At 41.7% G+C, this 72089-nt stretch overlaps 1 protein-coding gene and 1 long non-coding RNA gene across 3 annotated transcripts; both read right to left on the reverse strand.

Moving 5' to 3' along the window:
• Positions 1–11401: 11401 nt before the first annotated feature.
• On the reverse strand, positions 11402–18671 carry LOC128098556 (uncharacterized). Its single transcript, XR_008214282.1, has 3 exons — positions 16545–18671; positions 15932–16097; positions 11402–12146 (listed from the first exon to the last, which is right to left on the reverse strand). It is a non-coding gene; the product is annotated as an uncharacterized LOC128098556 (long non-coding RNA).
• A 1959-nt stretch (positions 18672–20630) lies between these two features.
• Positions 20631–49419, reverse strand: Rimklb (ribosomal modification protein rimK like family member B). 2 transcript variants are annotated; one of them, XM_052719818.1, is made up of 6 exons: positions 49307–49419; positions 36700–36925; positions 31593–31823; positions 28908–28994; positions 25586–25789; positions 20631–22996 (listed from the first exon to the last, which is right to left on the reverse strand). In XM_052719818.1, exons 2-6 carry the CDS (start codon positions 36872–36874, stop codon positions 22530–22532), a joined length of 1164 nt encoding a protein of 387 aa, XP_052575778.1. In that variant the 5' UTR covers positions 36875–36925; positions 49307–49419; the 3' UTR covers positions 20631–22529. The 2 variants fall into 2 exon arrangements, with proteins under 2 accessions (XP_052575778.1, XP_052575779.1); XM_052719819.1 differs by lacking the exon at positions 49307–49419 and adding an exon at positions 37049–37154.
• Between the last annotated feature and the right edge of the window lie 22670 nt (positions 49420–72089).

A 72089-nucleotide genomic window follows, 5' to 3' on the forward strand; every position in this document is an offset into this window, starting at 1 on the left:
TACTTCTTTTAGCTTTCCCAGTTTGTGGAATAAAGGTTTTTGAGGTATGTCTTTACGATTTCCCAAATTTCATCGATATCTCTTGTAATGTCACTCACTAATTTGTGCACTGATTCTGATGATGCCTTCCCATCTGTTGCTTTGGGCTTGAGCTTGTTCTTGTTTTTCCAAGGCCTTAGGTGTATCATTAAGTTATTAATTTTTACGTATCTCAATTTTTTTATGTAGGCTTTCCTCTTAGAACTGCTTTCATTATTTTCCAAAGATTTTGGTATGTTCTTCATTTTCATTCAAGTCCAGGAATTTTTTTATTTCTTCAGTGACCCAATTTTTATTCAATAGCACATTGTTTAGTTTCTATAAGTTGTTTTTTTTTAAACTTTTGAAGGTTTCTATTTTTGTTGGTATACAGTTTTATTCTGTTGTGATCAAATAGAATATAGGAAGTTATTTCAATTTCCATGTATTTGTTGAGATTTTCTTTGTACCCTAATATGTGGTCAATTTTGGAGAAAGTTCCAAATTTGCTGCTGAAAATAACGTGTATTTTTCAGTATTTTGGTGGAAGGTTCTATGCATTTCTGTTAGGTTCGTTTTGTTTATGATGTCATTTAACTCCAGTATTTCTCTATTTTGTTTTTGTCTGGACAAGCTGTCTGTTAGTGAAAAGGAGTACTGAAGTCATCCACTATGGCTGTGTTGAGGTTAATTGTGGTTTTACAACAAGTAGTTATTATTTCATGGTATACCTGTGTTTATTGCATATGTGTTTAGAACTGTAATATCATCTTGGTTTATCATTCCTCTAATGAATATATAATAACCTTCCTTTTCTCTGCTGATTAGCTTTGGTTTGGTCTATTTTATCAAACATTAGACTAGCCATTCCTGCATTCTTGCTTCCATTCACTCAGAATACTGTTTTCCAACTTTTACTCTAAGGTGATAATATCTATCATTCACACCGAGATGTAATTTTTTTGGAGGAAGCACAAAGATGGATCCTGTTGTTTTTTTTTTTTTTTTTTTCCGAGACAGGGTTTCTCTGTGTAGCTTTGCGCCTTTCCTGGATCTCGCGCTGTAGACCAGGCTGGCCTCGAACTCACAGAGATCCGCCTGGCTCTGCCTCCAAAGTGCTGGGATTAAAGGCGTGCGCCACCACCGCCCGGCGGATCCTGTTTTTTAATCCAATCTGCTAGTCTATTTTTTAATTGGTAATTGAGACCATTGCTATTCAGAGTTATTACCCAAGGTTGTGCCTTGATTCTTGTGATTTTTGTGGTGTTCTTGTTGTAGGATACTTGTACACTGTGTGAAGATGTATTGCTGTGATCAGTTTAATAAAGATCTGAATGGCCAATAGCTAGGCAGGAGAGAATGGTCAGGACTTCTGGGGAGAAAGTGGAACTCAGGATGAATCTAGGTGCATAAGAGACACAGTGCCAGCAAGATTCGGAGCAAGTCAGATATACAGAATGGAAGAGAGGTAAAAAGCCACATGGCAGAACATAGATTAATAGAAACAGGTTAATTTAAGTTGTGAGCCACCATGTGGGTGCTGGGAATTGAACTCAGGACCTCTGGAAGAGCAGTCGGTGCTCTTAACCTCTGAGCCATCTCTCCAGCCCCTAATTTAAGTTGTAAGAGCTAATTGGTAACAAGTCTAAGCAAAAGTTTTTTTTTTCGTAATTAACAATAAGTCTCTGTGTCATTATCTGGGGACTGACAGCTGACAAGAAAGTATTACTACATATTTTCTTAGATTTCTTTTGATTAACAGATCTGGAATAGTTTATTTATACTTTATGGCCCCTTGATAGTATCTATCTTTCTCTTCAGTCCAAAGAATTCCCTTGGTATCCTCTGTAAAGATGGTTTAGTAGTCATTTCTTTAATTTGTTTTTGTGATGGAAAGTTTTTATTTCTCCTTCAGCTTTAACAGATAGTTTTGCTGGGTAGAATAGCTAGGTTGATAGCTGTGGTCTTTCAGAACATGGAATACATCTTTCCAGGAACTTTTGGCTTTAAAAGTTTCTATTGAATAATCAGGTGTTACTCTCACAGGCCTGTCTTTATAAGTGTCTTGGCTTTTCTCTCTTGAAACTTTTAATAGTCTTTCTTTATTCTGTGTTTTTAGTAATCTTACTAGAATATGTCATGGGTAACTTCTCTTCTGATCTTGTGTATATGATGTTCTTCTGGCCTCTTGTATTTGAATGGTATCTTAGTTGGGATTTTTATTGTGTGAAAAAACATCATAACCACAGCAACTCTTATAAATGAAAACATTTAATTGAAGGGGCTTGCTGTAGGTGAAGTTTTTCGTCAGACTGCCAGTCAGCTCTGTCCTGCCAGCTGTTCCCAAATAACCACACAGAGACTTATTATTAATTATGAATGCTTGGCCAATAGCTTAGGCTTGTTACCAACTAGTTTTTACATCTTAAATTAACTCATATTTTATCTATATTCTACCACATGGCTCAGTACCTTACCTCAGTATGGCATGTTTCTCTCCTGCATTATCTGCATCTCCTCGAGACTCTGCCCTTCTTCTTCCCAGCATCTTCCTAGTCTAGCCCTCCCACACAATCTCTTCCTGTCCAGCTATAGGCCAGTTAGCTCTTTATTAACCAATGAGAGTAATACACATATACAGTGTACAAAGACTGTTCCACAGCAGCTCGCTAACAGTTTCAGAGGTTCAGTCCATTGTCATCACGGTGGGGATGCATGGCAAGCGTGCAGGCAGACACGGTGCTAGAACTGAAAGTCCTACATCTTACAGGCAACAGAATGTCAACCAACAAACTCAGCAGTATCCGAAGCATGGGAAACCTCAAAGCCCACCCTCATAGTGACACATTCCCTCCAAGGCCACACCCACTCCAACAAAGCCCCACCTCCTAATAGTGCTTACTCTCTCACTCCCTATGAGATTATGGGGGCCAATTACATTCAAACTACCACAGATAGACAGCTCTTTCTTTGGTTGTGAGAACTTTTCTTCTGTGGTTTTATTGAAAACATTCTGTATGCTTTTAATGTTATCTTCTTCATCTATGCCCATAAGTTGAAAGTTTGTTTTTTTTTAGCTATATCCCAAACCTCTCTATGTTCTGTTCACATATCTTTGTAAACTTATCATTTTGGATCACTTGATGAAGGTCAATGATTGGAGGTCAAGTGATCCAATTCCTCTCTTTTATCTCCCATCCCTAACACTGTTTCCACATGATCTATTATACATGAAGCTGCCAAACAAGGGAGGCCTGTGTTTGTTTTATTGAGGTTTGCATTTCCAGCATCACTTCAGTTTGGCTTTCTTCCAGCAATTCTATCTCTTTATTGAACTCTATTTTTGTGTCTTTGTTTGTTTGTTTGTTTTTTTGTTTCTTTTTCTTTTTTTTCAGGACAGGGTTTCTCTGTTAACCCTGGCTGTTCTTGTTTGTTTGTTTTTTTCTGGAGCTGAGGACTGAACCCAGGGCCTTGTGCTTGCTAGGCAAGTGCTGTACCACTGAGCTAAATCCCCAACCCTCAGCTTGAGTTTTGTTCTCTGGTATATAATCATATCTTCTTTGAGTTGTTTGAACACAGTTGTAGTCATTTTTTAAAAATTCTTCAGAAGTTCTTCCAGGTCACTTTCATTGGGTGCATTGCTAGAGAGTTAGTAATTCGGGGAGGGGCATGTTGCTGTTGTTTTCCATGTTGCTTATGTTTCTATGCTGGAACCTGCACATCTGGGGCACTTGGTTCAAACCACTGTTGTTGGTTTTTTTTGTTTTGTTTTGTTATTTGAGACTGGGTTTCTCTGTGTAGTTTTAGTGACTGTCCTAGATCTCACTCTGTAGACGAGGCTGACCTCAAACTCACAGAGATCACTGGTTCTACCTCTCAAGTGCTGGGATTAAAGGCATGCACCACCGATGCCCGGGCACTCTTGTTGTTTTTAAGATTTTAAAATTTTCGATCATTTGCATGTGTTATCAGAGGTCAGTGTGTCAGATACCCTGGAGCTGGAGTTACAGGCTGTTGTGAACCATCCAGCATGGGTGCTGGCAACCCAAATCAAGTCCTCTGCAAGAGCAGTACATGCTGTTAACGATGAGCCATCTCTCCAGCCCCTTACATCCCTTCTTTCAATGGAGGATGGATACGATGTTTAGGAGAGGACCAAATTGTAGGGTGGCTGAGATGGTATTCTCTTCTGTGTGACTGGTAACTAAGAGTTGTAAGTTCATCTTTTGAGAGTCCACTGCCACTTTCCCTGGGTCAGCACAAACCTGGTCTTCTCAGCCACTGGATTCTGGCATGATTCTTCAGTCTGCTTTACTATGACCCTCAATCCATCTGCCTCTATATCTGTAGAACTCCAGAAGCCTAAGCATATTACCTACTTCCTTGAGTCTCGGGCTTTCCCTGAGTTTTGAAAACCCAGCCTGTGTGCACCCTTAACCTAGTCCTGGGTTCATTACTTTGTCTACCCAGAATGCACTTGTGCCCCAGCTCTGACCTTCTCCCAGAGTCTGTAGTAGCTTTCTGTGTTTTAATATACCTTTGAACTTAAGTCTTTGTTACACTCCCTGAAATGCATTTGTTTTCTTGGGACAAACTCTATTAGTTTATCAGACCAATGGTAGTCCTTAGAGCAGAACTGAGATCAGTGGACTGTTGAGAAATGAAACATGGGGGCTGTAGAAAACTTCCAATGTTAAGAGTCATCGCAAGTATCACGCTAGGAGTTGTCTCCTGACCTGGCTGATAGTCCGTGGGAGTCAACAAAATAGCACGCCCTCAGACTTCTGGGAAGTTTATTCTCTGTAGGCATGGGGTAGCACATGGGTAATGTCCGCTGCTCCCAGTTTGAGGACATGACTCATACTGCCCTTAAATTTGAACTATGAGCAAAGAGAAAGCATTGGGCAGAGGTAATGGTTTCTGCTTTGGCTTCTGATCCTCCTTTTTCAGTGATGGGAGTCTTAAGCCACCTCAGGAAAGTTTCTCTTCCTTTCTCTAGCCAGACTTCTCATGAAGTTCCTGGAAAATAAACACAGAGGATACAGTGGTGCTGCAGGACTGGAAGGTGCAGAAAGAGGCCAGTTTTGCCCATGAACAGACACTGGGGCAGCCCTACTTCTGTTTACTTTCTCAGTCTGTTGATTTCAGGACAGATTAGGGCAAAGCACCCTCTAGGTCCCTTAATCATGTGTATAAGTAATGTTCTTGATCCCTCCCAGCACCCACATGGCTAGGCAGAACCATTTGTAACTCCAGTTCCAGGGGACCTGACGCCCTCTTCTGGCCTCCTCAGACACTGCATACATGAGGTGTACAGACATATGCATGCAGTCAAAACATCCACAGATGCAAAATTAAAAGTAATTTAAATTGTTGTAATAAAATTTTAATATAGAAAAAGGGTGGAAGGACATCTTGGTAACTAATCACTAGTATAATCCAAACTGAATTTTCTTGTCCTTGCCTCTGCAAAACTGCACTTCTCTGTCTACATCCCCTTAACTACAAAATACAGCAAGTTCCCCACAGTTCTCCAAACATGTGCCCAGCTTTTTAACTTCTGTTAACCCTCTATATGTCAGTTATCATGTGGCCAGGTCCATTTTTTTTGTAAAATGTCTGTTTTTATTATTTTTTATATGTGTGTGGGTATATTCTGACATAGACAAAATTCCATTTCACCATTTTATTTTATTTTATTTTAGTTAGGGTCTCACTATGTAGCTTTGGCTGTCCAGAAACTTACTATTGTGGACCAGGCTGGCTTTGAACTCAGAGATCTTCCTGCCTCTGAGTGTTGGAATTAAAGGTGTGCACCACCATGCCCACCCAGCTAAAAAACTGAAATTTAGACTCAGCTCTAACTGGAATTTGCCCATTAGATCTGTCAAATAGTTAGGTCAGTTTAACAAAGACAGAGCGCACTTACTGGCTTCATTAGGAACTCGTCGAGCTGGGAACCCCGAGAACACTGTATTTACACTACCAAGAGTTGGCTCTGCTCAGTCAGACCAGAAGCCACTCAGAATTAGACTTCAGGTTTCTTCTCAGAGATTCTATACATGAAGTGGTCCAGAATTATCATGACCCTAAGCTGAAACATAAACTGAATTTGTTCGTTGTGGCCAAGAAATATGTAACACAAACATGTTGCTTTTGACTGGCTGATCTTAGCATTGTGTTCTCACTCAAATGGATTATCTTGTAGAGTTAGGGATGAAATAGGGGACTGGAGTGAAAATATTTAAAACTATAAAAATGGCTTTGGAACTAAATTGCATTGAATTCTTGCCAGCCTTTCTTTCCTTCAGGCTTTCATTATGATCTCATATCCTATAGTTACACTAAATCTGAGGTTGGATTATATTCCCCAAGTGTGTGTTCAAATATTCAACTGATTTTATTAAACAAGTGCAAATGACTTTACTCTTTCTGTTGGTACTTTACAGCCGCTAGATATTAATTAGACTTGGCAGTTCTTAACTCCTGTCACATCCATTATCCTCCAGCTGTCTTGGGCCAGAACCCAGGACAATTCCTGACTGTGTTGGTAGAGAAAAGAAGCATTTTTTTTAACCCATATCTTTTCTGCTGATTCTGATAAGTGACCATATGACCATTTTCAAGTTGAAACCTCACTATGGTTTATGGTCCCTGTTACTCTCCACAGCTTTCCAGGTGCTGTTTTTCAAACATACGTGTACAGAATCCTAACCACAAGGATTACTTATTTCTCCAGGAATGGTAAGGTGTTTAAATAATTTTCAATTGGTCACCCTAAATATTCTAAGCTAATGTTCTTATATTAGAATTATTTAGATGCATCTAAAAATAACAAAAAGATTTAAGCAAAGAGGGAGTTTTATACCAGGCAGTGGTGGCGCACGTCTTTAATCCCAGCACTCAGGAGGCAGAGGCAGGCGGGTCTTTGTGAGTTCGAGGCCAGCCTGGTCTACAGAGCGAGATCCAGGAAAGGCACAAAGCTACACAGAGAAACCCTGTCTCGAAAAGACAAAAAAAAAAAAAAAAAGAGAGAGTTTTACTAAAAGAGTATCAGGATACTACATGTAGCTACGACAAGGTAAATTATAATAGAAGCAAATATGACCATCACATGCTGTTTAAAACGTTGCGAGAGCAGTATACCTGCTTGTATGACAAAATATTCAAGAGACAAGCTCCAGAACACTGCTTTTATAATGATTCAATTGGTTTAAGAAATACTCCACACAGGTGTGGGGTGCACACCTGCACCCCAGCTCTCAGGAGATGGAAGTAGAAGGAAAGAAGTTCAAGTGCATCCTCAACTATGTAGGGAATTTGAGGCCGGCTTTGGCTACATTAGACCCTGCCTCCAAACCACCCACACATACAAGGAAGAAGTACTCAACAATCCAGCCTAGTGCTACACATGGGACACAGGCATCTGAGAGGTGAAGCCAGCGTTCAAAGCCAGCCTCTGCTATGTAGGATGCCTAAGATATTGTCTTAGAAAGATAAAGAAACATAAATATGCTGAAAAATAGAAAAGAAAATGCTAAACAGTGATTTCCTCTAGATTGTGGTTCTCAACCTTCCTAATGCTACGATCCTTTAACACAGTTCATGTTGTGGTGACTCCCCACCATAAAATTTTCATTGTTACTTCCTAACTGTAATTTTGCTACTGTTATGAGTTGTAATGTAAGTATCTGTATTTTCTGATGGTCTTAGGTGACCTCTGTGAAAGTGTTGTGGCGTCGCGACCCACAGGTTGAGAATCTCTGCTCTGTAAGACCAACAGAAGTAACAGCTATGTACTTTAATATAGTCTCTTCTACTGAAAATTGTGTCTATGTAAGTCCTAAAGCATCCTGTAAGAAAACTCATTGATGCCAGGCAGTGGTGGTGCACACCTTTAATCCCAGCTCTTGGGAGGCAGAGGCAGGTGGATCTCTGTGAGTTTGAGGCCAGCCTGGTCTACAGAGAGAGTTCCAGGACAGCCAGGGTCACCCAGAGAAATCCTGTCTTCAAAACCAAAACCAAAACCAAACAAGAAAGCTCACTGAGAAACAGTGGGGCTACAGTGTAGAGAATATAGTTTCCTTCCCCACTCCCATATTAAAAATACAACTACTAAATGGTCCAGCAATTGCACTTTAAGGTATTTATCCAAAAGAACAGAAATTGGGTCTTTTAAAGAGATCTGTTCCCGGGGCATCTTTTCGAGATGGTTCAGTGGTTAAGAGTTCCAGGACATCCAGGGCTGTTACACAGAAAAACCCTGTGTTGAAAAATCAATCAATCAATAAATGTGTGTGTGTGTGTGTGTGTGTGTGTGTGTGTGTGTGTGTGAGAGAGAGAGAGAGAGAGAGAGAGAGAGAGAGAGAGAGAGAGTGCCTGTGAAGGCCAGAAGTGGGTGTCATCTGATTCTATGGATTAGGTGTTAACAGGTGGTTGTAAGCCACCTGCTATTTATGCTAGAAACAGAACTCAGGTCCTCTGCAAGAGCAGCAGTTGCTCTTAACCACCAAGTTTTTCCAACCCCTTATTTTAAAGATCTTGGCAAAAAATAAAATTTTGCCAGGTACATTGGTACCTACCTTTAATCCCAGCACTCTGGAGGCAGATCTCTGTGAGTCTGAGGCCAGCTTGGTCTATGGAACCAGGTCCAGACTAGCCTGAGATACACAATGACACTCTGTCTCAAAAATAAATGATAAGGAATGCAGTTGGCTAGCTGGCTTCTAGCTTCCACTTTTTGGATCCACTTTAGTACCCAAAGGCCAATTTGTTGATTCACTCAGAGCCAGGAACTGCACAGAACAGGGTAATATTAGGTCCCAGTTATACAAAAACACATACAGCCTTTGATTTAGTAAATCTGGGATTTGTTTTTCCTATCAAGAAAGAGAACCAGAAATGTTCCCACCCCTGGGGCATAGACTATTTAGTTTTGTCCTGGGGATGTGTTATCTTTACATCAGTGATATTCAAGTATGTCCCACAAAACATCCCTTCAACCATCTCCAGTTTCAGTTAACCACAATCAACTGGTCTAAAAGTATTAAGCGGAGTATCTCAGGAGTCAACAGTTGCTAAATTTTATTTTTGGAACATTGAGGATGGAACCCCTTGTACAAGTGAAGTATGCACCTGACCATAGAACTACACTCCATCTCCTAAGTTTTAAGTTGCACACCTCTGTGTAGCAAGACAAAATCTTGTGCTATCCTTCTGTCCAACCCTAAGTGGCTCCTTTTAGTTGCATACCAGTGCTGTGCATACTACCTGTTTCCTCGGGAGGGTCGTTATCTTGCTTCACTAGCTGGCTGCTGTATCACTCAACGCTTGTGTCTCAGTAACCTTTATTTCACTGATAATCGCCCAAAGCACAAGAATGATGCAAGGAGGTACCAAGACACAAAATTCGGAAAGACAAATTAATTCTGGAAAGACCAGAATAGACAGGAATCAGTACTGTCTGTTGTTTCAGGAATTCTTGGGACATTAAGCTCCTTGGATAATGGATTACAAAATCCATTCTGTAATGTGCTAACTGGGTAGAATGAGCACGAGGTAGCTAACACAAATGGAAACCCTGCTGAGATGTGTTCTTTGTAGATGTAAAGTCTACAAAGATGTAGGATTCCGCGATTCCTCTAATATTTTTAGAAGGCCAGTGGTCAAGGTATGCTGGAACACACCCTATAAAATAAATGTGCCTACACTTCTCATCACTTGTTATTAGGAAGCTAACACTACCTGGTGGAGGTACCACAACCCACCCAGAATCACTGCTTCAACATTTCTTTATATTCAATGATTGGGAGACATTCTAAATCTGAGTAGGCCTTACAAATTGAACTGTATGAGGCAAATCCTAAAAGCACAAAACGTGTCAGTGGTAATGACACAGGGAATTTCAGCGAACCATGAAATCATGAAGAGGTTCCTTAAATGTGTGAAGTAGGTCTGTGTAGTGTTAAGGAGTGGAACATGGTTGCCATGGGGATACAATACCCAGTGTCTTCAAAGAAAAGTGGATGCAACTAGTACATGAGGCTTACAGCCTCTAGCACTCCTGACCCTTTGCACGGGTCCAATAAGGATTCCTCCCGCATACTAGTCAGGCCACTTCTACCCAAGCAGTACTAGAACATCCAATGGGCAACCTGCTCAGATTGGTGGGCTTACCTGCACATGAAGTCTGTTCTCTCTACTCTCCAAAAGCATTCCTGTCTACTGCTTTTTCCTTTCTGTTCTATCTTTTCCTCAAAACTCTGACTACCCAGGGTTTCATTAGCACTCTCCTATCCATACACGTATCAATGTCAAACAAGCTGAGAGCTGTTGCCACCTACCTAATGAGGCCTTGCCCTCAATCTACAGTCTTCCTGTGTAACTGGAGGTGACTACAGGGAACTGCCATAAACAAGCAAAAACCCCTGAACCTGTCCAAGGTCATCTGTAATAAAGGAGTTGACATTTACTGATTGTTTATTAGTCTTCAGAACTCTGAAGAAATTTGATGCCTTTAGTGCTTTTTGTTATACTCAAGCATCTTACCATGAAGGGTGGCTTTCTATTTACTGGTTTAATTAGGCTAACTTCATGAACTATCAACTCCTTATTCCTTTTTGACTGTGCTGTGTTAGAGTCTCAAATCATGGGTCATTTTATAAGACATTCAATCTACTTAATCTTCAACAGATATGTTTTCTACAAAACAGGATCCAAAAATGACTTTTACTCCTTAAAATCATGGCAACCCCAGGCTCAGTCTATTAAGGTTACAGCATCTACATGAGAAATCATTTCAGTGCTGTCATATTGCTGGTTCTGGGATACTTCTCACTGGACTGCTAATAATGGCCTGCTGCTTCAGGGTTCCACTGATCTGTATTGCTGTATTGTTAACCAGATGGCTAAAGTCGGGGCATGCCTGTGAGGGATTTCCCAGATTGCATTAACTGAGGTGGGAAGCACCCCTACCTTCTTCCCCCATGTACTAAATGAGGGCAGCACCATTCCAACGGAGTCCTTGACTGAATCAAAAGCAAGCGGACACCAGCACTCAGGTCTCTGCTTCCTGATGAGGATGGACCATATCCAGCACTTCGCCTTCCTTGTTGGGCTGAACCACATCCCTTTGCACATACAAATGCTAAAGCCCTCCCTGCTTGAGCTACTTTGGTTGGGTATTGTTACAGCAATGAGAAGGGTAATCAGTACACAGGCGTCTCACTATCGCAATCTTTGTTTTTCCAGAACAGTCCATTTGCTTCTATCATTAACTTCTGAAATACCTTGTTCCACTCTTAATAACTTTCACTTTGAAGCAAATGTCTGACCTGTTGGCATGTACTTAAGATTCTAAGAAGAACTGAAACAGAAACACCAATCTTAGGAATACGTTTATTTCAGTGGTAGAGTGCTTGCCAATATTGGCAAGACCCCATGTTGAAGTTCAGCAAATTAAATAATTCAGTCGTTTTGAATTAGTTATCAGTAACCAAATGCATAAGATTGACAGTGTTAAATATTCAACAATAGGTGAAATGCTACACCATATTCTAGTAATCCTTACATATTAATCTAACTAAATTCATTTACTTTCTTTTGAAATAAATACTCTACATCATGGAGAGAGATGTGTCCAAAGGCCATGTAACCATTAAGTGCTAGAATTGAAATCTGAGACAATATGACCATTCCTTTCAGAGATTAACAACCACAGCAGCAAGTTGGCATGATCATTCAGTGTTGAAGGAAAGGGACCCAGAGGAAATTATCCAACACTGCTGTAGTACCTGCCTATGTGCCAAAAGGAGCATTCCCATCAGAAGAATGTAAGACTTCATATGCAGAAGACAACTAGTGGGAAGAATAAAAGAACTCGGTTGAGTCTAGTATCCTGGACTAATGTGAAAAGCACATATGATGGAGTTCGTAGAGATAATAGCTGCTAAAAGAACAAGGCACACTCCACGTGTTTCATTTCCAGTCAGTGCTTTTATTTCAGAAAAAGAAACCACACTGAAGCCAACAAGGTAGAACTACTGACTTATTCTGTGTTATTCTTCCACTTTAAAAAGTGAACTCCAATCTGTCTTCATCCAGAATAGCACTGGTTATTTCAAAAGCACCTGGAGAAAAACAAAATTCACTGAAATCACAGATTAAGTCTCTGTCATGGGGATAAGGGAAAAAAGAAAAAGGAAGGACAGGAAGCCAACCAACATTACAATATATACAAATTGTACTTCAATTTTTTGTTATTTCCATTCTATTACTTGGTGATCTGAGTTAACAAAGACATATACTCTAATTATAACTTGGAAAATAGTTAATGTTCCTAACATTTTAGTGAGCATAACTATTACTATAAATAAATTTATTTCATTTTCTCCAGAAGAAACTCTTCTAAATCTCGAATACGCAGATGGATCCGCAGTACTGCCAACGGGCTGCACAGTGCTGCAGTGCTGCCCCCTCCATCTCAGCACTCGGATGCTGAGGCAGGACGGCCTGCAAGCTCCAGGTACCTAAGCAACAATGAGTGACTGGCCACCCAGGCTACACAGAAGACCCCAGCTCACAAAACCGAGACGCTACCAAAAGCACAGCACTGCAGCTCTTTTTAAAACTTTGCTTTTTTCCTTTCCTACAGTTTATAACTTATTTTAAGCAGATTGTAGTGGGTAGCCATTCCAGCCTTGATCTGGAAGTTCCAACCCCCATTGAGGCTTCAGTAACTGTCACGTGCTGTGGGATGTTCTGTATGGCAAATGTGTTGCTGATTGGTCAATAAATAAAACACTGATTGGCCACTGGCTAGGCAGGAAGCATAGGCGGGACAAGGAGAATAAAGCTGGGAAGTGGAAGGCTAAGTCAGAGAGACACTGCCAGCCGCCACGATGACTAACAGCATGTGAAGATGCCGGTAAGCCACGAGCCATGTGGCAGGGTATAGATTAATGGAAATGGATTAATTTAAGCTGTAAGAACAGTTAGCAAGAAGCCTGCCACGGCCATACAGTTTGTAACCAATATAAGTCTCTGTGTTTACTTGGTCGGGTCTGAGCGGCTGTGGGACTGGCAGGTGATAGAGATTTGTCCTGACTGTGGGCCAGGCAGGAAAACTCTAGCTAGTCACGCCTACAAGGCGGGGCCCAGAGTGGCCTTGGCTCTCTTGGTTCCTGGACCCTGGACGCTGGAGGTAGACCGAGCAGAGTTCTCCAGAGAACACCACCGGACTGCGCCACGCCTTTCCCAGACTCTGTAAACTATCCCTTCACTTGGAAGTTACCCCACAAAATAAACCTCCCTTTTAACTACGTGGAGTGGCCTTAATAATTACACCAATATACAGGTGGTATCACTTTAACACATTTTTTAGACAACAAAATTCACTTCATATTTAGACAGTTGTTCCACTGTTGTGTTATTATTCATCCTACTGACTCTGCTTGCCCCTCTTCTGGTTTTACAATCTACAATGAAAAGAAGGCACTTGAGAATATAGACTTCATCTCTGTGACAGTCTGAATCATTTTCTGGAATAGAATGGAATGTGCAAAAGAGAGGCGGGTTTCAGAGCAGGAATGCTTTCTCCTTCAAACAGAAATTCTAGAGAGCACAAAGGCGTCTTTGTATCTTTCCTTACCCAAAAGATTTTGTGTGTGTGTGTGTGTGTGTGTGTGTGTGTGTGTGCGCGCGCGCGCGCACGCGCGTGCACGTGACTACAAGTGCTGGCAATGCCCGCCGAAGTTGAATCCTCTGGAGCTAGAGTTTCAGGTGGTTGAGAGCCACCTGACATGGATGCTGGGAACTGAGTAAGAACCACACTCAGGTCTGGGAAGAATTGCTGAGCCAAGTAGACTCGAATGTCAACAGTAAATATGCATGCAAACACCCAAAGGTGGTTCCTACAGCCATCTCAACAAGCTTTCTGAAAAGACCCCGAAGCTTACACTGGGTAAGGCCGGCTCCCATGCAGAATGCTATATAATGTAAACAACACTTTCAAGTACAAGAGTTGGGTTTCAGCTCTGGCTCTGTAATCTTGGGAAATCTTTTTCTAATCTATTTAAATTATTATTGTGTTCATTATGCAAGCACATGAATATGCAGAAATCAAAGGACAACTTTAGGGAGCTGGTTCTCTCCTTCCACCATGGGTTCCAGAGATGAAGTTCAAGTTCACGAGTTAGAAGACTTGCCTAAAGACTTGAGATATGGCTCAGTATGTAAAGGTGCTGGAGTGCAAGCCTGACTAACCTGAGTTTGAATTGAAGACTACATTAAGTAAGTAAGTAATCTTTGCAAATGTCTATGGTTAAGTATTTGTAGACCAGGAACTCATTCTATTAGATTAGTGGAAGCTATCACCAATCACCCATCTCTGGATATCCTATCTTTAATGTTGTAGGACTTGAGAACATTATTTCCACATGACAAGGCCCCTAATAAATGTGCTTCTGAGAAACATTCTCTATGGAAACACTGAGGTCCGTTAGTGTCACCATTTTTCTGTGCCATTCATCATGCACATGTCTGCACTTGATGGGAGAGCAGAAGGATTAGGAGTTCAATGCCAGCCTGACATAAAACAAAACAAAAAATGAAACAAACAAAGACAAAAAAAAACAAACAAGTTTTATCTGAAAGATTAAACCTTCATCTCTAACACATAGGTTTCTCAATGAGCAGAGCTCCTTTAGATTTAAAAATCAGGAGGTAAGCGGGGGTGTGGCTCATGAGGCAGAGCTGCATAGAGACCCTTTCTCAACACCCCTGCCCCTACCAAAACAAAGGTAGGAAGCCGAAGTCTAAAATCCATTGACTTTCTTCTACTTAGCCTAGCCAAGTTCTTGTCTTCTTTCCCTTCTTCTCCATCCCCTTCCCTTTTTCTCTTCCTTCTTTTCTCTCATACAGCTAATGCTGGTCTCAACTCACAATGCAGCCAAGGATGCCCTTAAATCCCTGCTCCTTCTGCTTCTGTTTCCCAAGTGCTAGGATTACAGAAATGCAGTGCCACAGTGTTAATGCCTTAAACCTTAATTTAATAATTTAAAAAAAAAAAAAAAAGGAAAGACAGACATAGACGTGATGGAAGAGGAAGGCAGTTGGGCTCTTCTGTGAATGACATCAACCTGATCCATAGGGGTGAGTCAGCTAGGTCTACATACCCTATATCTCAAAGCAAGAAAACAAACCACCCCCAAACAAAAGATTACATGCTTTTAATCCCAGCACTCTGGAGGCAGAGGCAGGTTGATCTCTGAGCTTAAGGCCAGCCCAGTCTACATAGTGAGTTCCAGGACAGCCAGGGCTATGTAGAGAGAGCCTGTCACAAAACAAAAAATCAGCAGGGCAACACTGGATAAAAAAAATCTTAAGGCAACAGGGAGAATGAGAGGGGAAAAAAGGAAATGGGGAGGAGAGAGAGACACACATACAAACACTGAAATGAGAAATAAAAAAAGAGGAAAAGACTCAGAAACGTGAGCAGAAGAGAAGAACTGACAGGTCTGTAGAGAGAGATCCCCCTGCCTCTGCCTCCCAAGTGCCGGAACTGAAGGCCTGCACTACCACCACCCTGCTTAATTATTACATTCTTTATATCTACTCCTCCAGCATTCCTACTAAAGGGGGAGGTCTTAACTCCATAAAATAGTTTTAAAAAAGAATTTACATTCAACAAAATTTTTGCCATCATTAAAGGTCAATGTTTCAATGTATTGGGGATTTTGCATAGTGTTAGTAATTTTTCAAAACAGGGACTGCTAATGCACCAGTAGGATCAGATTTAACCTAAAGTAGAGAAGGACAGAGACCCATGTTTACATACCACCACAGGCTGCAACAATGCACCTTCCACAACCCTGGTATCAAACCGAAAGCACATTCCAGGTTGGGAATAACTTACCATTCAGAGGAAGGAGGCAGCCATCCTAAATCCAGCTTTCTTGGTCTCTGCCCTTCCTTGCTCCACTCGGTACGTCACATGCTGTTGCTTCTCCTATGCAGGGTTAACGTCAACAGCCACTCTCAAAGTTCCTTTCTCTGCTGCCACCTACCCGTTTATCTCTCTGCTGCAGCAGAAGGGCATATAGAAAAAGGCCTTGCTTATTGTTCAAATTAAACAAATGCTTTAACAGTTCATATTTTAACACGTGAATCAACATTTTCAAATATTGCCCATCCCACCTCAATAATCAGGAGAAAAAAACCCAATCATAGAAAACCAAATAACGTATGATCAATGTTCATGCTAAGCTAGGAAAATTAAAAACAGAAAGAAAGGAAGAGGAACGATTATACACTCAGTGGTCGTTATCTCAAAGAGCCGTGTTCTGTTTCATTGTTTTCCTTCCCTATGTAACCCTATGAGCTATAAATAAGTACATGATTTAAATTAACTAGGTAGTCTACAACTCCTACAAATTCCAAACTCAGAGACTACCCAAAGAACCATGGAAGACACATCAATACAAAGCCTTTAAAGTAATTCTAGAAACTAAGGGTGTTAGGTGCTTTACCTGCTTGAGATTTCAATGTTCTGGACTGCTTATTGCCCAATGGCTCTGAATACAATAAAACACGAACACATACGCCACCTACATTTAAAATAGGGTAGCATTTGTATGCCCATATAAGCATTGGGTATTTTGTTTTACAAAAGAGTTAATATTCATTAAGTCCCTTAGAAAGGGCTGATCATGAATGTACATTGCCTTAAACTAGTACATACATAGGAAAATTAGGGGGAAGGGAAGGAATGACAAAAATAATAGTTCTAAGAGAATTGGGAATTAACACAGCATGATGTCTAATGCTTTTTAAAAATCTAAGATTCACTTCTATTCCCATTCTTTGTCACTGGAGCCTACATTTGAAATTTTCTATTCGACACTAAGGAACTACATCCAAGAAGAGACTAGCAATAATAACGGCTTCCTTTTTCCACCCTCCCATTACTTTCTCCCCGAATAGATGTATGTACAGACTTGGCAACTTAAAACAATAACAAACACTGACATCAGCACCAAAGAGCTGGTCGACAGCAGCACTGCAATGACATCGCTTCCACTTTCTCATTCCTTCCCCCATCTCAAACCCCACCCTTTTGACCTCTGCATATGGGATGAGCCTGAGCAGGAGAAGTTGGAGATGTCAGGACTGCGCCGTTCCCACGGATGCTTCTAGAGGCCTGCTGTGCTTCTGGGAACTGAGGCACAGGGATGTCTGTCTGACTGAAACCTAAAACAACAACAGTTCACCCCACCCCTCATGTTCCCCAAATCCCAAATAGCAGCCAGGTAAATATACTCTATAAGGTCCACCTAGTAAGTTTGAATACAATAAAATCAAGATTCCTTACAAGTCAGCAGTATTTAATGGGGCATCAGAATAGGGGTTGTTTAAACTCTCTACAGCCTGTGCAATGCAAACATTCTACTGGTAGCCATTCTCATAGGCCAGAGAACAAAAGTCTCCTGAAGGAGTCCTTCTCAGAACACCTCATACATCCCTGTAGGAGTGCAGGTGGAATTCCTGGACAAGTAAATTTCAGTTCAGTTCAACAGCTAATTATCTTAAGATGCCAGAGGATGTCCCTATCCCATGTGTCAACTGAAGCACAGAATAGGCTATCATTTATTACACGCCTCTAGCTGAGGCCAGGGTTTCTTATTCACTAACCAGGTCTGCTGAATGTATACATTTTTTGTGTAGGACAAGCTACCAGATAAAACTATGCAAAAAATAAAGGGAAGGTGCTGGCTATTGTCTCTGAAACCCTTTATTAAAGAGAGATTACTGCTCTAATGTAAAATATAAAGCTAGCTTTCAGAGTGAAAACCTTAGAAAGGACAGGGAAGGAGGAAACAGTAAGCAAACTGGGATGGACATAAAGGAAAGCAGTATCTAACAGAAGACTACCAAACTGTACAAACTATTTCCATTCTGCCACTAACTTTGTTTTATGACCCTGGCTAATCTGGTTAACCATGCTGTGCTTCAGAAATGCTACCCTATATGTTCCAATCTATATAATGTGTACTCTTTAGAATTTGATAGTCTTTGGCTATTCACGTACATATGTTAGGACTATTGTATCAGAAAGGCTACAGTGATCACTTCTAAGGTGACTAAAAAGCTCTACTGGTTTCACAAGCCCCGTGCACATCACTAAGGCCAACTGAACACAGTGTACTTTAAACCATATATATAACCTAGAACCTAGTTTACTTTACACAACTCTAGTTTTCCATACCTGTCAACTCCTAATTGATGTCTTTAAAGTGTGAGCTCACTGTGTATTCGGAACACCAACCCCTGAAAAAGCTTAAGCCAGAGTAGCACAATGGAAGAGACAAACAAACCCACAACAAAACAAAGCCAAAGTCACACTCTGAAAACTTATTATAGACATATATGCAAGGAATGGAGTATCTAAACAGCTAAATGAAATCCCAAGTGCTGAGTTCATCCCAATCGATTCAAACTTTATCCCACAAACTCTTCTTTAAATTATTTGCTACCATATTTATACATTATTTATAAAAATCAAGTTATGATAAACTCACGTTTGCCTTTAAAGTGTTACAGAAAGAAAACTTAAAAAAGTAAAATGTTAGCCTTCTGATGGAAATAAAGGAGAATCCAATTACCTGCCAGCAGGCTGGGCTGTGCCTGGTCCGAGCCGCTGCACTTAGCACCACTGCACAGCTGCATTATTGGGGGAGGGGAAGTTTAGAAGGGCACTGACCCCAAAGCTCTCAAAACTTCTCACTCATCATCAGGAGGGGGGAAGAAGGAAAGTGTTTTCTCTGAGTATTTTTTGTTTGTTTGTATTTGTATATTTTGGCTCCTGAAAAGGCTGGCAAAGAACAGTAACAGTGCAAGCAATTAGAATATTTCTTCAAAAACAATTTTTAAAATGTAAAACATTAAGGAATTTTTAAAAATCAAACTTTTGTTAACATGAAAAAAAATGTCACCAGAGTTAGGCAGCCATCCCAGGAGGCATGGCAAAGTGCATTGGGATAAAGGAAATAAAATACCACACAAACCCCCAAACCAAAACAAAATGAAAACATTTCCAATCTAATCTGAAAGACTAGATGATTCCAACAGCAGACTTCTGTCCATCACTAAACATTCCAAATCCAAGGGACCTAGACTGTATTTTGTGTGAAACTTTTTTCTTTTTAAGAAACAAAAGAAAGCAGTGACCCTGGTTATAAATCCTACGATGTATTACATGTTTTACATCCTAGCACAACAGAAGCCAATGTGAATAAAGCGAACAAACAGACAAACAAACAGCGGCAGAGGTTACCTGTCTGAGCACCTACATGTTCTTAGGAGGGGAGCGTGTCTCACCAGCCAAATAGCCCACAAACCTTCTCAAAACAGCGAACCAGGAGAAAAATATAACACAAGGTTTGATTTCACAATGTCTCTAACACCCCCAAACCCAAGCTAGGGGTTCACTGAAAAGAGGCTTGCTTTTCCATGTTTTCCTTCTTGAGAAAAAGGAGATGATTGACAGTCATCGGCCGTCTCCATTGCCGTCAGTGCTTTTTCTTAAAGTCTGAGGAGTGCTTGATGAAAGCAAGTCTCTTGTTGGATTTTTTTCTAACGTTCCAGGGTAGTTTCTTATTGACAGCATAAAGACAGATTTCAAAGTTCATTGGAGAAAAGCCAGCAGAAATGACCAATTGTAAGTATCAAAAGAAAAAATACTTATTAGAAATTTTAAGTGGCATAGTTCATATGTATAGAGTCCAATTTTCATCGCAGATAACATAAAAACATGAGAATTATTAAAAATACAATTAACAATTACAATTTTAACAGCATACAAAAAATTTACAGTAATTCAGACTTTGGCATGATTACACAGATTTGATAAATACATTTTATCTCACAGGTGAAGATTATACAAAAGTTGTGAGAACAATTATGAGAATAAGTCAACTATCACTCATTTCCTTTGAGTTCTCCTTCTTACCTTAATGCTCTTATTCTTACCTTAATTGAGAGAATTCAAGATGAGCAACCCTGTTAATTTCATCTACTGTGTGAGTGTGATATCCAGAAGGTGGCTGGTGAAGAGCTACATTTCACACTGGCTGATGCACAGTGGCTGCATGAACAGGGAGTGGAACTGCCAGTGAAAACTCCTTACCGAGTGCTTGGTTTAGAATGGATAACTCTAATTTTCCTCTTTCTTTATCCCACCATAGCAAGATGAACTTTTCAAATGAAGATGTTCTATTTGTTTTTAAATGCATGGACTTACATGTGTATCATAATGTATGTGGCAACCAGATCGGATTTTAGGATCTGATTACACGACTGTTCATTTATTTCTCTATACCAAATAGTATGCACCCTCCAAAATATGATCATTCAGCAAAGTACCAAGTACTTTTATTCTGTTAGTGAATCAGAGGTACTTATGACTCCCAAGGACCCTGTGCAAATCAAATCGTGCAGATGCAATTAGAGTATCCTAAAGATAAATTAGAACTCCTTATGTATCTTTTTTCTGAGATGAAATGACAGAGTTCACAGATTATAGGTACTATTCTATTTGTCAACAATCAACCTTTCACTCCATTTTAATATTATTTAATTCTATGAGGGAAACCAAGTTTTATTACATTCCTTTTTCAAATGGGGAAAACTGTACAGTTAATCATGATCAAACCTCTGTTGGAGCTGGATAATACTGATGTTTTATTATCACCTTCGAGTCTCTAAGTAGTGTCCAAGAAATTATGTGACAGTCCATGTGAAGGAAAGCAGCACTGGAGAGGTAAGAAAAGCTCGGGGAAGCTGCAGAGAATTTGCAGGGAGATGGAGCTTGCTGTTTAAAAAGTATGTTGAACCCTGTAGCATCGCCATCTTAACACATCTTCCAGACTCAATCACTGGAATAGCTTTATCCTGGTCTTAAAGGCTCATACTATATGCAGACTGGGGGCTTTCATCAATTCAGAAAAGGAATATAGAGTGGTCAGTACTGAAGGCTTCAGGATAGGGCTATATGAGACTCAATTATGTTAAATAAATCGCATTAAAACATCCAGTCCACCTCCCTCCAAATCTTAAGTGTATAAAGAGAAAATGCACAGCCATAACATTAAATAAAAGCATGTATCCTTGAATAAGTCATATGCCAAACAGTCTACAAATAAAAACAAACAACACACACACACACACACACACACACACACACACACACACACACACACAATGCCTAAGAAACATCTACTTTCCTATTGTCCTTAGGGGAGTATCTCTACACTATCGGTGTCTAAAGCAATTCAATTGTTTTCTTTCGTTTTAAGGAAAAAACTGCTTCCTATCATGCCATTCTCTAGAATCTATTCTTTGTTTGGTGTAAACAAAAAATAAAACACATATACTTGCATGCAACATATATATAAACCCTCCTAAAATGTGAAAAATGCAAATACAAAAAATAGCATTAAGAAATCATTTCAGCTTTATACCTAATGACCTTTACTTGCCTCCCCAAAATGATGTCCCTGTACTTATCCTTTAAATGTTCAACTCATCAAGAGAAAAGGGGGGCACGAAGACTTTTAAATGTGTTTGTTGAGTCAGTGTCTTGTTAACCAAAAAAAGTAGCATTTTGTTTACTTTGGCCATTGTTAAAGATGAAGTCATAGAGCAAGGGATGTTACCAGCATGTATTAAAAATGCAACATTAACAGAGCATATATCCTTCAAAAAAGACTAAAACACTAACAAATACAAGTCAATGCACAAACTTTAACTAGTGTAACTTTATCTACATTGAGTAAATGTTACTTTGTATACCAGACATTGCAATACTGTTCATTTCCCTTTCATCATGCAAACATGCCAATTTTGTTATTAAAAATCTTTATTGGATTATAGTCACATTACCCTCCCACCCAAATTAAGGGGGAAAAAAACAAGGATGAACATGAAAATAAGAAATCCCGGTCAGAGCCCCTTAAGAGTTCATAAACAATTATGTGCATTTAAATGCTAGCTGAGAGAAATGGCAGAATTTTTAGATTGCTACTAAAACATTTCTATTTTTAAGCAGATGTTTCCTCTTTACAAATCTTGAAACTGTGTGAAGTCATGCTACCAAGTACTTGAATCAAAACCATTCTACATAAAAACAAAAGCAAGAGACCACGGAAAAAGAAACTTTCATGTTCCTCATGGCCTAAGAGCAGGGTTTTAGTCATTGAAAAGGTTAGCAAGAGAGCCTGCCATTTCTCTGTATATCACCTACTCTTCCTTTCTGTAGACTCTGTAAATGAATCCGGTATGTAATACTATCAGAGGTCTCATCTATTTTCCCTTCTTCTAACCAATCTTACTATACCTTTCTCTCAACCTCCTGAGCATTCTCCATGAACAGCATTGCAAGTTGGTTAAAGGGGGAGGGATGGGGAGGGGAGACAGTTTTACCAGGGTTTTGTTGGTTAATTATTTACCGGTGGAGTTCACTCCACCAGGAGTTTGATTTCATTGGCTAGCAGCTGGTTCATGTTGAACAGCCCCCCTGGGAGCTTGGTGAGCAGCTCTCGCTCGGTGGTACTTTCAGGGTCGCTATCGACAGAGCTGGAACTTGCGCTCATGTTGTCGACAGCAGTGCTGGCAGGGGGACCAAGCTCCGGCTCACTAGTCTCACTGGCCGTGGACACGACAGAGAGCAGGGACATGCGCCGGGTGAGCCGGCCAGCGGGCAGAAGGGAGGCAGCATAGTCTGCTATGATACCAGCTACATCTAGATTACAAGCCTTATCAAAGGCGATGAAACCTACATTTGCATTGGCCTCGCAGACACAGAAGGAGCCGTCATCTTTCATCAACAGGTCAATGCCACAGACATCCATCCCCAGGATATTAGACACCTGGATAGCTAGCTGCTTCCCTTGTTCACTCAATGAGCACATCATCCCCACACCACCTGGCAAAGAAAAGGAGAGGTGGAGGCGGGTTACCAACTTCTGGATAGCATTAACACAGGCCTCTTCTGAATGGGTAATGAACCAACAACAACAACGCTAGTGTAAAACTGGTTTCGTTTCCTCCTAGTCAGACTAAAGCTTATTTATTTAATCTGGACTGCTCACACTCACGATCCTTTGCCTCAGCCTCCTGAGTGCTGGCATTATAGGCATCCACTACCACCACTGGCTTAAAATTTAAGTTTTCAATCTGCCGGAACAGAGATTAAAGAAAAGTGAGAAAGAACTTCAAGAGAAAGTCTTAGAAAGACATTAAACTTCCCTTAAGGTCTATCCTGTCTATGATAACATGGACCGTGTCCCTCAACATCACAAGGGTTTCCAGAACCTCCCATCCCCACCAGACACCAAAATCTACAAATGGTCACAAGCCCTTAACAGAGTTTGTAGTGCCTACAACCTGCTGTGTATTTTAAATCAGCTCTATAGTACAATACCTGATACAATGGAAACACCCAAGAGTTGTTAAAATGTTATTGCTTAGGAACAATGATAATGTATGTTCAATACAGATGCAACCATTGTTCAACTTTCCATCCATAAACTCGATTCAAACAACACTCAAAGAGTGCCAGGGAGAGGATGAGGAGCCCATGAGACTCAAGTAGAGAAGGACTGACTAGTACTTGATTCCTGCCAACTTAGCACAGTGTTTGGCTTCTGCCAAGTTCTGCTTTCAGGAACCTTTAGGAAGCAACATACACACTGAGCTTTAGTCACCAACTCTGGACTATGGTTGTTTTTTTTGTTTGTTTGTTTTTGTTTTTTAATATTTTAAGTCCTCAGTTGAATCATTTCAATCTGCAAATATGAAAGATTGTGTTTAAAATATTTGTATTAATTAGAACATCTGATTTTTTAAAAATAATTTACTTATTTTTATGTCATTCACATCTGTATTTTGCCTTCATGTATGTCTGTGTGAAGGTGTTGGACTCCCTGAAACTGGAGTTAAGGCAGTTATGAGCTGCCATGTGGGGGCTGGGAATTGGACCCAGGTCCTCTGGAAGAACAGCCAGTACTCTTAACCACTGAGCCATCTCCCCAGTCCACCAGTTGATTTTATATATAGCAAGTGGAGAAGCCTAACGAATTTGTGAGTTTGAAGCAGCCTGGAATACAGAGCAAGTTCCAGGCTAGCCAAGGCTTCACAGTGAGACTCTGTCTCAAAAATAATTTATTTAATACAGACATAAAACAGGGACAAGGAATGGGGTGTGTACTGGGAATATGGCAATCCAAATATGGCACTCTTTCTTTATGGGTTCTATTCCTAAGAAAAAGGCTTCTGAATCTTCAGATCACTGCCAAACATATAGTAAGGACTGAGCTTTGCTAGCATAGAGTGAGAGTAAGGAAACATAAGAGCATCCTCACGTGGGAGACTAGCTTCAAGAGGCTGAGGCAGGAGGAGAGTTCAAGGCCAGCCTGAGCTATCCATCAAGACCCCGTCTCAAAACAGAACAACAAAAACCAAACAACCAAAAGAAAAGCAGAATTAATCAAATATAGGGAATATTTTTAAAGCACAGACAAAAAATTTAAAATGAAATTATAAAACAAAGTAGGAAATCTGGGAATTAAATCTGAAATCTTCCAGAAGAAAATAAATAGATGGAGGAGAGGAGGTAACAAAGAGAAAAATGGGGAGGAGACACTGGAGAGATGACTCAGCAGTTGGGAACACTGATTGCTCTGACAGAGAGCCTGGATTCCCAGCACCCACATGGTAGCTCACAACTGTAACTGCATCTCTAGGGGATCCAGTGCTCTTTTCAGGCCTCTGTGTGCTCATGGTACACAGATAAAACACACACACACACACACACACACACACACACACACACACACACACACACACACACACACAGAGCCAGGTGCACACATTTAATCCCAGGACTTAGGAGGCAGAGGCAGATGGATCTCTGTGAGTTAAGGGCCAGCCTTATCTACAGAGTGAGTTCCAGGACAGCCAGAGTACACAGAAAAACCCTGTCTCCAAAAACCAAATCAAACAAACAAAAAACACTTTATAATGAAAAAGAGAAAATTTCTAGAACTTGTAGAGAGCTTATTAAAATCCAAGTTAACTGTGGGAATGGTAGCCAGGTGTGGGATCAATCACATGCCTTTAATCCCAGCACTGTATGATGTGACAAGGCCCACTTTGATGGCTCAGTAGTTAAAAGCACTTGTTGCTCCTGCAGAGGTCCTAAGGTGACAAGGGGACCAATGGAAGAAGAGAGAGGCAAGGAAAATAAAAGTGGCTGTGTATGAGGAATATGCTAAATACAATATATACAAGCATGAAAAGCTTGAACTATGAGGAATATGCTAAATACAATATATACAAGCATGAAAAGTTTGAACAGAAATGGAAAAACTTAAGTTATCACAAAAAATAAATTCATAATCAGTGAAATTTAATTCAATAAGGAGAAAACCAACAATGATAGCAGAGCTACAATTTCATGTGGAAAGCACATTCACTTTATATACCAACAGAAAGGTTCTGCATTTGTCTTTACCTAGTGAACAATTGCTTTGCATCCTTCCATCTGTCGAACAACGTAACATGGTGCCAACAACGCGGCCTCCCACAACAATGACTCGCACATCCCTTCCATGAGACTCTTGAATGTATTTCTGGAACAGATATGGAGCTTCATGCCGAATAAGATGGCTTAGATCAGCTAAATGATGTTTATCTCGTGCCAAGAAAACAGCTTTGCCTAGGATTTAAAAATAAAAAAAATATACAACACATGCAAGTCATGAGATTGTGGATAGGGATAAATATACATTCTTGGGTCCCAATATACTCTTTTAGAAGCAATTATACTTGTATGTTTTTAAAGTATTCTTTGCTATAACTATTGACTAAAGTGATTTAGTTATGATTAGTAAGATAATGTGAAAAATATATGGGGTCAAACTTAATAATCATCTATTATTTCCCCAGACAAATTCTTGTGGCTGAACTATTCCATTTGGGTTTATGAGAAAGAGGATCTACATTGTATTCCTCCAAAGGTTAGCCAATGTTAACCTCATTCTTTAGCAAACCCCTTTCCTCTGAGTTAAAATACACATAAATTATTATATATTAACATTCTATTATTACAATACAGTAACATAGCAGTATCATAGACTTAATTTGTTTCTGAATTCTCCAATCTGTCCCTTGCTCTATTTATTTTTATTCCAATGGAGGTACGTCTTTTTTTTTAAATAATTTATTTTTTTTATGGTCACTGGAGTTTTGCCTGCATGTATGTTTGTGTGAAGGTGTCAGATAACCTGGAACTGGAGTAAAAGACTGTTGTGAGCTGCATGTGGTTGCTAGGAATTGAACCCAGCTCCTTCGGAAGGGCAGCCAGTGCTCTTAATCTTAACCCCTGAACCATCTCTCCTCTGGTCCCAGAGGTACCTCGTTCTGACATATGCTGTAAGTTCTTCTTTGGAGGACTGATTCTGTGTTCCTTTTTGTTGCCTTCTAGCGCTAAGTCACAGAAGGTTATGCAGCTTCTTTGTTTACTGAGCATTCACCATAAGTCTCCCCAGATCCTTAGCTATCACATTAGAGAAGCCAAATAAACAACAAAGTCAATGGTTCTAGCTGAACTTTGATCCATGTGTTCCAGTCAAGGTACTATGTATGTCTTATCCTTGAATTTATTATATTCTCTGCTAAAACTTCTTTAGAAGTGCCTATCACAGCAACAGGAATCACACCGGCTCCAGAGTGGCTGCAAAAGCAATGGATAGGAAGCATTCTGGCTAGAACAGACAACTGTGCTAGGAACAGAGGCCAGCTTTGGAAAACACCAAGAGTAGAAAGGCGCTGCAAATACTGCAACAGTGACGGATGTCTGCTGAGTCCTGTACATGGAGAGAATGGCCAACAACTGGGGGCTGGAGAAAGGCAAAGGAGGGTATGCATAAAATGGTCCAGAGCTAACACTTTTAGCTCAGACATCTTAAGGTAACAAACCTTAGTTTAGCCAACCTACTATGGCAGTCTCTTACCACAGTACAAGCTTCTGCAAACTATGTTCTTCAAAGATAATAAAGAGTTATACAATATACTGATAAATACTGGGAAACGACAACCAGACAGAGATCCAGAGAAAAGACCCAGCAAAATAATATTCTCAAAATTATTAGTAAAGAAAGATGTATTGTTTGTCGGGTGGTGGTGGTGGTGGTGGTGGTGGTGGTGGTGGTGGTGGTGGTGGTGGTGGTGGTGGTGCACACCTTTAATCCCAGGACTCGGGAGGCAGATTCAGGCAGATCTGAGTTCAAGGCCAGCCTGGCCTACATACTGAGTTCCAGGACAGCCAGGGCTACACAGAGAGACCCTGTCTTGAAAAAAACTGAAAGGAAGGAAGGGAGGGAGGGAGGGGAGCAATGGAGGGAGGGAAGGAGTGAGGAAGGCTGGATGGACTGCTGATAAAGGAACACTCTGAGCCTGAGGGTAAAAACACACAAAAATATTATCCTGAATTTGGATGTTGAGGTCAAGAATTTATCACAGTAATGGGAAAATGAGTAATACAGAAACTGGTACCAAGTATTTGCTCATTGCTGTGACTGCTCCTGATGAAGTGGTTCAGAAACCCTCTGGACTGTTTTGTGAAGAGTTTGGAAACATAGGAAGACATATGCTAGAGATAAGCTCATTATGTCAGCTCTAGGAACTCAAAAGCAGATTGACAATGCTCGTGAGGTTTCAGATTGCAATAAAGACTACTGGGAACTGGAATATGCTGGTAGCCAATAGACATGCTAGAGGAACAGCAGATGGCAATTAAAATTCAGGTGTCAGCCCACCAGAAGTTCAACTCTCTGATGGGAATGTCTGATTCAAGCATAGCTTATGAGAACATAGACTCCAGAATGTCTTCTGCTTATGCTGTGATTTCATATTGTTGCTGCCACATGCTCTTCTTTGGTATCTGATATGATGCATTTATATGTGGAGAGTCCCCCACTATCTGTAATGTAGCTATCTCACCATTACATTTCATCTACTGGACATATTTATATCTGTGGATTTTCAGGAAGATACTGTATAATTTTGGCACAGTCAGGGCCTATTGAGTTCCACTAAGAAGCTGCTTTAATCACAGCTCAAATTTTTGATTAACCAGGAGCCAGGCTGGCTCAAATTTCTTTAATCTTTATGCTAAGATATAAAGTCAAAGGTTTCTTGGACACAATTAAGTGGTACTAGCTTCAAAGTAGTTTTAGATTAGACCAGGTGCCTTGCTAATGGTTTTTAAGATAAACTATTCCTAGAAAAAGCAGTCTAGTTCATAAGGACAGACTAGCCAGCTGTCTGATTTGTTGAACCAAGGTTAAAGGTGCAAAGCAACCTAACTGCTGTGCCAGTCTTTCTTGTTAGGTCTGGCTGATAACCCAGGACAATGATTAACTCTCTGCACAAATTCCTAACCTCAGTTTTATGATACAGGTATGTAACTTGAAGACTCAAAGTTTAGCCAACTCAGTTTCATTTTTTTACATCTAAAGTTGTACTCAGGGCAGAAAAATATATTTTAAGATTTAAAATGCTTTTAATTTCACTGTGCCTTGGAGAGTGCCAAATGAGCTTGTGTTAAGAAAATTAAGAGACTATGTATTGCTGAAATGAAACATTAAGTTGAGATCTAGTCACGTATGTTTTATCTCTACCATAACCTCTAAACAGAAATTGCATCTCACCAAAGTGAACTTGTAGAAATCTTTTACACGTTTGTGGTCTCAAACACTTGTTGGTTGCTCTTAAATTGTTAATTTACAAAAGCAATTTCAAAACTATGTACCATATCCACAAATTTTACGCACCTCTATGACCCCGAGTGTTCTTCACCACCATTGGGAACTCCAGCACTTCTGCTTCGTCAATCATTTTAGCAAAGTTTTCATGGCCACCTGGTTTGAGTACAAAATAAATTTAAGATTAATACCAAAAGTATGCTGGGACCAATTTTAAAGCACAGGACAAGGGAGGGAGGTAAAGCAAAAGACAGGCTAATTTCTGTTTGTCTTGAAAAAATTACGTATAAATGACTATCCACTGAAAACAGCACCATTGGGGGCTTGAGAGGTGGCTCAGTAGTTAAAAGCACTAACTACTCTTCATGATGACCTAGTTCAATTTCCAGCACCCATACGACAGTTCTCAACTGTCCAAAACTCCAGCTGCAGAGGATCCAACACCCATTTTGGTCTCCACAGACATCACTCACCTGGTGCCCAGACATACATGCAGATAAAATAATACATATACATAAAATAATTTTTAAAATTTAAGAACTACACGGTGTGTGTGTGTGAGAGAGTGAGAGTGAGTGAGAGAGTGAGAGAGTGAGAGTGAGAGAGTGAGAGAGAGAGAGAGAGAGAGAGAGAGAGAGAGAGAGAGAGAGAGAGATTAATTACCTACACCTATGTCTTAAAGTGTTTTAAAGTCCTCTAGTGGTTACATGGTTTTAGGTCTCACACTAAGATTCTGATCACTTCTGAAATGATTTTTCTGCAGGGTGAGATAAAGATTTAGTTTCTTCTACTTGTGGCTATGTAGATTCCCAGCATGCAATGGTCTGTCTTTTCTCCAATGCACGTTCTTGGCCATTCTTTCTGTTGAGAGTCAGACGGCTGTACTAAATGAGTCTGAGTCCTCTGTTATATCCCATGAGCACATCTGTTCTAGTGTCAGTGCTTCTGTTTGCAGCAGCAGGGATTTAACCCAGTTTCATTTATGCTAAGCACCCAAAGATCAACTGAGCTCTATCTCCAGCCCTCTTTTCATTTCTTACTCTAAACAAAGTTTCACTAAGTTGCCAAACTGGCCCTGAACTCACTCTGTAGTCCAAGCTGTGCTTTAACATGTGATTCCCCTGCCTCCACCCCCTGTGTAGCTGGGATTACTGGCCTGTACCACTCGGTCCAGTATGGTTTTGCTTTTTGGTTATTTGAAACTGGGTTTCTCCATGTGGCCCTGGCTGTCCTGGAACTTGCTATGTAAAGAGACCTGCCTGCCTCTGCCTCCCAAGTGCTGGGACTAAAGACACATTCATTCCACGTCTGGCTACTCTTACTTGTGTCTTTCTGCTTCCACTGCTCAGAAGAAAATGACAGAGCAGCAAACTGAGGGGAAATGTCTGTAAGTGTAAAAACAATCAGTACGATCACAGAAAAAACTAAGACAGGAAAAGGCCTGGGGACATCAGTACAATAGGAACAATTTGCAATTTAATGAATTAAGATTATCCACTTAAAAATTTTAATCCCTCACCATTAAAGGCACAATTTACTGGTTAGTGAGCCCTTTTCTTCTTCCCAAACTAAAACCCCAAGAGCATTAGAAAATCAGCTTTTAAGTGATTCACACTAATTTTGTCCTGTGTAAATACTAAAAGCAGTAATTATATCAACGCATTCATATGGGGTTCCATTCTTTATAGTAAGACAAGAAATTCATTTTAAAACCTCATTAAATTTCCAAGTATTCTATTAAACATTATTTGAAGAAATGCTTTTGTAGAAAACTATATTTTTGTAGAAAGCTGGGTATGGTGGTACAATCCTGTAATTCTAGCACTAAAGAAGCAGGGGATGGAGGATTTGAAGAAAGCCTGGTCTACACAGCAAGTTCAAAGCCAACAGCCTTGAACAAACAAAATAGTAACAAAGAAATAAAGAAAAGCATATCACTCTTTTCCAAATGGAAGGGCAGAAAATTAGCATGATAGTATTTATAGCAGTGTTACTCAAAATGTGCCTCTTGTGACACATTTGCTATTGGCAGGTGATCAAGTCCAAAAGGATTGGATTCAATTTATTGGCTGTACAAATTACTATATTTCACTTTAGTATTAATGCACATCAAACTGACTTAAAATGACCCTTTGTCAGAGAACAGTTAAGTGCTACTTTAAAGCATACTGCCCATCTTCTTTAATGAGGTAATTTTCTTAAAGAGTATGAAAATGATAACAAAGACATTAAATAGAAATACCAAACAGCTGTCTCTTACCTCAAACCCAAGGCCTATGGGCTAATTTCTGGCCTACTGCTTGATTTTACAAGAAAGTTTTATTGGAACAGAGATATACTTGTTTAAATGTTATAGTTAGCACCAGTTATTTATTCTATCAGTTAAATATGGAATACCAAACACTTTACTATGTTTCTCTCTCTCTGTGTGTGACGCATGCATTAATGTATGTGTACATCAGAAGGATGCTAGGTGTCTTGCTCCATCACTAGAAAGTGCTTTATTCCCCAAGACAGGGTCTCTCACTGAAAGTGGAGCTGACAACCAGCAACACCCAGTGATCTTCCTGTCCACCATCCACAGCACTGTGGTTACAGGACACATGGCCATACCCATCTTTTACCTGAGTGCCAGAGATCTGAACTCAGATTCTCATGTTTGTGAAGCAAGCACTCTTCACAAGAAGACTACCTGCTGAGTCATCTCTCTAGGCTCCCTCCCCCTCAATTATACATTCTCATTTGTGATCTCACCATAAGAAAAAGTATCTGGCAGAGGTACACCATGGCCTGCTAACTCTTGAAATGTCCAGAATTTATTAACACAGTTCAGGATAGCTTGAGGTCGGTTCATCAATCGGCACCCCATCTTCTCTAGGTGGCGCAAAACAGTGATATCACTATCACTCTGCACCCATGGGGTTGGAACTCTGACTACCACCACCTGTGGGTAGGCAGAGATTAGCTCTCCATTGATCCGTAGACCTGAAAAAAAATAATAAATGAAGCTAAAATCACTGGAAGGAGTATGCAATATAAAAGAGGAAGCTGGGCATAGGAGCTCACACCTGTGACCCCAGCACACGGGAGGCTAAGACAGGAGAATCCCCACAACTTTTAGGCCAATTTGAGCTGCACAGAGTTCCAAGTCAGCCTAGGCTAGAGTGAAAGCACTATGACTGACAGTGTAAGACTTCCTTTCTTTTTAAATAATTTAACTTTATTTTATGTGCATTGGTGTGAAGGTGTCAGATCCCCTGGAACTGGGGTTGCAGACAGTTGTGAGCTGCCATGTGGGTGCTGGGAATTGAACTCAAGTCCTCTGGAAGAGCAGCCAGTGCTCTTAACTACTGAGCCATCAATCCAGCCCCAGTATAAGACTTTCTATGGAAAAAGCAGAAAGCATGCAGGAACAGACAGAAACAAACAAAAAGTTGTACATATGGAAAACACTAATTAAAAGAAGTCTTTGATAGAAACTTCACTACACTGGACTTAGCAGAGAAATTAATCTCAGAACTTGGTAATCATGGCAATCATCCAAAAATAAAAAGTAAATTCTTTTTTTTTTTTTTTTTGGTTTTTCGAGACAGGGTTTCTCTGTGTAGCTTTGCGCCTTTCCTGGATCTCACTCTGTAGACCAGGCTGGCCTTGAACTCACAGAGATCCGCCTGGCTCTGCCTCCCGAGTGCTGGGATTAAAGGCGTGCACCACCACCGCCCGGCTCTTCTTTTTTTTTTTTTTTTTAAAAGAGATTATCCAAAAACTACAGGATGGCAACAAGAAGTATAATTCATATGTAGCATAAATTCATGTAACTGAAAAATAAACAGAAGTATTTTAAACAATAACTATGACTTTTCCTCAAATTAATGTCAGGCGCCATTTCAGAGCAGAAAACTCATAAAAAATATTAATACCTGTAGCTAGAGTTTTCCTGCCTGGCCCACAGTCAGGGCAAATCTCTCTCACCCGCCAGTCCCAAGCCGCTCAAACCCAATCAAGTAAACACAGACACTTATATTGGTTTCAAACTGTATGGCCGTGGCAGGCTTCTTGTTAACTGTTCTTACAGCTTAAATTAATCCATTTCTATTAATCTATACCTTGCCACGTGGCTTGTGGCTTACCGGTACTTTACATCTTCCTTATCCTGATGGCGGCTGGCAGTGTCTCCCCTCCCAGCTTCCTGTTCTCTCAATTTTCCTCTCTGTTAGTCCTGCCTATACTTCCTGCCTGGCCACTGCCAATCAGTGATTTATTCATTGACCAATCAGCAACACATTTGACATACAGACCATCCCACAGCACCTCCCCTTTTCTTTTCTTAAAAAGGAAGGTTTTAACCTTTACATATCTCCAAAGTTAGCTTGGTATATTTGGGAATTTGGGCGTAGCTTCTCTTACTATTTTCTGCTGGAGGGGGGCGCTGTATCTTATGGGGACACAAAGAATAGGATTATGGAGTAGTCCATGAGGGTGTATCGTCTGAGCCAGTTGCCTTGAAACGGTTCTGGATGTTGGATCATCTGGGCCATGGTGTCATCGGAGACCTTTCAGGTGGTCTTGGCTGGTCAAACCTGATGTATCTTACTCTGGAACAAATCCATAGCCTCTTGCTTTTTGTGGAAACAAAAGAGACTCTTTTCCAAAGCAACATATCCTTACATCCAAATTTTGAAGTCAAAGTATCTTTAAAATATACGTACTGGTTTAACTCAGCTTCCTTTACAATCAAACATCTCTCTGTAGTTAAGAATCCCAAAGACAACATAATCCAGACTCTCTGTGTAATAGTCATCTCTACGTGGCTTATTTTTTATATTAATTTTACTGTCTCTTTAAAGACTTTATTTTTTAAAACCATGTATTTGTTTTTATACTGTATATATCACCTTTTTTTGTCTCTTTCAAGCCTACGTATATTTTACACACATTTTAAACTATTACATCTGAATCTGTCTTATTGTGAATCTATTGCTTTAAGCTGCAGCAGCTGTGCCCGCTGGCTCCGCCCACCTCAGCTTCCCAACATGGCGGCGGCGGGTACCGTAGTTTTCCTCCAGCTCTGGGAGCTATCGTGGGTCTATGTTTTTATCCAAGCAGCGTGTAGCCCCAAAACCTCTTTTTTTTTGTTTTGTACTAGCAAAGGCTAAATCCATAATGTAGCTTAATGTGTCATTTGCAGAGGCCTCATTCCCGCCATACTGCAGGTCGAGCGCACACGCTAGGAACCCGCCAGTAGCTCAAACCGGCAGCTGCCGCTCATTTGAGAGAGACAATTAGGAAGCTGTTTTTAGCTCCATTTTAGACTCTTTTTTCAGTTTTTAGGTGGAAACTTTTGCCCCACGTTGGGCGCCATTTGTAGCTAGAGTTTTCCTGCCTGGCCCACAGTCAGGGCAAATCTCTCTCACCCGCCAGTCCCAAGCCGCTCAAACCCAATCAAGTAAACACAGACACTTATATTGGTTTCAAACTGTATGGCCATGGCAGGCTTCTTGTTAACTGTTCTTACAGCTTAAATTAATCCATTTCTATTAATCTATACCTTGCCACGTGGCTTGTGGCTTACCGGTACTTTACATCTTCCTTATCCTGATGGCGGCTGGCAGTGTCTCCCCTCCCAGCTTCCTGTTCTCTCAATTTTCCTCTCTGTTAGTCCTGCCTATACTTCCTGCCTGGCCACTGCCAATCAGTGATTTATTCATTGACCAATCAGCAACACATTTGACATACAGACCATCCCACAGCAAATACCATATAAATTACATCTAGGAGGGCCACAAGAGGTACCCCATGCCACTAATCTCAGCACTGAGGGATGAAGTAGGGGATCAGATGTTTCAGAGCAGTCTAGTCTACAATACTCCACATTATAAGCAAGCAGAAATGAGGTGGCCTGGTCTCCAATATCCCACATTATAAGCAAGCAGAATGGAAACCAACCACTTGTTTGATGAAGGTTGTTTTCATTCTCCTTTCTACTGACAGGCCAGCTGACACAAGAGTTTGACCCAAGTATGTCAATTTTGAAAACAAGGAGACTTGCTATCAAACAGTGGCTTTGAAATGAATCAGGGAGCCTGAAGTCCAAACCACAGTCAGTAAAACTAAGAGATAAGCAGGAAAAATATAAAACTGGCAGCCCAAGGGCAGAAACCCACAGGCAAGTTGAGCCAACGAACTCCAGTTTAGGGTTACACTATAGTTTTTTGTTTTGTTGCTTTGTAACTAGGCATATAATGAGGAAAATGTTCCAAAGGAGAAAATCCTGAAGAACATTATTTTTAATTAAAAAAAAAAAGAGAGAGAGAGAGAGAAGAGAGTTCTGTGAAAGCTGTTTCATTACCTCGCTACAAGAGGATGGCATTTAATATAGCATAAAAGGCTGGAGAGGTGGCTCAGCAGTGAAGCACACTTGTTGCTCTTGCAGAGGACCAGGGTTCAATTTCCAGCACCAACATGGGATCCAATGCACTCTTCTGACCTCCGAAGGCACCAGGCATGCACATGGTGTACACACACACACACACACACACACACACACAATATGTAGACAAAACACCCACGCACATAAAATAAAATAATCTAAAAATATTGAAAGTGTACAAGACTAAAAATGTCTGGATCCATAAGAGGTCCATTAATGAAGGATCCCTGCCCAAGGAATGGCCTACCCACGGTTAGTGTGGGCTTTGCCAGATGAACTAACGTAGTTAAGAAGACGCCTCACAGGGAAGCACAGAAGCGCATCTCCTGGGAAATTCTAGATCCTGTGAAGCTGACACCACTAACCATCAGAGTGATGCCCAGGTCTACCTCCCAAATTTTGGTTACTTAGAAGATATTTTTAAATGTTAGAAAACCAAAGGCTACCAACTGGTTCATTTATTTACTTATTTATTATATTTATTTTTGTTTGTAGGGATAGGTTTTTTCTTATTCTGTAGCTCATACTGTCCTTGAACTCTGGCCTCAATTCTAATGAGCCACCATGCCCAGGCTATTTTCTGAACACATGTGAAACACTAGAAATACATGTATCACCAGCTGAGTCAAATCCTTTTTGTTGTTGTTGTTTTGTATTTTTTTTTTGAGATAGAGTTTCTCTGTCTAACAGCTCTGGCCATCCTACAACTCTCTTTGCAGACCAGGCTGCCCTTGAACTCAGAGATTCACCTGCCTCTGCCTCCCAAGTGTTGGGATTAATGGTGTGCAGACACCACTACTGGCATTTTTAAAGTAATAAGTTATTTCAATTAATGCTGCAGATATTATCTAAAGGAAAATGAAAATAAGAATCACATGGAAACTAATTAATCAACAGAATTCCCATTAGTGAATTACAAAATTCCTTACAAGTACTTTAAATTTTGTAGATAAGTAAAAGGAATTTAAATTTTGTAGTTAAGTAAAAAACTATTTATTTATTTATTTTATCTTTTTTTAAGACAGGGTTTCTCAGCTGGACAATGGTGGCACACTCCTTTAATCCCAGCGTTCGGGGGAGGCAGAGGCAGACATGAATCTGAGTTTGAGGCCAGCCTGGTCTATAGAGCCAAGACAGCGAGGAGATTTCAGGAGAAAAAAGAGAGACAGGAATTAAAAGCATGTGCCACCATGCCTGGCAGATAGTTAAATTTTCATAAAACTACAAAGTTTTTATTCTAGTTTCCTTTCCACTCTTCCATACATACTATAATTTAGGAAATACTAGTGCTCCTGTGTCTCTGTAAACAGACTACCTGTAAGTGATGGCACTTACGATAAGGCTGTTATGACTTCACGTCTCCTCATTATTCCAGAATTTCAACTCACAGCATTCTAAACAAAATCTGAAAGAGCACTTGTATAGCCTTACCCAGATTTCCTTGCTCAACTGTCAGCACCACCTCGTCCATCACTACAGCCCTAAAGTCCAATTCTTCCTCACAACATTTGGCCTTCAGAGCTCGTAAGATCTCTTTTTGCGGATAGTCTTCTCTGATTCGTCGATCTGTCAAAAACCACAGCTTGGCAGCCACGGAGCTACACATCTCGATCTGCTTGCTCTTCCTTTTCTGGATTATTTAAATATAAAATTTTATCTAGATGGAAAAGAAAATACACATGAGATTGATGAAATCATACATATTTCTAGATTTCACAAATAAATGTAGTTTTCTGCTAACTAAACAAACAAGAAGTGGAGAGAAACACTTCCAGCTAACCTGAGTACTTTGCGGGGGTGGAGGGAGGCAGACACAGGAGAATCAGGAACTCAGTGTCATCCTTAGCTGCACAGAGAATTTAAGGCCAGCCCCAGTAACCCTGTTTCAAACAAAAACAAAGGAGAAATACTATGCCTTCTCCCTACTGGTATACCACTAAAAATATGGACATCCTCAAGAAAGATTTCTCCATCTTCCCCTGGGGAAGCTGGCAGCACAACAGGATACACAGCATACTTCCATTACGATTTCCCTATATTAACATCATATTAATTCTGTCTAGAACTTAATCTGACTGCCTATTTCTAGTTTCCCTGTTTCATCCCTTTTGTTAAAACTCCAATTCTTAGTAAAGATGGCTCAACAGTTGACATCTGTTATTAAAGAAGACCTGAGTTCAATCCCAGCATTCACATGCTGGCTCACAACCATCTATAACTCCAGTTCCACTCAATACCTTCTTATGAAAGGGTGTCACATGTGGGCAACAGGCATGCACATGGTACAAAGACGTACATGCAAACAAAACACTCATATGCATAATAAATCTAAAAAAAATTAATGATAATATAAAATCCAATTCCCTTCCTGGTATAAAAATGGGTCATATTAAAATCATTGACAATATTTGGCGCTGGAGAGATGGCTCAGTGGTTAAGAGCTCTTCCAGGACCCGGGTTCAGTTCCCAGCACCCACGTGACAGCTAACAACTGTCTGTAACTCCAAGATCTGACACCCTCACACAGACATAAATGTAGACAAAACACCAATGCACATAAAATAAAAATAAATAAATTATTAAAAGTCATTAACAATATTATCCCACTTCCCCATCACTAGATAACTCATTAAGTTTATTTTTATGCCAGGCGGTGGTGGTGCGCGGCTTTAATCCCAGCACTTGGAAGGCAAAGGCAGGAGGATCTCTGTGAGTTTGAGGCCAGCCCGGTCTACAAAGTGAGTTCCAGGAAAGGCGCAAAGCTACATAGAGAAACCCTGTCTCGAAAAACCAAAAAAACAAGAAATTAAGTTCTTCACTTATTTCCTTCATCATGGGAAAGCCATTTGTTTCAGTGTTTCAGACGGCCTAGATTTGTTTTTAAAGAAGTGATCTCAGTATGTAGCTAAGCTGGCTGACTTCAATCTGCCCTATCCTGCCCCAACCCCATCTCCCAGTGCTGGGAGACAGGCAAATGTCACCATAGCTCTAGACTCTTCTTAAAAGTACTTTTAGAGTTTGACTTTATTTCCTCAAAATTTTAATTCTCACACTACAGTAGAGCTAAAAGTACTTTTTTTTTTTTAGCTTTCAAATAATTTCAACTAAAACATTCTAGGATCTAAAGCTTAGCATTCTAATTCTTACTATTTTCTTAATAAACAAATGTTCTCAAAATTCAAAGTTAAAATCCTTGAACCTTATAGACACACAGAGCTCATGAAAACAGAGCTCATGAACACAAAGAGATTATCCACTACTATTTTTTGTAACATCACAAAAAATAAAAAGTAAATCAAGAATACCACATCCCCCTCCCTCTCCCAGGGTGTGTGGTCTCAAGCAGGAAAAAAGAAATAGAAGGGGAGGATGACAGGGTTCAGGAGCACTAGCAAAACCTTTCAGGATGGGGCTGAAGGGAGGAAAAGAGGGAACGGAGCCATAATGTACTCTCTGAAGATATTAAAACACTTCTACAAGCAAAAAAAAAAAAAAAACTTGCACTCCTTGGCTTGGAGAGTCAACTCTGGTTAAAAGCACTTGTTCTTACTGAGGACCCAGGTTCAATTCCCAGCACCCACACAATGTAGGCTCACAATCATCTGTAACTCCAGTCCCAGGTTTCTGATGTCCTCTTCTGACCTCGACAGGTACACACACAAGGTGCAAAGAACACATAAAAAATAATAAATTTAAAGTGAATCTTTCATTCCATATAATGCTCTAATACATGAGTTCAGAATCTAAAAATAAAGGCTAGGTAAGAAAAATATACACTCAACCCTCAGCAACCAAGGAAGATTTGTTTCAAGGAGCCACCACTCAGACTCTCTAGCATACAAAATCCTAAAAACTGACGTCATTCATATAAAATGGAATGGTGCTTACCTATAACCAATGAACATTCTCTCATATACCTTATTTCTGGGTATACTAGGTACTTTTCTATGTTATGATGAAACACCATGACCAAGGCAACTAACTTTAGAAGAAAGAGTATATTAGGGCTTAGGATTCCAGAGAGCTAAGAGTCCACAGTGTCGAAGTGGCAAATGGCATCTGGAGTAGCAAGCTAGTTCACATGTTGGGTCACAGGCAGAGAGAGCAAACGGGGAATAATAAAGTAAGGCTCTAATACTCCCAAAAGCCTGTCCTAGTGACATACTTCCTTCAGCAAGGCCACACCTCCTAAACATACCCCAATAGTGCCATCAATTAGGGACCAAATATCCAAATGCCTGTATATGTCAAACACATTCAATGCAGACTTTTATTCAAATGTTTCCAGTCCTCAACTGGATAGAAAGGGATGGCCGTACATTATGGAACCGAATTTGTATGTCACTCTACTATAATCTACAATAAAATTCTAATACCATTTAAACAATCCGAAATGGCTACCATCTTGTCCAAGTGATGCCATCCACTTCTGTGTGAGAAATGGGAGCGAGATTGGCCTGTGGAGATGAACAAACGATGTGCTGCGTTTCAGGCACTCCTTCAAGAGTCCCCTTTGTCTCTGACAGCTCTCCTGTCCATAAATCTCAGATTTTCATTCTAAACCCATTTTCTACTACCTAGAAATGTCATTTTCATCCAGATTTCAGCAGTTATTGAAATACAGACCTAAGTATCTCATTCCAATTATGAGCTCATGACTGAATTTCAAATCCCACTGAAATGAAGTTACTGGGCTTCCTTAACTAAATGCCATCCTCTCTTGCCTCATTGAGCTTATAATTTCTTAATTTACGTATCTGCTTTAGCACCTATATTCTGCACACACACCCCCATTGTGACCATTAAAATTTTTAGACCAGCTTGGCTAGGTTATAATGCCCATCTGTCTGACCATATACTGCTCTGTATGTTCAAGTTATTTTGTATAAGTGATTAGCAGCTATAATCTATTGATTTAAAAGATTATCTTCCAAAATGTGGAAAAGCCTCATCCAATCAACTGGATTAAGAATTTTGCACTGAAGCAGTCCTTCCTTAAGTGCAAAAACTATGCAAAGACTCGGGTCTCACAAAAAAAAGTCCCCAAATTTCCTCTACACCTCCAACTCGCGTAGTGTGCTTTAATGCAGCAACTTCCAACTCATGTGTTTATGGACAGTCAGCCATCTTTACAGATCTGGATTTACCAACTTTACGATCCATTACAATCATCCATTCATATATTTACTCTTTTCTTCTGGCCAGCACTGGCTGATATACCTAGCCTAACTATGATACTCAATTCAGAAGCTTAGTCACCATTTGTTTCCATCTTTCCTTTGCTACTTCCACAAAGGCACACATGCACACAACGTTGATTTTATTTTTGTTGATACCTGAATTTCACTAGTCTCTTCATTCATCATACACCCAGAATATTTTAGCACTGCCCTTGGGCACCACCTCACTGTTAATCTATTCTCCTATACTTCCTATTACTTGAAAAATATACTCTAGACCTACCCATTTAGTATATTCTGGGCTGAGAGGTTTGACAAAGCTGTTTTTCTGCACTCCTCCTTCCTCTAGCAGTCTGTATCATACTAGAAATGCCCGGTATACTCTTATACCCATACTCTAGCACGACCACACTATAACTTGGGAGTATTTTTATTACATTTATTGGAAAGGATATTTCTGTGTTAATGCACTCATACAGAGGACAATGCAACAGAGTCAGTTTTCTCCTTCTACCATGTGGGTTCTGATCAAACTCAGGTTGCTAGACTTGGCAGCAAGCACCCTTTCCTGTTCATTTATCATGCCAACCATGTTTTTTTGCTGGTTTTTTTTTTTTTTTTTCTGGAAACAGGGTCACACTATGTAGGCCTGGCTGGCCTGGATACTGCTATGTAGACCGGGTTGTAATAAATGGCATGTGCCACCCCACCAGGCTCCTCCACTGGTTCTCTAAGCCAGATGGTCTAATTGTATTTATGCAAACATTCTTTAATATATCAGCCCTCTGTATCTGCACATTCTAGTGATTCAACTAAGAACTGAAAACATTTAAGGAAAAAAAAAATTCCAGCGTTGGTGATATAGCTCAGCATCCACCAGGCCCAGCAGATTCATCTTTAAACTGGGGTCTGCCAGTGCTCTAAGAGGAATTCTTGAGACTTATGTTAGGGGAAACACTTCAAAATATTAAGTTAGAACTTTACAAGGATCCCTATAGCACAAGAAGTAGCAAACAGGATTGTATGGAAATTAAAAAGCATTAGAGCAAAAGAAACATTCAAAGAAGACAGCCTTACAGAATGGAAGAGAATCTTTGCCAATTATACTTCAGATAATAATATCTAGACTGTATAAAGAACTTCGAAAGTTCTTTACATACACATACACATACATACACACACACACACACACACACACACACACACCCTGGGTTAAAGTGATGGCTCAGCATGTGTTCTTACAGCAGTCATGGGTTCAGTTACCCATGCCCACATAGTGCCTCACAACCATTCATAATTCTAGTTCTAGAGGGTCTGATGCCTTCTGGCCTCTACCAGCACTAAGCATACACGTGGTATAATATACATACAGGCAGGCACTCATAAATACAAATAAAAATAATTTAAAAAAAAAAACTTCCAATCACCAGGCAGTGGTGGCACATCTTTAATCCCAGCACTTGGTCTATAGAATGAGTTCCAGGATAGCTAAGGCTTCACAGAAAAATCCTGTCTTGAAAAACAAAGCAAAACAACAACAAAAAGAACTTTCCAATCAATAAATTGGCTAATGAGAGGCCCTGTCTCAAAAAAAGGGGGGGGGGGGGTGGGAGGTTGTGAGGACCAATGAACTGAAGACAGTTCTAAAGAAGAAACGAAAATGGCCAATATACTGTGAATCATCAGGGAAATGCAAATGAAAACTACTTTTGAGGACTGGGTAGTGGTGATGCAGGCAGGCTGATCTGAGTTCAAGGCCACTATGGTCTACAGAGTTCCAGACTACAGAGAAACCCTGTCTCGAAACAAACAAACAAAAAAAGACTACTTCTGAATGATTATTAAGTAAAGAAACTGTAACAAATAATGCTGATAAGGTGAAGAGAGAAATGGTTATTCTCTACTGTATACTATTGTATACAAACTGGCGCAGCAATTACAGAAAACAGTACAAAGGTTTAAAAAAAAAACCAACCACCGAACAAAAAAATGGTACTATATGACCTAGCTCTATCACTCTGGATATATACCCAAGGAACTCTAAATCCTATCAGAGATATCTGCATATCCATGTTTATTAACTATATTATTCACAGGAGCTAAGAAATGAAACAAAGTCTAGATGAATCAATAATGAAATGGGATACACACACACACACACACAATGGAATTTTATTCAGCTGTTAAAAAATGGCATTTACAGAAAAAATGAACTGGAAATTAGAATGTTATATAAAATAAACCAGACTCAAAAAGACAAATATTGTTTTCTCTCATATGAAGATCCAAGGTTTTGATTTTTATGTGTGCACATATGGAAGGAGTCATAGAACTATAAAGGAGACCATGGAAAGGGAAGATGAAATCTGTAAGGGGTAGGGAGGAAAAGAGAGGGTAATAAATGCATGTGACATAAAAGCAGAAGAGGGGCTAATGGTGAAAGCAGGGACAGAGAAGGGGGAGGTGTGTGAGGACAAGTAGGAACAAATATGTATAGAATAGAAAGAACAAACTTCCATCTCAAAAATTAATCACAACTCCAAATAAACTAAAAATAAGAAAACAAGTGGGTAGAGTGAGGAGTCAATTAAGCACTATATATTAATATTTAAATATCTATGATACTAAATATCTACCTAATACTCAACTGAAGACAGAGAACAAGACATGGTGTCAGCAAAGGCAAACACAATCTGATGTTACACTGTCACTGAGTGGGCCAGCAAAAGGGCCTGGCAAATAAAAGCACTTGCCATAACCCTGATGACCCAACTTCCATTTCTGGAACCCAGGATGGAAAGAGAGTACTAACCAAAAGTTGTCCTCTGACTAGCCCATGAATAAACACATAAACACAACTAAAATAAACCATTTTTTAAATGCTATGAATAAGAAGCTTGACATCACTAAGGGAAACGCAAGCCCACACCATAATGAAGCAGTGTGTATAGTGAGTGATATACACCTGTATTCCCACCACAAGGGAGGCTAAGGCAGGATGATGAGTTTGAGGCCAGCTTAGGCTACAACTCAGAAAAAAAAGCAGGATCCTAAATAGGTGTCTATATACCTCATGCACACTGGCATTCACTATTCACAACAGCTACATTGCAGGAACAACCTAAATGTCATTGACACATGAATAAGCAGGCTAAAGGGGTGTGGGTGTGGGTGTGGGTGTGGGTGTGGGGGTGGGTGTGTACAAAAAAAATTCAGTCTTAAAAAGAAATTAAATTTGGAAGCTCAGTAGTTAAGAGCCCTTGCTGCTCTCAGTCCAGTTCCAGGTGCTCTGGCACCCTCTTCTGGCCTCTACTGGGAACCACACATATGCCGTACACATATACACGCAGGCAAATCATACACATAGGGTAAAAAAATTAATACATCTTTATAAAAATGAAACTTGCCGGGCGGTGGTGGCGCACGCCTTTAATCCCAGCACTCGGGAGGCAGAGCCAGGTGGATCTCTGTGAGTTCGAGGCCAGCCTGGTCTCCAAAGCGAGTGCCAGGAAAGGCGCAAAGCTACACAGAGAAACCCTGTCTCGAAAAACGAAAAAAAAAAAAAAATGAAACTTTAATAAATGTTACAACTTGAATGAACATTGAGGACATTATGTTAAATCAAATATGACAATTACAGAACAAGGCATGGTTTTACTTGTATGAGATACCCACACTAGTCAAAATCATGAGGCAGAATGTAGAATGGTAATTATCAAGGGGCTACATTACAAGGAACTGTCATCAAATGGGTAGAGGTTCAATTCTGCAGGAAAGATCCTGAAAATAAATGGTGATTGTGTACAATGAATGTCCTTAGTGCCCTTAAACAAACTTTACGCTTAAAAAGTTGGTAAAGTGTTTACTGTAATACAAGAAATTTAGAATAAAATAAAAACCCTAAGCGAACTACAAGTTTTTACACACTTCCAACTCTAATCAGAAAAAACATTACCTTTTACTTAAACTTTCATTACTAAATTCCCAGCCTTTGGTCTATCATCTATAGCCAACTATAAAGATCTCTAAAATCAAAACAAAAATTCCAATGTGTTTGCTTAATAGAGGATTGTTACAAAGTATCTATAGAAGATGGCACAAAGTTTCAAAAGTTTCTGAGATACAATGCACAGTGTAGCTCAAAGGTCCTCACGTTTAAGACAAATGCCAAACTTCCCCCCCAAATTTCCTTTCCAGACATTACTGTGCTTTGATAAGGAATGTGAAAGCTACTCATTAACTGGAGTCCAACAGGATGACTGAACTATATGTCAATGGAATAAGCTAAAAACTGAGCACTCCAAAACATCTAGGGAAGAATTACCAATACTATTGGGGGAAATTACACAGGCTTCCAAAATGCAGTTGCTGTTTTTTTGTTTGTTTGTTTGTTTTGGTTTTTCGAGACAGGGTTTCTCTGTGTGGCTTTGCGCCTTTCCTGGAACTCGCTTTGCAGGCTGGCCTCGAACTCACAGAGATCCGCCTGGCTCTGCCTGGCAGAGTGCTGGGATTAAAGGCTGTGCCACCACCACCCATCCAAAATGCAGGGTTTTTTTTAGTGTGTGTGTGTGTGTGTGTGTGTGTGTGTGTGTGTGTGTGTGTGTGTGTGTGGTCTTACAGCACCCAACAATTCCTTGTTTTTGTTTCAGACTTTATGGCTGTTAAGAGCATGAAGCTAGCTAGTAGCATCAGAAGGGGGAAAAGGTACAGAAGATAGTAGGAAGCACTTAGATGATGAGTAGCTTTAATTTTTCTTGTCACAATTCATAACACACTGGCATTCTGTGGGAGTAAAATTAAGCAGGCACATAAACATACAAGACTGTCTAGCCAACTCATCGATTCGGTTGGTACGTAACTTGTGAGAATTTGATACTCTACTGACATTACTAGGAGAACTAACAGATTAAAAAGTACCTCATCAGCCAGACGGTGGAGGCAGAGGCAGGCAGATCTCTGAGGTCAAGGCCAGAATGGTCTAAAGACTACAGAGTGAGTCCCAGGACAGCCAGGGCTACACAGAGAAACTGTCTCAAAAACAAAAACAAGTACCGTGAACAATGAAACTAGACCACAAACTCCAAAGACAGAACTCACCTGTTTTATTCTCTGCTGTTACCCCCAGTGGGTGACAGAGCACAGTACATTAGATGGCCAAGTTAAGGGATAAAATTTCAAGAGAGTGTGTTTGGGGGCTGTAGACAGCTGAGCAGTTTCGAGAGCTTGTTGCTCTTACAGAAGACCAGAGTTTTGGTTCCCAGCATCCATGCGGAGGAGTGTGGCTCACATTCACCTGTTAACTACAGCTCCAGATCTGACAACTTTTTCGAGCCTCTAAGAGCACCCACACAGACACATAAAAACTGAAAATAAATCTGTTTTGAGTTGGCTATGTGAAATACAAATCAAATACCAGACAAATGGTTAACCTTCATTGACTTGGATTTAGAATCTCCTTGGAAATACATCTGAGTGTGTCTATGAGGATGTTTCCAAAAAAGGTTTAACTGAAAAGGGAAAAACTACACGTGCTAGGGTCCAGATCTGAATAAGGACACAATAAACACGAGCACTCATTGTACTCTGCTTCCTGACTTCAGACCCAATGCCCCCATGCCTCTCCACCATGAGGGGCAGTATCCCCTAGAACAGCGGCTCTGGACATGTGGGTTGTGACCCCTTTGGGGGGTCATATATTAGATATTTACATTATGATTCATAACAGTAGCAAAATTACAGTTACGATGTAGCAATCAAATAATTTTATGGTTGGGGTCACCACAACATGAGGGAGCTGTATTAAAGGTCACAGCATAAGGAAGATCGAAAACCACTGATTTAGAACTATAAACCAAATTAAACCCTTAAATTGCTTCATGTAGGTATTACACTAACAAAAAAAAAAGAAAATATACTGTCAATGTTCATAGTTTATTTTTCCAATTTATCTTAATGAGAAGGGGCAAGTGATAGTTTGCCTAACATTCACAAAGCCCCAGGTACAATCCTCAGCACTGGGGGAGAAAAAAAAAAAAAAGGCTAATGTAGCTGCCATGGTGACACATATCCTTTATCCCAGTACCTGTGAGGCAGAATTCAAGTACAACCTGGTCCATATAATGAGTTCAGTCCAGAGTTGTACAGTGAGGCCCTGTCTCAAAAAAAAAAAAAATTCTTTAAATAGACTGATGCCACTATCCATTATCATATATGTGATCCTGAAATAGTCTTTTTTTTGTTTGTTTGTTTTTGTTTTTCGAGACAGGGTTTCTGTGTGTAGCTTTGCGCCTGTCCTGGAACTCACTTGGTAGCCCAGGCTGGCCTCGAAAACACAGAGAGCCGCCTGGCTCTGCCTCCCGAGTGCTGGGATTACTTTTTTTTTTTTTTTTTAAAGAATTATTTATTTAGTATACAGTGTTCTGCCTGCATGTATGCCTGCAGGCCAGATGAGGGCACCAAATCTCATTATGGATGGTTATGAGCCACCATGTGGTTGCTGGGAATTAAACTCAGGACCTCTGGAAGAGCAACCAGTGTCCTTAACTGCTGAGCCATCTCTCCAGTCCCCCTGAAATGTCTTAACAGTTCAAGTTGGAAGAACAAAACCAAAATTTCTGTAAACGGAGGGAAAAAAGCACATGGGGTTCCATGCACTCCAGTCTCTAAGGGAATGGGGTGGCTTACTTGCAGCTTTTGTGTCTAAGCCAATTTTGAGAAGGCAATACTGGAAAACGTTAAACAGTCTGGCATTTACCAGCAAAAAGTCCTTTCTACAAACCTAAACTGTACAGATACATGTGGCACGTAGATCTAAAATACGTATGTACAGATATTTTTGGAGGTTCCTTATTATTATTGTTAATCTTAATACAAGAAGAAAATTCCAAGGAAGGAAAGACAGTTTCTCTAACACTGCACCTAATCTTACTCAGCTTCTCTTGGTACAACTGCATGTCAGCACAGATAACATTTTTCTCCCTCAGATTTTAAAGTAGCATAACGATTGTAATTTTTTAATGTTTATGACTTAATCCCATTTACAGAATACTCTATAAACTCACCTGCCAAAGGCTCCCCAGGAGTCCACATTATTACAGAGCTCCCAAAACAACAATCACAACTTACAAGAAAACTCATTCCCTTTATATTTGGTTTTTCTCACTCTTCACACTTCGTCATAGTTTTTCCTCCACCCACTTTTTTGCTCAGTTTTCAGTTGCTATACCTGCTCCCTACAAGCAAAGAAAGAAAGCTACTCCTGCTTCTCCAAAGCGGAGAAACTCTGTTCCTTGTCCTCAGCCCCTGCCTCAACAGGGCCCAGTGGTCCAACTGTCAACGAGGAAATGAGAGGGGGTAATTTCCTATTGCCATTCTCCCCTCCCTCAACCCCCATGCAACTACCGAAGTGAGTATATTCAATGGAGACTCAAAACTGGTTTCCCATAACACTGTCCAGTACAAACTAACAGAAGCCAGATGGGAGCTGGTGGGCAATGGGCTAAATTTAGGTTAGGTACTGTGCTCCCTAGCCCATTCCGTGGCAGTGGCTCTTGACCTAGTGGAGGACTGTATGTGACTTGCTCTTCACCTCTTAGCTGTTTTGTCAGAATCAGACAAAGCACATGGATTCCAGCACCTAAGGGGGCTACCAACAAACAGAAGGAAATGGGACATGGAGGAAAGTTTGCGAAACTAACAAAACAATGGTACACAAAAGGAGCAGACAATGAATAAACATGCTACTTCAAAACGTCTCACAAGTAACCAAGGAACCACTAGGAAAGATCAACAATGGCCTCTTTAAAAAGATAAAGGGTTAAATCTCTAATCTCCATGACTGAAATTCCCTTCTTTTAGTCCAAGTATCCTAAAAGGTATTGTCAATTAATTGCTTAAGAGATGATTCTAAAACAACAGGAAAAATAACCTTCAAGCTACCCATTGTGAAAAGGAAGAGACTTAATGACATTTAAATCTTCTTGGTTATGGTTAGTAATTAAGAATGTCTAGAAAGAAAAAAAGGCAACAAAAAAAGAGAAACCTTTCATAGTAAACTGATGCACTTTCCACATAGATTTGGAATTTAACCCAACTTCAGAAACACTAGGAAAACAAAAGCTGTAGGCAATTTCTGGGAAAATAAAATTACATTGAAAGAATTTACATTCAAGTTCCACACAGCTTGGTTAGTATAAAAACCCCATTGATAAAAACAGAATTAACACCTCATCTCTATTCACAAATACAAACCAGACAGAATACGGGGATTACAAAACCCTGGGATGAGAAACATCAAATTATGAAGACTGAAGTTGTCCTCTATCGGGAATTTGGGGTGGGGGGTGGGGGAGAGTATTTTACTACAAGTCAAACCTTCAATTATCTGGTCACCCTTATTGTTCAGATGGCTGTTAAAGAAAAAAAAATGGAAATAGCTGCTCGCTACTCTCCATTTTACACGTTGGGAGGGACACAGTCACATCAGGGTGAGGCTCACAGCATCCTCCTGCCTCGGTCACGTCGAATTCTTCGAAGGACTCAGGGACAGCGGCGACAACCACACCCCTGAGGACGGCGAGCATTCCCAGGCTTACCACACCCCCTCGGCGACACGGGGGAAGGCAGACGAATTTCACGCCGCGATCGCCGCCTCCCGCCCCCCTCCCGCACGCAGGCGGCTCCCGGCTTCCGCCTCGCTCCCCGCCGACTCGGGTACCCCGCGACCACCACCGGCCTCCGGCGCGCCCGCCCCCGCGCCGCGGCCGAAGCCTCGGGCTCGAGGGCGCGCCCCCGGCCCACGCCCCCCGCCGCCGCCGCCGCCGTCGCCGTCGCCGTCGCGGGGCGGCCTGCCCCCTCACCTGGCCGCCGGCTCCTCCCTCGTCTGCCCGGCCGGGGGCCGCCGCCGCCGCCTCGGAGCAAGCGCGGGCCGCGGGAAATCCGCTGAGGAGGGGGAGGGGGGCGGGATGCCGGGAGCCGCCTCCTTTCTCCTCGCCGCCGCCGCCGCCGCCGCCGGCTCCCGCAGCCAGGCCGCGCGTCCTCGCCCGCTCGCCCACTTTCTCACGGCCTCGTGGGTCGGCCGGCCGGCCTCTCCCTCCTCCCCCCTCCCCCCACGCCCGCACTCCTCGTTCCCACACGCTCACACGCGCCCCGCCGCCGCTCGCTCGTTCGCTCGCTCGCTCGCTCCCCCTCCTCACTCGCCCGTCGCGCGCGCGCGACCCCGCTCTCACTCACTCACACACAGACTCACACTCACGCTCAGCGCGCGACGCCGGCGAGGCCGCCCCGCGTCCCCCAGACCGACCGAGCCGCCGCCCCCCCCCCCCCAGCCCGAGCCGAGGACCCGCGCGGCCCCGCCCCCCGCCGGCGCCGCACTCGCGGGCGGGGGGCGGCGGAGGGGGGCGGGGCGGCGGAGGGGGCGGGGCGGCGGAGGGGGCGGGGCGGCGAGCGCGCCCCGCGCCGACTGACACCTGCGAGGAGACCGCCCCGCGGCCGGAGGCGAGCCACGCACGCGGGGGGGGGGGGGGGGGATCGCGGGCGCGCGCGGCTCGCGACGGGGAGCGGGGGGGGAGGGGAGCCACGCGGGCGCTCCGAGGACGCGCCTCGCCCGCGCTCCCCCCTCCCCCCCGCCCCCCCCCCAAACCGTCCTCCGGGAGCCGGGAAAACGGGTAGGGGGCGAGAGTAGGCCCTGCCGTTCGTTGTGCGCGCGCCCTTCCGCCCGCCCGCCCGCCCGCCCGCGCAAGCCCCCTCTCCGGGCTGCGGCCGGCCGTGCGCGCTTGGATGCTCGCCGACCCCGCCGAGCCGAGCCGAGCCGAGCCTCCCGCGCCACGTCTGGCCCCGGGACTCGGGCGGCCCGCAGTGGCGCCAGCCGTCCTCCCTGGCGCCCTGCCTCACCAGAAGGCAGAGATTTGGGGACAAAGATGATGGGAACTGCCATCGTCCCGGTCTGCGAATGCACCGAAGACAATACCGCTCCGTAGGGGAGAGGGCGCGTTCACTGCAGCCTCCGCCGGCCGAGCGTGCTATACGCTAAGGGAGGCTGAGGCAGGAGCATCACAGGCGACCCTGTGCCACAAAAGAAAATAAACGATACCGTAAAATTCTGTGGGCTTCGTAGGTTCAAAGACAGACAGGGACTAGAGCCAGCTTGGCCTCTTGGAAACCAGTATGAACATACAAGGATCTCCCTGAATTGATGTCAGAATGAACAGATCATACATACGTTTGAGAGCATTTCATTATAAAAATCATTGTCCAAAAAAAGAGGCTAAACATTGACCATACTCCACTACTTAAACTCCCTTCTCTACACTATGAATGAAACTGAGGGTGAGGAGTGACCGCCCTTCTTTACATTGAAAATTCATTCCCAAATAACTTCAGTCACGAGAGATCCCAGACATGAGCTACAATCCAAGCAGCTTGTATCCCCGTCTCAAATCATGTCAGCCAACAACTTCTGGCTATGCCTCTTCACCATTTCATCATCTTATCAACAACTTCTGGCTATGCCTCTTCACCATTTCATCATCTTATCAGTCCTGAAGACCCGGCAGTGGTTCTCAAACCGTGGGTTTAACCCTTTGTGGGGCAAACGACCCTTTCACAGGGATCACCTAAGACCATCGGAAAACATGAAAACACATGTTTACATTGTGCTTCATAACTGTAGCAAAGTTACAGTTATGAAGTAACAAGGAAGATAATTTCATGGTTGAGGGCCACCACAGCCTGAGAAACTAACTGTATTAAGGGTCGTAGGAAGGTTGAGGACCACTGGCCTAGAGGGTGGGCAAAATTGCTCGATGGGTAAAGGGTACACTCTGCCAAGCAAGAGGACCAGTTCCCACAAGTGTGACCCGTCTCTACCTCTTTCTCTCTATAGGTGTGCATACAGAGAGTAGATACATTTTAAGAGCTGCACCATAACCTAGGGTGGGAACCACTGGAGCCACACCGCTGGCATTGGGTTGCTGGTTCCACTAACTGTGATCTTCTCAAGTAAATTCACCTCCCTGTCTCTTACCCTGTTTGCCTGAAAAAAGAAAAAGTGGTTTAAAAAAGGAGTTACCTACTTTATTTAGAATTGTCACAAGGAGCTAGTGAGCACAGCAGTTCCTCAATATCCATGGTAACTGGACCTAGGACTCTCTTAGGGGATATTCAAGTTCCATATATACAGTGGTAGGTAATGTTGCATATAACCTACACACATCCTAAACCATCTCTAGATGATATACTGAATACAACAAATACCATACAAACGACAAAACACCTGAACATACTGATTCAGTACTGATGCAGTTTTTTTCAGATGTTTTCAGTCTACAGTTGGTTAAACCAAAGAAGTCTGACTGTACATGACACCTCCTGACAGAGCAGCTGCTTATTATGAGTGGTTATATCTATTCTTTGTTATGCCATTGAGAGCAATCAAAGATAGGGAACCCTCTTCACAGAGGACATTTAGAGGAGCAAACGTGCAGTATGGCACACTGCCTTCAGAAAAAAACAAAAAACACGGAAGGGGCTATTCTGATAGCCTCCTGGGACAGAAAGCATGTTTAACGAAAAGATCGTGCTTTCTTAAAGCATTTTGTAATAAAGGGAAACTTGATCACAATGAAAATCTGGCAAGTACATGCACACATGTAGGATTGTGTACATACGTGTACATACACACACACACACACACACACACACACACACACACACACACACACACACACGCACACATTGGCAGAGAGAAAAGTTGCACAGAGCATGAATAGCTCATTCCTTCTACTGTAACAGAATCCGATTGATAGTAACCATATACCTTCCAGAAAAAGTAGGTTGAGCAAGTGAAGCTGCGGGTATTCTATCAACTCCCTGTTCACTTGCAATTTAAAAATGCTGTCTACTAGCCACCATATTGCTACTCCCTGTGGGCTATCTGAGTGTATAGTATTGTTTTTGATGTATGCTAATGGAAAGGGGGACAAAAAGCAATGCTGTTTTAAAGAACAAAGCAATGGCATGGCCTTTTGTCTTAATACTTAGTGTGTTTATGTATTTAGTATGATAAAAAAAGAACCAAGACACACATAAGGGACCTGGAAAAGATTGAAAAGGAAAACAAAGACCATCTCCAAGCTAAGTTCTAAAGGAGAATGCCAGCATTCTGGTCTATCCTTTGGACCTTTTTATTCCTCAGTCATATCTGAACAGCAAAATATATTTTACGTTCATAAAAATCCCTTGAGGGGTAGATAAAACAAGTATGATAAACGGTACGATATTCAATGTTCTCAGCAAGTTACAAGTAAAAACCTAGTGGTAGAGACCATTTCCAGTTCTTAGGTATGCCTTAAGCTTAAAGTAATTGACACTTCATATAAACTGGTTCCCAGCTGAGGTGGTATTGTGTTTCCCAAAATATTGTGTACCCTAATAAATTTATCTGGGGTCAGAGAACAGTCAGCCACTAGATACAGAGGTTAGAAAATGGTGGCACTCATGCCTTTAATCCTAGCATTCCAGAGGGAGAAATCCATCTGGGATCTCTGTGAGTTCAAGGCCACATTGGAAAGAGCCAGGCATGGTAACACATGCCTTTAATCCCAGGGAGTGAGTCTTTTTAATCTCAGGGAGTGATGGTAGAAAGCAGAAAGGTATATAAGGCGTGACGACCAGAAACTAGAACCATTTGGCCTGGTTAAGCATTTGGGTGGTTAAGTATTTGACTGGTTAAGCTTTCAGGCTTTCTAACAGCACAGTTCAGCTGAGAGCCATTGGGATGAGGACACAGAAGCTTCCAGTCTGAGGAAACAAGACCAGCCGAGAAGTTGGCCAGGTGAGGTTAGCTGTGGCTTGTTCTGTCTCTCTGATCTACGAGCATTGACCCCAATAACTGGCCTCGGGTTTGATTTTATAAGAACTGTTAAGATTCATGCTACATTCAGCTTTCTCCAACAGGCAGCTCTTAAACTGGATTCCAAGCACTTCTGAATGGAATTTTAGAGATAACTCAAGATTACTCTGCTTCAGGTTTGCCTAAGGATATGGCTCATTTTAAACTGTTATATTGCCAAAGTACTTAGATGAACAAATAATCATTTAACTTTGCTGAATAAAGTAATGGGGCTGAAATCTCCACCATTACCGTCTGGCTAAGGCTAAGAATGGCCATACACAGATTCAGTCACAACACTGAGGCTTGATGGTTGGTTTGCTTAGACAGCTATGTCTCATATTTCCTTCAAGATATGCTTTATTATAAATATTTGGGGTAGTTTGTCTTGACTTCATTATACACCCACTGGGTTTTGTTTTGTTCTGGTTTGATTTGGTTCAGTTTTTTCAAGACAGGGTTTCTCTGTGTATCCCTGGCTGTCCTAGAACTCAGATCTGTAGACCAGGCTGGCCTCAACTCAGAGATCTGCCTGTCTCTTCCTCCCGAGTGCTGGGATTAAAGGCATGTACCACCACTGCCTGTTTTTTTTTTTTTCATTTTAAACTATTACTTTATTTGTATGGATTGTTGCCTGTATGTCTGTGCACCTCCTGTATCCCATGAGACTGCAGATGCTTGTGAGCCACCATGTGAGGGCTTGGAATTGAACTCAGGTTCTCTAGAGGAGCAGCCAGTGTTCTTAACTGCTGAGCAATAATCTCCAGCCCCCAACTTGATTTTCTCTGGCGAATTAATGTTGTTCTGAAGGTTGGAGGTCAGCTGAATGTTCTGCAAAGGCATACTATATAGGTAATACTACAACCCTTGAGTCAGATAAATCTTATTTTAAACCCTAGCTTTACTTACTAGCTACATGGGACTGTTGCTTATTAACTCCACAAACCTCAAATTTTTTTGCATTAATAAGATAAATATCTCGAAAAACCAAAAAATAGGATAAATATCTTATTAGCACTGATTTATTAAATTATGAGGATTAATAAAGTTACCCAAACTTAACGCAGTTTAACATAACTCAAACATAGCAAGAGCTCAGTAAATATTGGCTATTATTCAAGTTGATACCAAAATAGCTGAATAGCAAAGAGAAATATTTTTAGAGATGCATGACAGCAGTACACATAATTATATTTGAATGTGTGTCCTTGGGTGTGAAACCAATAAATGCTATCTCTGTCCAGTTAGATTTAATGGATCTATGAAGAGTAAGTTTGGAAATGCTTGGTCAGGGGAAAAATGAACTTCGAGTTAGTATCAAAGATATTACCCAAAGAGTTGGACCTCTTTGATTCTCTTTGATATCAAATAAGATTTATCTGCCCGGACCTAACCAACCCTATGACTCTGCTTCTTTTCAGTCTCACTACTGTGTAACTGAGGCGGTCCTGGAACTCATGGTCCTCTAGCCTCAACCTCCTGAATGCTGAAATCACAGGGGTGCCCCAATACACTAGGCTCAAGTGTGTGTGTGTGTGTGTGTGTGTGTGTGTGTGTGTGTGTGTCTGCGTGTGTTTGCTTGGTTTGGCTGGAGAACAAGATCTAGCCTAGGCTGGCCTCCAACTCTCTATGAAGGGGAAGAATTACGGGCATGAACCACCACACCCAGATCCTGGAAACTCTTGTTTCTCCTTCTCAGCATAGATGTCTACTGATATCAGCTCCCCCTCCCCCCACCCCAAAAAAGCGCACTTCACACACCCAGCAACAGTAAAATTTGTGGGTTTTCTTTTTCTTTCTTTCCTTCTTTCTTTCTTTCTCTCTTTCTTTTTTTCCTAATTGTAAAACGAGTAAAATTCTTTAAAGTGCCCTGTAGGCACCATCTGTTGCGAATCTTCTTCCGAGGTTCAAGACAAGGAAACAATCTGGGATCTGATTAAAAATGAAGGACTCAAAATAGCAAAGGAGAACTGCAAAGTAGAATGCAATCTCTGAATCCCGGCGTGGTTAGCCGCCCCGAAAAATGGGCCTCTTTATGGTGCATCTAACTGCAAAATTCATGCAACTAGAGAAAAGGTGCCGGGTGTCTGGTGTCAGCACCTCCATCGGCAAACAAGGAGCTGCTGAATCTACTTCTCCCGGCGGCTTCCACTGCCAGAATCAGCCGGCTAGAACCAGCCAGGCAACAGACTTCGCAGTTAGAATAGCTAAACACTGGTCAAGCCTTACCCCACCCACACCCCTCCTCCTTTCCCCGCTCTCCGTTTCTACACATTAAAAACTGTGTGCCTCTCTCTATGCTAAGATAATGCTCAGAGAGGACACAAAGGAGATGGGGTCGGGAAGGGAAGGAAAGCTCCCATAGCGGCAGAATCACGAAATGATACGTTTGAGAGAATGGAAATCTAATGGGGCAAGTCCCCCTCCCTTTCTTTAATTTCATCTGGTTGTGAGATTCGCCGCCCCCCCTCCCGCTCCCAGAGGAATCAATCACCTGGGACGCTTGCTTAAAATGCAGGGTGCGTGGTTCCCCACCTCCGACCTGAGCCACTAAGCTTCTAAAACTATCCCCAACCCCGCATTTTTTTGATAACCATGCCAGATGATTAGTGTGCATATGAAAGTTCCTAAAGAGATCTAGATAACCATCTGCAAAAATGCTGTTTATTTAAAGCACTCAACATTTATAAACTCACTATAGCCTCCAGCAACCTCATAAAGTTGAGTAAACACTGTTAGCGCGCCCCCGCTCCCCCCCCCCCCCCCACCAGCCGAAAGGTGAGACAAAGAGATTAAATCACTGGTGATCATTTCCAGTTCTCTTGACTGCCTGTTCATCCCGGGTATTCTCAAGTACATCAATTTTGGAAGACTTGAGAGGATCAAGAGGTAAAGAAATTTGGGAAACAATGGGGTAAAGCAATTTGAAAAGACAACGTCTTTTCTCCTCGTTAGGGTAATGCCAACTAAAAGGGAGAAGGAAACAAGAGCGGAAGTGATTCTACTCTTCTCATACAGCGCTGTTGCAGATGTCACCCACCTATGGCACCAGTAGCACCCGGAATGACTAATGATTTCATTAATTCAGGCACCCTAAAGGGCTGGCACCACCGTAATTGTACAGATCTGTGTAGTGGGTATTCCTTCCACCTATGATCTTGGGATACCAGCCCCTAGGGCGTGGCCTCTAGGCCAGCTTGAGACGTTCTCAGGTCCCTTCTCTCCAGCGCTCTTGGAGGGTGGAGATGGTGTGAAGCAGCTGACACACCTGTGGGACTGATTCTCAGCCTTCCAGGACTCTGCGACCGAATTTGCCATATCCTGCATTGGTATCCTCCACCCCATATAATCCTTTAACAAATAGTTCCTTTATCAGTAATCCGTGGACTTTCTGCATTATCTGGCGTCAAAGATGTGTTGACCTCAGAATGGAAACCAGAATATGTGCTATGCTGGGGAAGGAATTTTGCTTTTGTTTCTGCAGAAGAAAAGCTATGGATACCCACAAAATGAGTAAAAATAGGATTCGAACAGGAGAAACCTCTTGATGAAGAGAAGTGATAGCTCATCCACTGATGTGACCACTCTACAAGTTGTAAGGAAAACTCAACAAACAAGGCTGGGGCAAGGGTTCTGTGTTATGTCTTTGCAGGACAATAGAAATGCCCATCTTCAAGAAGTCAAAAGGCCTTGGACATCTAGCCGTCTAAAGCAGAAGGAAAGGCTATATAGAAAAGATTTACAAGCAAACAATATCGGACCTATTGGTACCAATATACTCTACAGGGTAATATCTCACTGCCTAACATCAATATCTCTTTACTTCTAGAAAAGTTGTGGTCCCGACTCAATTATAAATCAAGCTGGCTTTGGAGTTGGAATGTGGCTCTCTCCTTCTCTAAACCCAAGCATGTTGCTAAAGAAAAAATTAAGAGGTTTCTGTCTCATATCAGAAGAGCCAACTGGTGTGGAACAGAAGAAAGCCAGTAAATAATCTAGGGACTATTGTTTTCAAGTTTCTATTTCTCTCCATGCCTATTCTTCTTCTTTGGAACCTTCTTTACGTATCTTCCATCTTAAAATTTAAACTTTCCATTTTGATATTAATAATATTTAAGTTTTCCACAGTGAACAATAAATTCTCCTAACAGCGATCTCTGAAGCCTCCAGAAGGAAGTTGGGGCCCCACAACAACAACAACAAAAATTCTACCTGGCTCATAATGATGCCATTGGGCCAATAAACACCACTCAGTGATCAGCTTTTGACTGCAAACTGTCCAGGACAGTTCCAAGATGGTTAGCTAAGATGGTCCATCATGCTACACTTCTAGCCAGAACTTCAGATAAGCTTTACCTATAGCTTGGAGATGGACTACAAATATTACAGCCAGTTCCTGTGAGACCTAACCATTGTTTTATTTTTCACAGGATCCCACAGAGATACTGTCATTTCACCTCCTGCCCCCCCTCCAGACAGCAGGAAGCAGTTCTAAGAAAACTATGTTTCCTCTCCGAAAAGGTTTTGTTTTCTCAAGCTTATGGATAATTGTCATCTGTTAGGGCTTGGATTTAAGTTGTAATAGGGTTGGGGGTGGAACGATAAATTTTAGAATCAGGATTCTCTTTTGGGAAAGAAAAAGGGGGGATAGATAGGATAGGATAATAAGGTAGATTATTGTATTTACTTGTAAACTAAATCAGTAATTATCAGCTTTAGATAATTTGCATTGGTATGGATTCTTGTATATTGATACAAATGAAAATTTTTTTTGTTCCTGTTTAAGATAATTTGCATATTGATACAAATACAAAACTGTATTTGCCATATTGTACATATGTTTGAAATATTTTGTATAGTGATACAAATGTAAAATTATATTTGTCATACTGTATGTATGTTCTACCTCTATTTAGAGTATTTTGTATGTTGATACATAATAAGGATATTGTTGTCATATCACACTATACATTTCTACCTCTGGTTAAGATATTTTGTATATTGTCACAATTTCAAGGTCATTGTCCTTATACTATACATCTGTTTACAGATTGTTTACTCTTATATAATGTGAAGCCTTAGTCTTTAAGTTATTTAGGTTGATAAGATTTACAGGTTAATAGTCACCATGTCATATTTATAGCCATGTTAATTAGGTTTTCTAGATATACAGAAATATATCTATTTTTCCAGATATAGATGGATAGGTAATCTTCAAACACTTCATAGGCCTAGAGAATATGGCATTTAAATGTTCTAATAACTTAAAATTTTGTTGACATGAGATATGATTGCTCCTGGCAGCACCAATCTACTCCCAAGTGGATGTTGGGTTTCGAAGACACTCCATGTGGAGTTTGTCTTCTTCCTGGCAAAAAAATGGCCTGTTGGGCAAAGAACTGCCCTTCCCTCGACTACTGACAGTATGCACGCTGTCCAATCCAGATGAGCAGGACAAAGGATAAGTGACTGCTGCACCTTGCCAAGACAGGGTAAGATGGCCTTTCAAAATACCCTGTTTCTGAAGATGGTCTGTCAGATAGTCTAGGCCTGTAGCCAAAAAGGGATGCCCCAACGTTGCTGAGAAACTTTGGGTGACTGTCTAGACTGCCAGCTGTCTCTGTAATTTCTTGCCATTTTTTGGAAGTTGCTTGCTTGCATTTCCTGTTTACTCAGGTAATATTATTTCTTTCTCAGGTCTTTGATGGAGTACACGCTAGACAGTTACAGTTGCAATCCTTTCATATCTTAGCTAAGAACATATCAGGTATGAGAGTTAGATTCTTCAGGATAGGATAGCTATTGGAGTAATCTCTGTAATTTGCCATTTAACTATAGTCTGGACATTTAGCATGTGTTTTGTTTTGTTTTGTCTTTTTAACAATTTTTTAAAATTTATTTATTTTTATTTTATGTGCTTTGGTGTTTTGCCTGTCTGTCTGTGTGAGGGTCCCCTGGAACTGGAGTTACAGACAGCTGTGAGCTGCCATGTGGATGCTGGGAATTGAACCCAGGTCCTTTGGAAGAGCAGTCAGTGCTCTTAACCAATGAGCCATCTCTCCAGCCCCAGCATGTGTTTTTTGATTGGTGGTGTTCTTGTTGGTTGTATTTCCATTTTTGTTTATGTTATTACCTTTTCCTTCTCTTGGACAATACTTGATAATCATTCTTATTGTATGTAGTTTGTATTAGGTTTAGAAATTTCTTATTTAGAAAAAAGGGATATTTGTTCCACCTATGACCTTGGGGTACCAGCCCCTAGGGCATGGCCTCTTGGGTAGCTTAAGAACTGGGGAGCACATAGAAGGGTCCCTTTTCTGTCTCTCTCTGAGGGTGGAGATCAGGTAGATCTCTGAGTTTGAGGCCAGCCTGGTCTACAAAGTGAGTTCCAGGACAGCCAGGGCTACACAGAGAAACCCTGTCTCAAAAAACACAAACAAACAAACAAAAAGAATATAATGAGGGAATGCAGCTTGCTGAAGTTCATGTCCCTGTTCTCCAGGCAAAGAAAATGTGTTCTGCCCAAAGCCTTTCTTCTTTTGAGAGAGGGTCTCACTATGTAGATTTGAGTGCCTCTTCCTCCCAGGTACGAGGACTGAAGCTGTGCCCAGCTTCTCACTACTGCTCTGTCCCTTCATTTTGTTTTCAAATCATTTCTACTTGCTGGCCTTCAAAACACCCCTGAGCTATTTATTTGTCACCTCTGCTCTTCCATCAACTCCAGAACCCCTGATCACCCCCTTTTCTTGGCTTTTCCTCTCTTTCAGTTTGAGTTTTATCCTAAACAGGCAAACTCAAAGCCAGACAAAATAGCAAGGAAGAAGGAAAAGTGAGAAAAACAGGGCTTGGAGAGAGTTCAAGGTCCTCCTCGGCTGCCTATCAAATGGAGGCTAGCCTAAACTTCATGATACCCTATCTCAAAAAAAGGAAAATACTCATAACCATAGTAAAACTGAATAGCATTAGCCAGTGAGGTATCACATGCCTGTGATCTCAGGACTCAGGAAACCGAGGCAAGAGCCTCTATGGAGTCCCAGGCTCCGTGTTTAAGAGCACTGGTTGTTCTTCCAGAAAAACAGGGTTCAATTTCCAGCACCCACATAGTGGCTAAAATTATCTGTAACTCCACTTGAAGGACTCCCTCAGAGCACACCAAAAGAACCAGAGAAATATTTGGAATGCATAGTTATCCCTGTCCCATGGTCATTTCTAAAAATCTTTCATATACATTAAGCCCTTTAGGTCTCCCAACAACTCTGCTGAATTTGAGTACCTTCTTTTTGCAAATAAAGAAACCAAGACACAGAGATGTTAAGTATCTTGTCCAAAGTCACACAGCAGTAAGTGGCAGGCAGAGCCGAGTTTTGTTGTAGAGTATTCCAGTTCTCCTTACCATCCATCGAAAGACTGTAGACTTGATGTCTCAGGGTTTTCTCACTTCTTAACTTTGTCTCATCTGTGCGTACTGTTTAGGCCTATTTCTTTAATTTAAAAATATATGAAAAATGGTGGTGCATGTTCAAATTTGCCACAAGACCTAAGAATTCATTAGCCAAGTATCACCTATAAAGATTCAACCAAAAAAAAAATTAATAGGTACATGATTCTTCAGCTCTGTATAGACTCTGTTTTGATGGATGATAAATAAATCCGTTTAAGTCATAAGTGGATTTGATAAAGTCATAGAAGCTTGTGTTTATCATTATGGCTGTTGCTCTTCCGATATGCAAAGTAAAACTATTTACTGAGACTGTTTCAAGGTGTCAGGGGGCCCACTGACATGTGGGAAGTAAAAAGGGTTTAGCAGAAACCCCAGTTGGGTAGAAAAACCAGGATCTGGTGTCTAACAGACAGACTGAAAGTAGGTCAGTGTCCCTGACAGTCACAGCTGGTGGAGAATGATGTCACGGGATGGGTGGGGGAGGGGCGGGATTTAAGGTGGGGAAGTGGAGACACTGCACACCAGACTGTGTGACAGAAAGAGGGGCTGTGCGGACCGCTTTCAGACGGCCTTTGTAGGCTGGTGGGAGAGAGAGCTGAAGCAGAATTTCCCCTCCTGCCTTCCTGTCCCCTACCTCTGTCCAGTCTGCTGAAGACAAAGACCATGAGAGCGATGGGGGAAAGGCAGACCTGCAAAAGTTGAGTTTGAGTTAGAAAAGAGGAAGAAAAAAAAAAAATAGAGGAATTAATCAGATAGCCCAGACAGCAGACTAGAAGGGCACGGCGTAGGAAGTGATGACGGCTGAAGGAAAGAAGAGGCAGGAGGACTAAGGGACAGAGCAAGTCATCTTGAGTGTGCCACTGTAGGGGTTCCTAGTTTCCTAGGTTTAACTGACGGGAACAAAGTGCTGGAAAAGAAAGACACTTTTGGAATTTGTAATTAAGACTATAAGGCCGGGCGGTGGTGGCGCACACCTTTAATCCCAGCACTCGGGAGGCAGAGCCAGGCGGATCTCTGTGAGTTCGAGGCCAGCCTGGTCTACAAGGTGAGTTCCAGGGCTGCATAGAAAAATCCTGTCTAAAAAAAACAAACAAAGGAGCTAGCTAGGCACGATGGCGCTCACCTTTATTTCTAGCACTTGAGATGGAGAGGCAGGTGGATCTGTGAGTTCGAGGCTAGATTGGTCTACATATCCAGTTCCAGACCAGCCAAGGCTACACAGTGAAACCTTGTCTGAAAAACAAACCACTTCTCTCTTCCACCCTCACCCATGCAAAAATTCACTTCCTGTGGTTATCTGTCCGGTGTTAGGCTGCCTTAAACATCTCCTTCCAGGTGTGGGTGGCCCCTGTTAAATTTCAATAAATTAGCCATAATGTCAGTTCTTGGAATGTGGAGGCATTTCAGTATCTCCTGCTTTTGAAGTTAGCCATGCACCTCAGACATTATCACCAAAACAATTCTCTAATCCTCTTCCACCAATCCTAGATCAGAACCAACTCATTACCCTCCTATACCACCACCAGCAACACAATCTGGAATCCCTGAAAAACTGTTCACACTCTTCTCTGAATAATTGTTAAAATTTTAAACATGGGGTTGGGAATTTAGCTCAGTGGTAGAGCGCTTGCCTAGCAAGTGCAAGGTCCTGGGTTCAGTCCTCAACTCTGGGGGGAAAAAAAAGATTTTAAACACCCTGGTATACCAAAATATACACATAACACTCACATTTCAAGATAAAGCCCAGAAATGAGGGAGCTGAAGACCCCTCCCCCCAGGACTAGGAAACTGGGGTTGTCCGTCACCGTATCTGGTGTGTAGTGCTTTTCATTACCCTCCCACTCAGAAATTTCTCCCCACCCTAAGGAAAGAACTTGTTATTTATCCTTTACTTCTCATTCCCTTTCTCTACATTTCCTTCCTTTCTCTACTTCTGATCCCACCTCACACCGCCCCTGTATTTTCTTCTAAATTCTGACTTTGTGTCTTGGCTTAATCTGTTAGCCGTCCGCTAAACTTTCAGAGAGAGCTGGAACCAGAAACAGCGCATTTGGCCTAAAGCCAGCCACACATACCACAGAACCACAAACAAGCACTCGGACTGCAAAATCTTTTCAACAATCCATTGCTGTTTCTTGCGGTCAGCAGTTCGCACAGACCCATGATCGGAAAGAAACAACGCATACATTCGAATACATGTTGCCTACACAAGACCTCTGCAGTTAGCTCACAAAGGCACAATGTCTGCAGAAAGGTCTTTGCTGGCTGCATACACAGGCGACGCATTCTCCACCCCTTCCTAAGCGGTCCTGACTGGCTCTTTCTTCCAGACACCCCCTCCCCTCCCGCTGCCTGGCCGCGGCGGCTCTGCTTTCCTTCCTGTAGTCGTCCCAAGCTCTAACTGCCTGCCATCCATCAATCTCCCGACAAATCCTCAAGCAAGGCAATAGTTTCCTGAAGTTCCTTTTGCCTGGATCAGGAATTTGATCTAGCAAAGGGACAGTCCGAATAGAATCTGCTCTGGCTTATTTCTTCAGCTTTTAATTCTTTTTTATTAAAGAGGACTTGAGGGGGAAAAGCAGAAGAAAAAAAAATGCAGTCTGTAAGATAAAAGCAGAGAGGGAGAGAGGGCCCTGATAGAAAGTTCACTGTATTGAGATTACGAATAAAACCAGAAAAGCAGCTGGGTCTGGAGACCAGCCTGGTGAAGGCCTGTAATCCCAGCTACTCAGGAGGCTGAGGCAAAAGGACCAAAAATTCAAGGTGTCTGAGTTACAGATGAGGTCAAAGCCAAGTTAGTGAAAATACCATCTCAAAATTAAAAAAATACAAAAAGGAGTGGTTCTTTAGCGTTCAGGAGGCCCTGAGTTCAGTTCCCGGCACTGTACCACTAGCCATGATGCCGATATGTAAAAGATAGAGGCGAGAGAATCAGAAATTCAAGGTCCTCCTCAGCCTTACAGCAAGGTCCAGGCCAGCCCAGATGACATAAGACCCTGTCTCCAAAGTAAGGGGAGGGAGAGCTGTTGCATAGTGATAGACCATTGGCCTCACATGCAAGGAAGGCCCTGAGTTCCACTTCCAGCACCGTGGAAGGGGTGGACTGGAGATGGTTGGGGTTAAGAGCATTTCCTGCTCTCGCAGAGAACCTGAGTTCAGTTCCCAGCACCCATGTTGGTCAGCTCACAACTGTACACATGGGGTATATGTTCACACAAACACACATAGATAAAAAATGAAATCTTCAAGTCTGGAAGAAGAGAGCTACCACTTCTGTCCATACGGTGGTGCTCACTAGCTGAGGATTCAAAAAAGAACTCAGAGAGGCAGGCTTAAAAATTAAAGAGAAACAAAAGAGCAGAACATATGAAAGATTATAATATTTCTCCTGAGGTTTTTTGTCTGTGAGGCTAATAGGAGAATTAGTAATGGAGAAAAACCCTCTAATAAGATTATGTATTTTTGAAATTTCCTAAAAGGACAAAATAGATAATCATCAAAAGTACCTGCCTCAAGGGAGACGGAAACCACTAATCTGAAAGTGTTTACCGATGCGTGGCAGGAAGGTACATTTGGTCTCAGATAAAGATGATTTCTCAAATATTACACTACTTGAGACATGGCCCCCCTCAAATTACTTGTTTACCTGAAATTCACATTTAATTGATTGTCTTGTATTTGTCTGGCAAGATCTGTATTTATCATGCCCTTGGGGAATTCAGACATCTGCTCAAGTCTGAGAAAGGACGCTGTAAAGTAGGGAAGCCTGAGAGCCAGCACTACTTGAAGAGAATTGCTAAGTAAAGATTCCTGCCAGACAAAAGGAATTGCTCCCTCCAAGAGAAAATTTCAAGGTCCTTCATTTGCACTGGGTATGGAGGTACAAGACTGCAATCCTATCGCAAAGAGGAATCCCAGAACAAGGAAGGGAGCCGCTGGAGGATCAGGAGTTCCCGGTCGTCTTTGACTCCAAGTGTTGGAAGCCAAGCTAGGCTACATGAGACTCTGTCTTCAAATAATAGCAAGGTTGGCTGATGGTGATGGTAAGGGCACTTGCCTCTGAGCCCGAGGACCTGAGTTCAACCTCTAGAACTCGTGTGGAAGGAGAGAAGTAAGTCCCATGGGTTACCTTTTGATCTCTACAATCACAGACAATGATAAATGTAAAAAAGGAAAAAAAAAGTTTTTTAAACAAAACAATGAAAAGGAAGGAAAGAGAGAGGGAAAGGAGGGAGGGGGGAAAGAAAAAGGAAGATTCTTTATACACTAGGTAACTTTGAGGAACTGAACTTTTTAACTGATTCTCCACAAGTCCTCTATACTGCCCTGTTAACCCTACATTGGACTCAACAGTGCATTCTATATTCATTTTCTTAATCATCTGTCATACTACATAGCACTAACTCATTGTTCTTGTTGCAAGATGCCAGATTTGGGTTTGTTTGGTTGGTTGGTTGGTTGGTTGGTTTTTCCAGGCAGGGTTTCTCTGTGTAGCTTTGGAGCCTGTCCTGGATCTTGCTCTGGAGACCAGGTTGGTCTCGAACTCACAGAGATCCGCCTGGCTCTGCCTCCAGGTTGAGTGCTTGGATTTAAGGCATGCACCATTCACTGTGAGTTTGAGGCCAGCCTGGTCTACAGAGGGAGATCCAGGACAGCCAGGATTGTTGCACAGAGAAACCCTGTCTCGAAAAACCAAGGGAGAAAAAAAAACTAATCACAGCTGGTCGTGTTAGTGCACACCTTTAATCCCAGCATTTGAGTTTAATCCCTGCCTTTGAGGATTTGCCCCCATTCTCGAAGAATTTACAAAGAAGTCTTTGCTTATCTTCAAAGATGATGAGTTGGATGGGGAGGTACACGGGGCAGGTTTGTGTTGGTGCCCGCCAACCTCTTTGAAGGCAGATACAGTACTAACCCAGAATTTATTTATTCCTGAGTTGTTCTAGACCATCCCAGTGGAAAGCAGGGGGTGGTGCTGCAAATTCTAACTGTAATCTCCAGGTTATTGCTGCAATTCATTCAAAGGTCTTTCTTGCTGGGCGGTGGTGGCACACGCCTTTAATCCCAGCACTCGAGGCAGAGTTCGAGGCCAGCCTGGTCTACAGAGTGAGATCCAGGACAGGCACCAAAACTACACAGAGAAACCCTGTCTCGAAAAAACCAAAAAAAAAAAAAAAAAAAAAAGTCTTTCTTACCTCACTAATCTAATCTCATTAGCACAAATTCAGGTGTAAAGATTGTGAAAGACAAGCAATGTATCATAAATGACAAAAAAAAAAATCTAGTTACATTTATGAGCCTTCAAGAATTTTAGGCAATAAAAACAAGACAAAATACACCATGTCTGGGATTGCCAGTGTTCACTATCACACCCAGCTTTCACAGTGTCTTTTGGGTACACAAAACTCTGAGCTCTTGCGTTTGGAGCATCCACATAGAGCAAGATACCCTCTCTACAGTAAATTCACACTGTAGATAGACTTTTAGGATAATAATCCAACAAATACTAATGCCCAAAGGAGTTACAAAGAATGGGTAGAAATTAGCCCTGGGCTAGGATGTGACCAGTCACAGCGCATCTGCCACTCAGGCTTTAATTCCCAGCACAGAGAGAAAATGGGAGGTTGAGGTTTAGTGAGGGAGGTGATTCATTCCTGTAAGCACTGGAGAAGTGGAGGGGGGTCTGGGAAATACCAGGAATTCAAGATCAGCAGGATTTGGTAGCCAGCCCTTTAATCCAAGGGGAGGAGCTAGGTACCTGTGAGTTCAAGGCCAGCATGGTCTCATAGAGAGTTCCAGGCTAACAAAGGTCTGGGCTAAACAGTGAAAGCCCTATCTTAAAAAAAAAAAAAAAAAAAAAAAAAAGGAAAGAATTCAAGGTCATTCTTGTCTATATAAGACTTAGAAGTTTAGGGCCGGGCGGTGGTGGCGCACACCTTTAATCCCAGCACTCGGGAGGCAGAGCCAGGCGGATCTCTGTGAGTTCGAGGTCAACCTGGACTACCAAGTGAGTCCCAGGAAAGGCGCAAAGCTACACAGAGAAACCCTGTCTCGAAAAACCAAAAAAAAAAAAAAAAAAAAAAAGACTTAGAAGTTTAGAAGTGAGGGAATGGGAGAGAAGAGATTTGAATACATTAGCTAGGTGACAGGGAACTAAGGTGGTCTAGGGAAGCAGATAAGCCAGGGAAATTTAGGAAGGTGTGGAAGCATAGGTAAGAGTTTATAAGGAGGAGAAAGCTTAGAACTTTCTTTCAAAATATTTTTAGATTTATTTATTTTTTACTTTATAAACGTTTGCCTACATGCCTGTATGTACACCATGTGTATGTCTTTTGGATCCCCTGGAACTGGGGTTAGGGATGGTTGTGAGCTACTATGTGGGTGCAGGGACTCAAACCCAGGTCCTTTCAAAAAGCAGCCAGTACTTTTAATGGCTGAGCCATCTCTGCAGCCCCTGAGCTTAGGGCTTTGAGGTACATAGTTTCAAATTTTGAATGTGAGATAAAAATATTGTGGATATAATATAGTGACTGCTGAGTAATTTTATCCATACCCTAAGGATGAGGAGGAGGCTTTACAGTTTGGGAGGTTTTTGTTGTTGTTGTTTGTTTAATGTTTAGGTTTGGCTTGTTTTGTTTTGTTTTTTAATTTTTGTTCTGTTTTTGTTTTTGTTTTGAGACAGGCTCTCACTATGTAGCCCTGCCTGGCCTGAAACTCACTATGTAGACCAGGCTGCCCTTGAGCTCACAGAGATCTATCTGCCTGCCTCTGCCTCCCCGAATGCTGGGAGTAAAGATGTGTATCCCCAACTGTCTTCACGGATTTTGAACCAGAGAGTAACTTAATCGAATTAGTGCTAAAGAGAGTTGAAAGATTTCTGCTTTGTTGGGGAGCAGAGTTGGGGAAGGCTGGGATGTAGGAGATAGTTTGGAACTGTTAGGTGGTTGTGAACTACTATATAGGTGCTGGGAACCAAACCTGGTCCTTTGGAAGAGCAAACAGTGGTGCTCTTAACCACTGAGCCATCTCTCCAGCCTGGGACTCCATTTTCTTAGTGCCGGTTTTAGCAGGCCAAGGTTCTAGTGCCCAGGTGATGGCATCCTGATTTGGAGGGTCACCTCCAGCGGAGGAGGGAGTGATTTGTTTTCTTGGTATGTCTTACTCTTGATCCTCACAGAGAGCCGCCTACCTCTGCCTCTTGTGTGTTGAGATTAAAGGTGTGCTCCACCATGCCCAGCATCCATTAAGTTTTTTTTAATGGCAGCTGGGCATGAGGGCACAAGCCTTGGATCCCAGAGCTCAGACAGATCTCTGGGAGTTCAAGGCCAGCCTGGTCCACATAGAGTTCTAAGACAGCCAGGGCAAAAGGGAAAAAAAGGAAAAGAAAAAAAAATCAGTTTATACTAGGTGTTTTGTCAGAAGACATAATTGATGCAGATATCAAGAGAAGAGGCGATTTCAAGACGTGGGTTGCGGCCAGCAGTGCCTAGCGCTCAAGAAAATAGTACTGAAATGTTCCTTTTATTGAACAACAAAGAGGTCCTTGTTAAGTTTTCTTTGGAATTATGGAAAGAGGTGAATTTGGTTTCAGGGAACGGGCAAAATACAAATATTCCTTGTCTGGCACTTAACCCTAGCCTGTTGAAAGAGTCAACGTAACCTAAGAGGCTCTCTGATGGACCAAGGATGCCAGTGTGGTTTGGACCCTTTCTCCCAGGAAGGGCTAGAATATAGCTCTCTTTCCCTTTCATTGGACTGGACTCTGTGACTTATCTTGGGCAGTGGAACCTCCGGGGCCAAGCCTCAGAAGCATCTTAGTCCCGTTCTCACAGTGTTCCCTTTAATGCACAGTGATGCTATCAGATGTCCCGGGAACCAGCAGGAGATACCACATGGAAGAGAGCAAGGCTTCTGCCAACCAGGAAAGCCCCACAGGCTAGTACCAACTAGACTTTAATTTTAATTTTACCACAAGGTTTCTCTGTGTAACAGTTCTGCCTGTCCTAGATCTCCCTCTGAAGACCAGGCTGGCTTTGAACTCTCAGAGATCCATCTGCCTCTGCCTCCCAAGTGCTGGGATTAAAGGTGTGCACTCTCACCACCTGGCAGTTCAACTTTTTTGTTTTGTTATTGTGGTGCTGAACCCAAGACCTGGCTCCTAACCTTTATTAACCCTCCAACCCGTTTGTTCCTCTAGAAATATATCTAGGCCAAGTCATTACAATAGAAATCTGTATCATAAAAAGAATTTCCACAGCTTTCATTGCAGAATGTAAACAACGCTGGATATGGTTGCTTACACCTAGAATCCCACTACAAGGTATGTAAATAAAGGCAAGAGGATCAGGGGTTCAAGGTCAGTCTCAGCTATACTGTCAGTTGTACAGCTAGCTTGGGATGCATGGAATCCTGTCTAGAAGGAGCTAGGAATGGGAAGATGGGCTCAATGGGGTATAAAGGTGCTTGACCCATGAGCCTAAAGTTCTGAGTTCAATTCCCCATGATCCAGGTAAAAGGTAGGAGAGAACTAACTGCAAGTTTGCTCTGACCCCCACAGGCAAACTGTGGCGTACATACACAACACACAATAATAACAAATAAATAAAAATCTTTTTTAAAAACTGCAAGCAGCTGGGCGGTGGTGGCGCACGCCTTTAATCCCAGCACTCGGGAGGCAGAGCCAGGCGGATCTCTGTGAGTTCGAGGCCAGCCTGGACTACCAAGTGAGTTCCAGGAAAGGCGCAAAGCTACACAGAGAAACCCTGTCTCGAAAAACCAAAAAAAAAAAAAAAAAAAAAACTGCAAGCAATGTAAACAAAACGTTGTGTCTTATTTCTTCTATATTCCAATAGAGCTAGTGTATAGAAATCCTCTTGTTTATTAAATGAATAAAATAATTTTAATTATCCATAGTAATTGCTTGGCAACTTAAAGATCCAAACTCCACTCCAAAATAAACTCTGTCACATTCTTTCCTCTTTTTTCCTTCTTGTTATCTGTGTCCCCCTTCTCTTTTGACCTTCTGGAAACTGATTACAATTAGCATAGCCCAGAATATAATTAATGCTCCATAAATCCTGCCTGTTATTAGGTCTGAGAGTGTGTCTCAGTGATAAAGTGTTTGCCCAAACTCAACCAGCAACACCATAAAAATAACAACTACAAAACCCATCAACACTAGCTCTCTTATTAGCCTGTCATTGGGAGGGCTGGAGAGACAGCTGGGGGATTATGAACACTTGCTGCTCTTGCAGAGGGCCTCCCTTTGATCCCCAGCACCACATCAGCTATCTCATAACTCCGTGGATCCAGCTTCAGAGGATCCAACACCTCTGGCCTTCAAGGTCACCCTATCCCAACACAGACACACACACCTATGAATAATTTATTAAAAATGAATCTTTGTAACATGAATTTTAAAAGGTCTTATTAATAATAATAAAAAAATGAGCCAGATATTGGAGTAAATTCTGAAAGATCAGAGAGATAGAACAAGCCACAGCCAACCTTACCTCGACAACTCCTCAGACGATCCTGTTTCCACGAATCCTCAGACTGAAGCCTCTGTGTCCTCACCCAAATGGATCTCAGCTGAACTGCCGCTAAAAGCCTCTAGATCCTGGTTCTCAAGCCTTATTCTGCTTCCTGCCATCACTTCCTGGGATTAAAGGCGTGTGTCCTTCCCAAGCAAAGATGTTAGATCTCAAGTGCTGGGATTAAAGGTATGTGCCACCATGCCTGGCTCTGTTCCCAGTGTGGCTTTGAATTCACAGAGATCCAGATAGATCTCTGCCTCCGAGTGATAGAATTAAAGGCGTGTGTGCTGCCACTGTCTGGCCTCTATGTCTAATCTAGTGGCTGGCTCTGTCCTCTGATCCCCAGATAAGTTTATTAGGGTATACAATATATTGGGGTGCACAATATACCACCACAAATCTTTGAAAACAATCTCATTTATTCACAGCACATTTTAGTAGCCCTTCACAGCATTCAGTGTTTGTTAGGCATCTGTTTTTACTTTCTTCATTTATTTAGAGGGTCTCGCCATGTGGTCCAGCCTGGTCTCAAACTTGTGCTCCTCCTGCTCCAGTTTTTCAAGTACTGACATAGGCATGTACCACCAGACCTGATTTATTTGCTTTTATTTTTAATTTTTACTACGTTTATGTTATTTATTTGGAGGACATACCATGTCAGAGGATAACAACTCTAAGGCCAGACTGCCTTACAAAGCAAGACCCTACCTCAAACCACCAGACAAGGTCAGAAATGGCTCAGTGGGTGAGGGCACCTGCCACCAAGCTGGAGGACCCATGTGGTGGAAAGTGAACCCCACCACTGAAAGCTGTCCTTCCATTTATACACATGCGCTGTGGCATGCGTTCACACATACACATACACACAGAAACACAAACATGCGCGCACACACGCATAAGCCCATGTAATTTTTTTAAGTGCCAGAAGAGAAAGAGAGAGCGGGGAGGGTGCCCTATTGCTTCCGCTGTCCTCTTTTCCTTAAAAGCAAACGCACTCCAGAGGAAAGGATTTCACGGAGAGAGAGGGTGGAAGGCACTGGGCTACCATCTTAGAGGCTGCCTAGCACATGTAAAATTTGTATATCAATTATGTAAATGTCCTGATGTCATTGATTTTGAAAGCTAGTATTATTTATTAATTATATACACTGAGGGCTTCTCTCCCATATTTTCTTTCTTTCTTTTTTTTTTTCTCTCCCATATTTTCAAATTCCAATTTCTCCGTCTCTGGTGCTTTTGAGGATTGGGCAGGTAGGAATAAGAAATTGGAGGTTCATCTTTTTCAAAAGCCTTTTTTTTTTTTTTTTTTAGATTTTTTGTTTTATGTGTATGAGTGTTTGCCTGAATGTATGTCTGTGGACCATGTGTGTGCAGTGCCCTTGGAGGCCAGAAGAGAGCATCAGATCCCCTGGGGTTGGAGTTGTAGGTGGTTGTGTGCCTGAACTTGACTCTCAGAACCCATATAATGGTGAGTGCTGGGAATTGAACCCAGGTCCTCTGGAAGAACAGCCAGTGCTCTTAAAGGCTGAGCCATCTCTCCAGCCCCTGGATGTTTCCCTTTCATCAACAAATTTCTAGGACTTGTTCTATTTTGTAAATTGTCAATTTTTGGTTTTTTTTGTTGTTTATTTTTGTTTTGTTTTGTTTTGTTTTTTGCCTAATGCAGTTATTTTATTTTAATTTATTTTGTGTAAGTTGTCAGTTTTATCAGACTGTTTAAATTTTTTTTTTTTTTTTATGTTGTTGAGAGTTTGGCAGTTGGTTGCTTGGTTGGT

This window comes from Peromyscus californicus, unplaced genomic scaffold (genome assembly GCF_007827085.1).
Source record: "Peromyscus californicus insignis strain IS unplaced genomic scaffold, ASM782708v3 Scaffold_6__1_contigs__length_162567912, whole genome shotgun sequence".
Lineage (NCBI taxonomy): Eukaryota > Metazoa > Chordata > Mammalia > Rodentia > Cricetidae > Peromyscus > Peromyscus californicus.

What these genes read in the sequence shown, in the direction of transcription:
- Rimklb (XM_052719818.1), bottom strand. Translation starts at nt 36,874, where the DNA reads ATGTGTAGCTCCGTGGCTGCCAAGCTGTGGTTTTTGACAGATCGACGA. An exon ending in GAACACTCGGGGTCATAGAG is followed by an intron (nt 25,790 to 28,907) that starts GTGCGTAAAATT and finishes TTTAAATCCTAG; the next exon opens with GCAAAGCTGTTTTCTTGGCA. An exon ending in GCAAAGCAATTGTTCACTAG is followed by an intron (nt 22,997 to 25,585) that starts GTAAAGACAAAT and finishes TTTCTTTGCCAG; the next exon opens with GTGGTGTGGGGATGATGTGC.